The sequence below is a fragment of the Bacillus rossius genome, chromosome 17 (assembly GCF_032445375.1).
Source record: "Bacillus rossius redtenbacheri isolate Brsri chromosome 17, Brsri_v3, whole genome shotgun sequence".
NCBI lineage: Eukaryota > Metazoa > Arthropoda > Insecta > Phasmatodea > Bacillidae > Bacillus > Bacillus rossius.
The window spans coordinates 18,350,322-18,422,410 of NC_086344.1; the positions used below are offsets into that span (position 1 = coordinate 18,350,322).

Genomic DNA, 72,089 nt, shown 5'->3' on the forward strand with positions numbered 1-72,089 from the left:
TTAACTATAACTTTTATACATGTTTGCTATTTAACTTCTTCCAATCTGTATTATTCTGTTAAGGATAGGACGATGATAGGAAAAGTAGAAAACGAATGGGAGTGTTTCAAGTTTAATGCGCCTCGAAAAAGTCAAATTGATGGTTGTTCCAATCGAGTGGAAGAGATAGTTGCGGTGCAAGCGTACAATGAGCGTAACGGGACAATGTGTGTAACGGGACATTTTTTTGCGTGCAGCCGGCGTTCATTGATTTATTAGACGTCACGTCAAAAAAAAACAACTAATTTACCGTTTTTATCGCGTAGGCATCGCAAATTTTATTCTAAAATCAAGTTTATAATTAGGGATGAGACCGAGGGTTCACTCTTAGCTGAGTTTTGAAAAAAAAAAAAAAAACCGTAATATCACCGCGCCGCCTAGCAAGTGATAGGCTGAATTCATCTTGCGCGCCAAGCACTAGTTGCAACACACACACTTCAGTACAGTCGGTGCTAATAAAATAACGGAGAAGTAATATAACAGGAAGCACCGTAGCACTTTGTTCAGCGTAGGTGGTTCATTTGCGAAGAAAAAACTATGCACTTTACGCCTAATAGCCGTCTTCACAAAATCATCACAAGTTTTGATAACAGGATACTCAAGTTTCCTTTTCTTCCCGGGAGTTGTTAATGTCCGAGTGTCCTGTAATTCTTTCCTTGCACGAAGCACACTGCTCTTCAAAACACTCGTAAATTCCGCAGTTAAACTCGCGATATCGTTCACACGAAATCCGGATATTTGTCTGAAAATGTTTTGAAAACATTCAATACATTAGTTTTCTGTGCACTTTTCAAAGACTCCCATTCTGTGCTTTACAAAACTCGGTCCGGCGTCAGCCATAACAAACCATGCGCGCGCGAATCCGAAATACAACTGTTGCGCCGGGTATCAACTGTACACTTTACACACGGCGTCTGCTAACATAATTGTAAGTAAATACTTGCTGACACATTAAACTGTATTGGATATTAATGGTGAAACGCTATAAAGCTATATAACAATTGTTATAAAAAAGGCAGTGTAAAAATACTTACAAATGGTACGTAACCAAGGGACTATTTCTTGCGCACGAATAATGTGCGCGGCGGACGGCAGCCAATGAAAATTTTCGTTTACAAGAGGCTTTGTTTTTTTCAAAACTCTGGTAAGAGTGAACGGAGAATACTATTATGCATAAAAAAATGTTAAGTAATCTATAAAAACAAAACCTATTCAAAGAAAGTACGTTTATTTAAAAAGTAGACTTTGCGAAAGCATGCCAAATAATTTAAATTAATAAGTGATGCAATAAAACCATTTTATTCAACGTAAAAGAAAAGAAAAACGTAACAAGAACGTGATTTGTAACTATACGCATAACGATCGTGCAGGTTAACTCGGTTAGTGACAGAGCGCGCGCGTGCATGCAGTCTGCGAGCTATCGATATCAATTTTTGACTACGTGCGCACGCTCTATACAGGAATACAGGAATCAACAGAACCAAACTGGCGCTGTTTACGTTTTTATAAGCGGTATAAAGCGACTCCCGAGACGTTAAAGATGAATTTTTTAACTTTTAAAAAGTCTTTAAAACACGATTTACACATAAGATTACTTTGTAATAGGATTAATTAAGTTAGTAAGCAGTTTTATCAGAACGAACGGCGTAAATTGCGTAAAGCAATAGGCGCGTTGTAAACAACGGGAATTCATTGCATTACATCAAATGAGGTTAAAACGGGACAGAAATAAAATGGTTCAAATAACGTGAAAACGTAAATAACGGTAACGTAAATAAGTGGTTTCGATGTATAATTTTTTGTAAGTGGAAGATGTAATCGTCCATTTACATTTCTTTAAAAATTGGGGGAGGGGGATGTCAAGTCGAATTATTGTAAAATGAATTCAATTCGAATTTACGAATCGAATATCAAAAAATTCGAACTCGAATTCGGAAATTTCGAATATTCGCAGAACCCTACCCGGAACACTCTCCAACGCACGCAAGAGCGGAGAGGTACCGTTGTAGTTATCTCACCGGTGCCTCCGGCCTCTTCGCTGGCCACGAAGGACGAGCTGGGCCCGCCCGACGAGCTAGCTCCCTCCCCGCCTGTCGAGGGCGACGGCGTGAAGTCCGATGTTGGCTGCACTGGCGACACGTGGGAAGCCCCGCTTCCCGCTTCTTGCAAGAGAAAAAAAAATCTCTAAAAACAAACCACTGCAGCAAAATTTACAAATGATGTCGTCCAACTGTGTGATAATTAACAGGGGCAACACTGTTTATCTCTGCGTGAAAATCAACCCCACAGTGGACTTTGTGATAATCACATATTTACAATCAGGTAATTTTCCATGCCAAACTTGCCCATTAAAATTTCCATTTTTTTTCCCAACCATACGTAGAAATGGTTGCCACTGGATTAACAGCCATTTTACTATCCTATGGTAGATTCATTTCATGAATTAATTTTTCATGTGTATTTTTTTGAACAGATAAAAATATAAAAATTAAAAATGGGTATTTTCAGGTTCAAAAATTTTAAAACGCATTATTCTAAATAAGATAGGTACCTTTATCATTTATATTTGACCATGAAATTACAGGATCACCACATTACTGACGCAAAGACTGCACGTCGTTCGGTGCCTGGCCCATACAGGCAAAGACTGCATACCAGTTCGGTGCTTAGTTCGTAGACGCATAGACTGCATGTCATTTCGGTGCTTAGCACATAGAGGTAAGAGACTGCACGCCAATTAGGTGCCTGGCGCGTAGAGGCAAGGAATGCATGCCAGTTCAGTGCCTGGCACGTAGAGGCAAAGACAGCAAGCCAGTTTGGTGCCTAGTGCACAGAGGTAAAGACTGCACGCTAATTCGGCACTTAGCATGAAGAGGCAAAGACACTGCACGACAGTTCGGTGCCAGGCGCATCGAGGCAAAGAGACATTTTGTGCCAGCCAGTGTCCGCCCTAGTGCCCTCGTGCGCCCGGCCGGGCGGAGCTCTGTGGGGTGTTTGGCAGCCTTGTTAACAGAGGTACCTGGCTTCTCGGGACCAGGCTTCTCGTGGCCCCCCAGGAAACTCTGGAGCTCCATCTCGTCGTCGTCGTCCCAGGGCTTGCCTCCCCCCGCCGCCCCCTGTTCGCCCGGCGGGCCCGGCACCGGGGTCTCCCCGCTCTTCAGGCAGCCGCTGATGTACACGCTCTTCCACTTGGCGTACTTGCGCTTCTGCGTCGCCTCCTCCGACAGCTCCCCGAACTGCTGCATCACGTCGAACAGCACGCCCGCCGTGTAGAAGTAGTGGATTATCGGCCTGCACATTCAAGGAGACGGGACCCACACCCAAAGGAATTACGTACCTACTAACATTCTTACATACCAGTATATCTATTCATTCCTCTATTGGCACATTAAGTAGTAAAATATTTCACTTTAATAAAAATATGACTAAATCTTAAAAAATTTTTACTTCCTTAATGCAAATAATGGCATAAAATTAGGTAATTTACCTAATTGAGTGCTAAAATTTTACAGCTATACGAGTACAATAGATTCTTGCTTAATCCAAACTTATTGGTACAGAAACCTGTTTGGATTATCATATTTTCAGAGTAGCCGAATAATTGCTGTAAAACATTGTGCAGCAAAATACATTTATATTTAAGTGTTTAGTTATAATGCAACACAACGTTTAACATTATTACATTCACAAAAAAGACTAACCATGATGATAATTGGTTCAAGCATGGAATTATAATTTTTAAAAAACAAAAATTAAATTTTTTTTAACATTTATTTTTAACCTAACACATTTGGATAAACTAGATTTTTGGATATGCAATGTTGACCGAAACGTCGGCATATTATTCGCCAAGGACGCGGCTACAACCCAGACGCCAAGCTACTTCAGACAATGGCCGTGAAAGCCTGCGAACATGTATTAATGTTGTTTGCAAGGTCATCCAACATCCCACCCGCTCCTAGATTCACTTACTTGCCGTACTGCTCCGCCAAGTCGAGTTCATATGCCTTCTCGAGCAGCCTGGTGGCTATCTCCTCGAGGTGCGTCTTGGCGGCCGCCGCCTGCCGTATCTCGCTCGACTGGTTGCCCTTCTTCTCCTTCTCCAGCCAGTCCAGCAGCGCCACGGACACCGCCTGCGCCTCCTTCGACTTGCGGTCCATCTTCAAGGCCAGCTGCAACGCGTGGAGCCTGGCTGCAACGTACCACAAAGTGTGCCACCAACTAATATTTCTGGCACAATTCTGAATTTGAATTTTTGGAAAATAATGTCTCCAGTCATTTTTTTGCTGCAAGAACTTAAACTTTTTCCGCCTCCTGTACACTCCCGTTTAATCTTTGTCAGACCTGTCTCCCCAATCGTTCCCAGCAATCAGGACGACTAAGGCGCCCTGACGCCTCGTCAGCAGCTCAACTTCGGCCAGCGAACGTCAAACCTCCAGTCCTCCAGCCTTTTTTATGTCTTCTGTATAAACATGAAATCGCGATGTTGAAAAGATCGGGACAGCAGAAATTTTTCTTTCGGGAATTTAATGAGATTGTGAAACTTAGCCTGTTTATTGTTTCCGATTATATTTTAATTATATTTCAAATAAAACTTAATGGTAATTTTCTAATTAGGACCGGCCCATTCTTTAAATTATGTAATTGTAATATATTTTAATATAATTTAATAATTTTAATATATTTGTCAACCAATTTATCAAAAACTATTATGTAATTAAGAGTTAAATAAACATAGAGGTACTATATCTAGACGAAATCATTATTTTGCCTTTTGAAACTAAAAGATCCACCCGTTACACAAGTCATCAGGAGTGAGTGAAGTGTGACAAAATGATAGCAGAGCTTAGGTTTACTGTTCACTCTGTTATTACTGATGCGTAACAAAGGCAAGGTCTTTAATCTGCCACGTTCGTCACCAAGGCCGTGCCTGACTAACAAACGTGTACACAGACTGAGTCTGAATTCGAATGACAAACTTCGACTGCAGGTTCATCACGACAAAATAAGTTGAAAACATGGTACGACTTTCGGTCTAAAGTGCTTCTTCCCAAGGCTCATATGTATTTTGAAATTGAAGCCGAACAACATCTTTATTGTTTTATTGTAAATAATTGAGAAAGTATTTAAGACAGAACACTAATCATCTGGATTATGTTTAATTGAATGACATTCAACACCCACACAGAATTTTGCCATTGTAGCACAATTATTTCATATAAATAAGTGGGAGTAACACCTTTAATTTCTACATATTTTTGTGATGTGTTAATGCTCCCAGTTATTTGTGGTGGTTGTATAACTTCATTCAAATAAACATGATCAAGTTTCTTTTTCTATTATTTACAATAAAAATATTAGCCCAAACTTCAAAGGCATATACCAGCATTGGGAAGTACTTTAGACCATAAATCGCATAGATGTTTTCAATTTATATTTTTTTGTTATGAACATGTGGTTAAACTATATCAGTCAAATTCACTCAACCTGTACAGTTTCAATAGGAATACCAACAAAACATTTATGTACAATAGGTACAGGCGAGTAGTAATAAAGAGTTGTCACTAGTTTAAAATTTTGAAATTCCCTGACATTTATAGGTTTTCCCTGACCTATACATTTTACAAGATTTTTCCCCTGATAATTTATAATGTTGTGCAATAAGAAAATATATCAGCTTCAGGTTAACCACCCACCAGTTTATGTCTAGTCGACCTCGAAAATGCCACTAGAGAGCTCCAGACAACACAACGTGATATGTTTGAAGGTCAGCAAAATGTAAACTAGAATTCTACAACAGGTACTGAGTATGTGTGCATTAATATGCATACCTAGCATTACAATAATACATATAAGCTTCAGGTGGACTGCGCTACTGTATTCGGGTCTACGATACTGATGCTTGACAAGCGGTTGCGAAGCTCATATTCAAAAAAAAAAACCTTGAAACAAAATGAAATTCCCTGACATATCCCTGGTGCTCACAAAATTCCCCCTGTTTTCCAGACAGTTAGCAACCTTGTAATAAGCTTCTCTATGGAAAGAAAAACAGCATATGAGTGTTGGTCTTCTTTAAGATTCTGGGTGAACTGTATTTTGGACTACAGTGTCCAGGGGTTTGCTTCATGCATTTCCATAGTGTTGAATGGGAATTTTGTGTATAAAATAAATAAAATAATTTAACAAAATCGATTTTGCTTAATTTTTTGACGTGAATTCGATGAACATCTTACGTGATGGTCGGGCTGCCATGCCAGAAAAATTGAGACCGCAACAAACCCGGCCCATCGTTCACAACCACTGGCACAACAGACTCCATATCAACATGTGAAACATCAGAGAGCATATCCACGTCCATTACCAAACTATTTTCTGCATTCCCGTCACTTCTCACGAGGTAGACGGCTGAGGCTCGCTCGAGCACAAATTTTAGGCCTAGTTTGGGGGCTCATTTTGCCCCACAGGTTCATTTCTCTTGGCTACTTCTGCCTCATTCAATACCTACGACACTTCTCTGCATTTTTAATTGCTTCTGCTTGGGCGATTTAGCTTGTTTTCTTTCTTTTCTCCAACCTAACCCGTTTTCACTCAGACATTTTGCGTATTATGACTCCAAAACCAAAGTTAGTAACTTTATAGTTGTTTCACTCAACTAGCACCACTCATTGCTCACTCACAAAAAATTTAAGTCTAAATTACGCAAATCAGTCCATTACTTTCAAAGTGACAGCTCTCACAGACTTCAATTTGATGCTCCCCACTAACACTCATTACATCATCATTTTAAACGTTAACCGGGTGAGTCATATGTAACAACCACGAGCAAGAGTCTGTTCTACTAAGATATATTTACTTCAACTCTGTAGCTTTCATAGTTTACGGAGTTTTAAGCTGTGTAAAATCCTCAGCCTAAGTGATACCCAAACCCAGATTAAAGACATTCATATTCCTGTCGGAAATTCATGTCAAAAAAATCATAATGGAAATGGACCCATGACATGTAACCCGCTAAAAAGGAGAAAACACTCTACCGAAATTAAAACGGACAGAAACGATGAACTCTGAACAAACTTAAAATGTCGGCAGAGCAGTAATGCAACATGGCAGCCAGAGTCGACAGTGGAATCCACCCTGAAAATATCTGAATGCTAGCAGCTCAATTGGTGCTGGACTACTGAATGCGCCCAACCACAGTATACTGGATATATGAACTTCCACTGTTTTTCACTGAATGTACAATGACCCACTCGTGACACTAAGTAAAAAGTCTTTACCTCGTGGAAAATTCTCACTTTGGTTTTCCTCTACACCTAATTAAATAGCAAATATCCTAAAAATATTTCAAAAAATATATCAAATCTACATAACAAATAAAAACGTGTTAATTTAAAAAAATCATCATACATAAATATACGATCAATGTTACCTACATGTTACATGATAAATAAGTCATTCATTGCTCCGGAAACCTAAAGATAAGGATTCACTCAACATTACGAACATTAAAGAAGTAGGAGATTGCACCAAAACACCGAGCAGACGACTTGCCCACACAAGTCTTTCTCAACAGGAACAACTTCGAGGGTATGAACCAACTGACCTGAACGCATCTTGCCCCCCCCCCCTCACACACACAAGTAGAACAACACCCCAACACCCCCCAAATGTGTGAGGGCATCCCAAGAGTTAGAAGAGATGAAAAAGAGTATGTGAATAAAATAAACCTATTATTTTCATGTAGCCACGCTAAGCTAAGCTAACCTAACCTAACCTAACCAAACCAATCATTATCATGACTTAATGCTATTATGAATGTACCGAACCTAACCCAGCCATTCGTTAAAACACAAAACAACTGGTGAACTACTTGAAGTATTCCAATACAGGTAAGTATAGAAAGTAACAACCTTATCAGATTTTTAGGATATATTTTAGCATCAAGCCACACTGGTGTTACCATTTAGAACTGGAATAATAATTTAGTTTGTTAATTGAACTTAAAACCTACATGAGTTAAATATTTTTGGATGAAAAGCTAAAACAGATGTATGAAGACATGATACAAAATGTTATATTTTTAATTTAAAATTTACATCCATCAATAGTAAAAGAAACCCGAAATCGGTAATTACCTATCAGCTTTTTAGAATGGAAAGAAAAAAAGTCAGAAAACTTGGTTTTCACACACTACACACATCCCTAAATTTACTCCCAAGGGATGGTTTAGTAATTCCTAATGGTTTGTGAAAAAATTAAAATTTTATATCTTACAATACAATACCTGTGCTTTTACGCTGCCACCACAATTCATTATTTACCCTGAAATAAATAGGAATATATGTTTTCCTAGAGATGTTCCTGAATTAACCCTGCAAGGAAGGTTTCTTAAATCCTACTGGTTTGTGAAAAAATAACAGTTTACAGCTAACATTACTATACCTATGAATTCACGCAATCGCTGCCATTCATTGTTTGTGTTTACCTGTGAGTTTTTTTTTTAATTTAGTTTTGGAGAAGCTTAGTCAATGTAGGTTTTGTTGCAATAATGAAATTTTTCAATAACGATTGGACTGCAGTTGTAAGAAATTTGTAATGATTGCATTTGATGTTTGTTGTTTTATTAGAATAAGTATGTAAATGTAATGCAAAGTGTTTGTTTTGTTACGTTGCATTTAAAGTAGGTACTATTTTGAGTGGCATAACAAATGAGTCTAATGGGAGCCTAAAATTTTAACTGAATTGTTAACATGGCTCATTTGCTGTGAGGAATACATGCTGTGCACTGAAGTAGCTGACACATTGAATTTTGCATACTTTCCAGGAAATTTTTTGATTACAGCTGTCATACATTGCATTCGTTATGACTGGTCGTTATGACTGGTGTCTCATACATCCAAGTTTATCCCTGGATACTAAAGGCTTGATCCTAATGGCATGATCCTGTTGGCTTGATCCTGTGGTACATGATGCTTGCAGTTTTAGTTCAATATGTCTGATGATCCTACATATAAAATAAAATGCAAAATAATAAAGAATTATGATTGTAGGTTTTAAAAAAAAAATTATATTCGACTTACAATCATAATTCTTCATTATATGACAATATTTTTTTTTATCTACGGGATCTTTTGATAGACTGAACTAAAATAGCAAGCATCGTGTACCACAGGATCAGGCCTACAGGATCATGCCATCAGGAACAATCCTTCAGGATCCAAGGTTAAACTTCAATATATGAAATGGAAGAATTGGCGTATTTTTAACTCTCCAAAGTTTGCTACAATTGTGCTAAACAAAGAGATACACGATCGCGGGTAAACTGTGAATGGCGGCAGCAGTGTGAAAACAGTTACTGTAATGTAAGCTTTAAACTGTTATTTTTCACGAACCAGTAGGAATTAAGAAACCATGTTTTCAGTATACATTTAGTGAAGTCTCTCGTTCTTGAAAAACATATTTTCCGTTTTTATTTACTTTTCGTTCCCTGAAGCAGCAACGTATAATGCTATAAACTATTATTTTTCACAAACTAGTAGGAATTAAGAAACCATCCTTCAGGGTAAATTTATGGACGAGTGTAGTGTATGAAAACCATGTTTTCCGATTTTTATTCTTTCCGTTCTAAAAAGCCACGACGTCCGATAATTATTTCGAAATGTTTGGTTCCACCAGTACGACTTGATCAGCTTCACAAAGGTAACTTTACACAATGAATCAAAAAAAATAATACAATTACAAAAAGTCTCTACTTGGTCAGAATGGATTTTAAAAAAACTAATGTCTGCCAATGTTTATACAAAACAAATACAAAAACTACATCTCTCATCGCCAGTAGCTGTTAGAAGGACTAATTAAGTTCGTAGTGTTATGATAAATTTGTTTAAAGTTACTTACACCAATACGCCACAGCAATATCTCTTTGCTCGAATTGATTTGCCACATTTAGAAATCGTTGGATTTGTTTCAAAGTGTCCGGCAGAGGTGGCAAATTAAGCACCATCTCGAAGGTCTTTATTTGACTTTTAATTAGCTTAACAAGTAAAAATAAAGCCAACTACAATATTTGCCAACCACTGGAAAAGTAATTTAATGCAGTCAAACGTCAAAACAATAATCAACACAATTCCAATGTAAATATTCCATAGACATTTTAGACACAAGGGCACCTTCAAATAATAGGAAAACTAGGCTGTAGAGTGAGGGTAACATTTGTCAACATGTAAAATGGTTACGTAACTAAAGAGCATCAAATAAAAAAAATCTAATATTAGTTCAGAAAGAGAAAACACTGGGACACTGGCTTATTTTAATGTTACTTAGCAATTAAAATAATTATAACAGTTATAATTTCATTAAACATATTATTTCATTGTCAAATTTTTATTTTATAATAAAATAAGATGAACAAACTGTATAATTATCTTATTTCCCTTGCTTGGGTCAAAATTCATTATTACACATTGTAAAAAAAAATTGTTTTTCCAACATATTGACGAGATGAAATTCTTAACTCCTAAAATGCTGTACCGGCATAGGCGTAGCTGTGTTCATAAAGTTGGAGGGGACAAATAATGATTTTGATGTCATGTAAACCCATTCCCCTCTTACTAAGACGGGGGGTCCGGGGGTCCTCCACCGGAAAATTTTGATTTTAAAAGAGCAAAATAGCGCTTTTTAAGCAGTTTTTGTATCTAACCATTGGATACTTCGATGTTAAAATTATTATTGTTTCCTTAAGATAAAATTTGAGAGTGAAAAATTACAAATAAAGTTGGGCAGAATAATATTATAAAATAAAAATATCACGGTCTAGAAAGTTGGGGGGGGACAGTCCCCTCCACCCAAAAGGTTCAGGGGGACACATCCCCCCTGTCCCCACCGGTTCCTACGACCCTGTGTACCGGTACTCTAAAGCATCGATTACATTGAACCAGTTTAGAAGCTGGCGAGTCGGCTAGTGTGATAATGATGATGAGACCCTGAAATACCCACTCATTCGGTAGCCAACTAGCCAGCGAAACCATGTTCTGTGAATATTTTCTTATTGTTTATTTCATTTCCTAAGCATTTCTGAGTGTTCTTGCATTGAAATGAAGTGGAACATATATAATATTGTGGTGACGCCACCCGTCGGTACTCCTCTCGTCGCACAGGCATCATCAAAACCTGCCCAGAAGCGTGTGCGACAAATGCTCCCATTCGCGCAGCGTAGTGCAGGTGTGAGCAGTGCACGAATGCTACAGAGATAGCACCACTACCGGCCATGTTGGCAGTACCACTACACCAGGTGTGGCAAGATGCTTCCGCCGAACTAGGCAAAAGGGTTTATGTATTTCTTTTCAGGGACAAACTAAAACTTGTAAAAGCTGACGTCGTACCGACCATGGCCTTTAAGCCCGTGCTCCGCACCGCCAGTACCGTATCCCGTTTTCGGAGCGCGCCCCTTGCCCAGCCGGATTGAGTCAGGCGAGCGTCCCGGGCGTGACCCCAATAGACAACAAACCTTATTAAAAGTCACCGCGGCCACTGGCCTTAATTAAAATGTCCGTGACTAGGATCGTGTCAGATTAGAAGAAATCCAACTATTACAGCTCACAGTGAGACAATATGTTGATAAATACAGTCGCCAACTTGATGTCACATTTTAAATAATTAAATACATTTAAACTATTGTTAAGCCTTAAGCACCCAATTACCAGGTGCTACATTTTAATTGGGCACCTGGAACATGTTTTAACTGGTAATATAGTAAATTAAATTAATATATGTTTTTTGACGCCGACTCACAAAGAAGAGAAAGTTTCTCTTCCTTGCGAGGCGGCCTTGTCCGGCAGTCTCGAACCACTCCGCGCCGGGAACAGACGTGTGTCCGTGGGCAGCATCCAAGTTTCTTTCATTTTATTAATTTTTATTCTATACTAAATCTTTAAATTTAAACCTCATTAATTCATAGCTGCCCACGTCGACTCGGCGCGTATTTCACGGAACCGGGCCTATCCCGACCGTCTTCATAGTGATACCGTGCGGCAGATCGTATCACTCACGTAAGTGTTTCGCCTAATTTAGGAGCCCGCTCATAGAGCCCCCCCTGCACCCGTTAATGTTCGGTGCTGGCCGTCTCCAGCGAGCATCGACCCGCGTCCCGCGAGACTGCCGCGGTAACCATCAGTGTCGCGTAGTGGTATGTTTTTCTGTGTTAGTGTTGGTGAGAATCTTTGTAGCGAGAATGAACCGCAGAGCGGACTTGTAGAGTGTACCGTGTACCCACATGGACCCCCGGTGAAACTCACAAATTTAACATATTCTCGCCAACTCGTGTACACTAATTTTCCGTAATTCCCCGTCCTCCACACGTCCGAGCGGCCTTCACAGTCAAGCGTAGAACCATTCAGGTTACATTCAAGCCATGTACCTGGCGGGGCACGCGGGGGCAGAGTACCCACGACCCCACACCAACGGCCTAGCAGCCCGCTAGCCTGGCGCCCCTCCGGACAACCAGAGCATCGCGACGCCCGTAGCGCCCGTCAGGTACCCCCCGGACCTTTCACATAGGCCGGGTGACGGCAAAGCTTTCAATTACTTTTCTGAAAAATACCAATTGTTCATCGTGCGACTATGTCGTAAATTTGGCCACTTCTGTTTTCCAGCGCTCTGTGCTTTTTTAGCAGGAGGTAGCTTCTCCCTCCAGCCAGGCGCTGAGGAGAGAGTTAGTCACCATCAGGAGCTCACAGAGGCCAGCAGCCTCCACCCAACGCAGAATCAGCACCTTGGTGCGCAATCGGGCATGTAGTGGAGACGTCTGCCACGTCGGTATAGTACTGCACATCACGTGCACAGTTAGCACGACGACATTTATGCCTTGAGTAAAGTATCAGGGTTTCATGTATGTACTTTAGTATTAGATTCAAAGCCTGTGTTCAATGCAGAAACATCCACCATGACAGTATAGTGCCGCACATCACATGCACAGTCAGCATGCAAGCATCTACATCTTAAGTAAAGTGTCAGGGTTTCATGTATGTGCTTTAGTATTGACATGTTACAGGCCCTGCACAGCATAACACCCTGATTCCTGACTGGGTTAGGGAAGTTCACACAATAACATACACGGGTTTGGTTTTGCACTGTCGTATACACATCGTGCACGGGGTGTGCGGAGTGGACGTTTAATTAAATCGAACAGTTACAATTGTAGTTTACAGTTACATGATTCACATTGAATTTCCCTACAAAAATTACACTAAATTGACACTGGGCGCTCTGATGCGCCGTCACTAATCCTAAATCCTCACGCCAGTTGAGGTTGAGAGGTGGGTTGATTGGAAGCGGCCAATCCCGAAAATTGCACAATGGCGATACCCAGGTCAACCTGTGTGGACCGCGGTTCGCTATTAAATTAATTACAAGTTTTTACATCGTTGCTGCCGGTGCCTGTGCACTCGGTAACTATCCAAAAGTCTTTGGTGGCGGGAGTCGGCCCGTGCTGTATGCTGCACTGCCCCGCGTAATGCTTTGTGCGGGGAGTTTAAGTTTAAGCGGCTGGGTTAGGCCCTACACCGTAAAAAGGACTAGGTGCGCACTGGGAGTTTAAGCACGAAAAGGATTTGAAGAATGACTATAATTACCAGTAGTGAATTTCAGTGGAGACAAAAGATGAGGACTCCCCGTGGGACGCACGTCCATCCCGGTCCGCGAGTCGCTCGGTACTGGCGTCTGGCCTTGGCACGAGGGGAGGCCTCAGCGTTCTCTCGCACCAAAGTTTCTAAAGACCCGTTATTCGTAAATTATTAAATTAACAAGAGATTGAAAGTGGCTCTAAATTCATACATTAAATAATAATGATTAATCTAATCTGCAGATACTCTCTAAGGGCCGTATTCCAAGACACAAAGAAAAGGGTTTAGGTGTTGAATATGCAATACCTGTACCCTAACCATATTCCAAGTGCACGATAGGACACGGCCAGTCCCTTATTTTTAGGGCACTGATTTTTGGTGTCCTATCTGTTGCCGATTTGATCCATAACAGTATATATATATTTTTCCTTTTTAATGAACTTTAACGGAACTTTAACAATAACAATTTTCCTCCCTAATATCTTAAAAAAAACAGCAAAAATGAAATACGGCCAAAAATTCAAAATTTATTCCTGTACAACCAAAATTAAATATTTTATTTCATATTATAATTCCATAGTTTTAAAAAAAATAAGCTAAAATTACGATGGATTCCCCGAAGTACAACCGTTTATAGCCTCGCACAAGTCCTCGTTTATTAAAACGGCTGCCGATCTGATACCTTACAAGGGTTCAGTTAGGACACGTTTTGGAATATGACCCGAGAGTTAGGGTACGGCAGTTGCCCAACAAGGCAGTGCATATTCACTACCTTACTCAAACGTTTTGGAATACCGCCCTAAGAATTGAATTTAACAAGCTTACATTAATTAAGTTTGAATAATATGAGTCACACTGGAGACTGTTCGTCACTTGTTGACGTCTCCAGTGGCGAGTTATACACAAAAAATGGGGAGGTCATAATTACGTTATACAATACTCTAATTAATATAGGCTGAAGGCCGCAAAGGGAGCACTCAAAAATTTATTAATGTCGGATACTGGCGGTTGCAGGTCGGGCTTTGGGGTGGCCTTTGGCCGGACGACATCATGGTTTCAGAAGATTTGTTCTTAAAGGGAAAGCATCATTTCCAATAATAATGGTGTGTTCAGGTATCCCAAGTATTCAGAGTATTACCTCGAAATATTGCACTGTTACTTGCTCGACCATTTCCACCTACGACATCAACCATAGCAAGAAATATGATATTATAGGATTTTTTTGTAATTGGAGTAGATTGAACTGGAACACAGTGGTCTTTTAGTGATGACACATTTCCTGTCAATAGTACCAATACATCTAAGGACATTCCAACACTGAAAGAGTTTATTTTCGATTTCCATTCATAAAATGTTTTAGGTGCCTGTAAAAATAAAAGTATTAAATTAAATTAGTAACATTTTTATATTATTTCTATGATCTGTCACTAAACGGTGAAGAAACACAGCCAAAATCGTTGTGTCCACCAATGAAAACAGCTGCCCAGAAGAACACTTCAAAGAAAAGTTGCCTGCTGAAACGAAACCTCTAGCGACACCAATGAAAAGGGTTTAAAAAAACGAGTAGCGTCCAACGAAACCCCTTCCGAAATAACAGTCGCATTCAACAATAGGACAAAATTGCATATAATGCAGCATGGGAGAAACCGTATGACCAGTTTGGAAACTTTGTTGCAGCTGAGCTTCTTCACCTAACATGTTGACAAGCCATCCTACTACAGCAGGAAATTAAAAATGGTAAAATTCGTTTAAATCATCATCTTCGGAACCTGCTGTTGATTCAAACCCACAAAAAATTAGCCATATTGCATTTTCACCACCTTGTGACAATATATTTGCTTCACTGTTGTTTCTTCAACCAACTGTGATTACATTTTGAGACAGTTTATGATTAAGATATTTGGCCTAAGTATGGTGTAATACTGCATGAATATATATGTATTTATATTTACACTGTAGCTATACTTTCATCAAATACATTAATTTTTTTAAACAAAAACTTCTTAAATTTTTAAATTAATTTTTACTCACCTTGACGTTGCCCGAGGCCGCGTAGGCCGTTATGCTGCCTCGGCGCCTCTCTAGGGTGCGTGTGCGACGAAATGCGGGTGTCATCGGGTGCAGCGTAGTGAACACAGGGGTCGTGCAGGTGCGCGCGGCGCTCCGAACGCAATCAACCGGCCCCGTGATGTCACCGATACATCGCTATATCATTTATCATGTTCTATCTGCAGGGGCTTCAAAGAAACAATTTCTATCACGGAAACACTTGTCGTGTCCTGCAATTGGCCTCGGCCCCTTGTGCGAGTGCTACATGCTCCTCCCTGAAACCAACATGACCGCCTCCCAAAGAAAGCAGTATCCCACAGGCTTCTCTACGCAAGCCTTGTGGTATATGCGATGATTGGTACTACAACCCAAACTTAGATGGCACCAATCATTATTGACATTTATTACAGTGTGTATATATTTTATAATTTAAGTACAATGTAAGATGCTTGTTAGTGCTATGTGGTCGGAATAACTAAATAGTGACCTAGATTGCGGGTTGCTGAGGGACAAATGATGACCTGTTTTTATAATGTGTAGTTCTTGTATCAGTAACTATTGTATGGAGGAGTTGTATATAAGCTAGGTATAAACTTTCAGGTGAGTTGATCTATTTAGTTTATTACATATCCAGATATTATCAATACATACACTAGTTGACACAATTTTATGGTAGATTGATGGTATTGTGTGTTAAGGTGTCATGGCTGGAAAGTGACAGTTGAGAGTTCGAACCTACCCTCAATCAATACAATTTTTTTTTCTACTGCGGAAATAGTTTAACGTCCCATTATAAGGACTAACACAAAGCAATTACACAAAATCAGTAGCCTTAATCGAAGAAATATAAAATATGACGACTACAAAGGTGCCAACTATCACATGCTAAACATTTCTCAGGTTGTATCTGGCTGTAATTTTTTCGTTGTCAAGTTGCAAACAAATGGTATGATCGCAAGGGTTTTGTTTACAAATTTAAGCAAACGATCATTACTATGGGAGTGGCGCCTCTCGCTTTACTTACTCTATGGGGAGTTCCCTGCGCCCTATTGGGTAACCGAAGGCTGGCAGTGTGTGTGGGATTTGTGTGCGTGCTGGGGGCAGCCTAGTAGCGCCAACTGCTACCGACCGCGTCCCGCGGGTGGCGGATACGGGAGCCCAGCTCGAGAGTTGCAATCTCGCTGGGATGGCTGTGAATAACCAATAGCAGTCCGCGGACCAATGGCCGGCCTGTGGAGTCGTTATTACGGCTATCGGGGTGAAAGGTAGCCTGAATGTAGCTCGGCGCGTGGCAGGAAGCAGCTTCGTCGGCGAAGGCACCGCAGGGGAGCTCGATGTGCTGAAAAAATGCGAAGTGTAGACGAACTGCAGGCTGGTACTTGCGGAGCTGTGAACTGCTGCGCGCGCAACGGAATTGAAATGCATCGGAACTCTGAAGGAAGACATCAGGAACCTTTAGCTGGGGCTACTGTAGGTCTGGCAGTAGTAGCCTCGAGCGGCGCGACCTTCAACCGTCTCGGGGATTTTGGGTGGCGAGGTTGGTTCCCTCCCCCCACCCTGGCTTGAAAAGTACTGCTGTTAACCTGAAGAAGGAAGATGAAGATGGCGCAACGTCAGTCTGCCTTTCGCTCCGTGCGCCAGCAGTTCGAGCCGGTTTACTGGCTCGTCTGCCCACTTCTGTTTTAACTGTGGCTGGGCTGACGAGTGAAGTCGCCCGCCCCTGGTTAATAAGAACACAGGAGCTCCCAACTTAAATGCGGGCCGCAAGGCCCAAGCACCCAACTCCAGCATGGATGATTTTTCAGCCCCTCCAACTCTTCTTACCTGGACCCTTCTTCCCTCTTGTCCAGTATTTACCTGCTTGCTTAATGCCTGTTATTTGATCCCCGCATAAACCGGCCCAGGGTTTTCCCTGTGTCTATGCAGGTTTTACCTGGGTCACATTAGCTAGCTTTTAAGCTAGGCGACCAATGGGGCGTCAGTCATGGCGCCAATCGCAGCCATGGCTGGCCAGTAAACCCCAATAAGCACACGATGCACGCGCCCTTGTCCTGCATGGTTAAAAACCCGCATGGTAGAGTGTATAGGCTTCGGTCTGAGACACACTTAGGTCCTCCCCTAACCTGGACCCTCCCCTACACACTTAGAATTAACGTAGGCTAGAAAAAAAAAATATCAGTCTGGTACGGTCGGCAGTCGTCTCTCAGGGTGTGCGCATTTCTCTCGCGGGCTGTTGGGTAACCGAAGGTTGATAGTGAGTGCTGGACCTGTGTGCGTGCTGGGGGTGGCCTAGCAGCGCCATCTGCTACTGACCGCGTCCCGCGGGTGGCGGATACGGGAGCCCAGCTCGAGAGTTGCAATCTCGCTGGGGTGGCTGTGAATAACCAATGGCAGTCCGCGAACCAATGGCCGGTCTGTGGAGTCGCTATCACGGCTGTCGGGGTGAAAGGTAGCCTGAATGTAGCTCGGCGCGTGGCAGGAAGCAGCTTCGTCGGCGAAGGCACCACAGGGGGGCTCGATGTGCCTTAGTAGCGAAGTGTAGACGAACTGCGGGCTGGAACTTGCGGACCTGTGAACTGCTGCGCGCGCAACGGAACTGAACAGCATCGGAATTCTGAAGGAAGAGATGGCGGCGCCTTCTAGCTGGGGCCCTGTTGGAGCCAGTGGTAGCCTGGGCGGCGCGACCTTCAACCGACCCGGGAATTTGGGGGGCAAGAGGGTCCGACTCGCAAGATACTTCATTCGCCTGAACGACTTACCCCCACCCTGGCTTGAAAGGTCGTTGGCTGTTGACTGGAAGAAGGAAGATGAAGATGGTGCAATGTCAGGCTGCCTTTCGCTCCGAGAGCCAGCAGTTCGAGCCGGTTTACTGGCTCGTCTGCCCACTTCTGTTTTAACTGTGGCTGCCTGGGCAGCTGTGGCTGGGCTGACGTGTGAAGTCGCCCGCCCCTGGGGGCGCATCCGCCTTTGGTTAATAATAACCCAGAAGCTCCCAACTTAAATGCGGGCCGCAAGGCCCAAGCACCCAACTCCAGCATGGTTGATTTTTCAACCCCTCCAACTCTTCTTACCTGGACCCTTCTTCCCTCTTGTCCAGTAGTTACCTGCTTGCTTAATGCATGTTATTTGATCCCCGCATGTACCGGCCCAGGGTTTTCTCTGTGTCTATGCAGGTTTTACCTGGGTCACATTTGCTAGCTTTTAAGCTAGGTGACCAATGGGGCGTCAGTCATGGCGCCAAACGCAGCCATGGCTGGCCATTAAACCCCAATAGCACACAATGCACGCGCCCTTCACCCGCATGGTTTAAAACCCGCATGGTAGAGTGTATAGGCTTCGGCCTGAGACACACTTAGGTCCTCCCCTAACCTGGACCCTCCTCTACACACTTAGAACTAACTTAGGCTAGGGAAAAAAAAATCAGCCTGATACGTCAGTGGTCGTCTCTTGGGGTGTGCGTATCTCTCTCTCGGGTTGTTAGCTGGGAGTTCCCTGCGCTCTAATGGGTAACCGAAGGCTGGCAGTACCCGGGGGGGGGGGGGGGTGGCGGCTGACTGGGGGCGGCCTAGCAGTGCCAACTGCTACCGACCGCGTCCCGCGGGTGGCGGATACGGGAGCCCAGCTCGAGAGTTGCAATCTCGCTGGGATGGCTGTGAATAACCAATAGCAGTCCGCGGACCAATGGCCGGCCTGTGGAGTCGTTTTTACGGCTATCGGGGTGAAAGGTAGCCTGAATGTAGCTCGGCGCGCGGCAGGAAGCAGCTTCGTCAGCGAAGGCACCGCAGGGGAGCTCGATGTGCCCTGAATGCAAAGTGTAGACGAACTGCGGGCTGGAACTTGTGGAGCTGTGAACTGCTGCGCACGCAACGGAATTGAAATGCATCGGAACTCTGAAGGAAGACATCAGGAACCTTCAGCTTGGGCTACTGTAGGTCTGGCAGTAGTAGCCTCGAGCGGCGCGACCTTCAAACGTCTCGGGGATTTTGGGTGGCGAGGTTGGTTCCCTCCCCCCACCCTGGCTTGAAAAGTACTGCTGTTAACCTGAAGAAGGAAGATGAAGATGGCGCAACGTCAGTCTGCCTTTCGCTCCGTGCGCCAGCAGTTCGAGCCGGTTTACTGGCTCGTCTGCCCACTTCTGTTTTAACTGTGGCTGGGCTGACGAGTGAAGTCGCCCGCCCCTGGTTAATAAGAACACAGGAGCTCCCAACTTAAATGCGGGCCGCAAGGCCCAAGCACCCAACTCCAGTATGGTTGATTTTTCAGCCCCTCCAACTCTTCTTACCTGGACCCTTCTTCCCTCTTGTCCAGTAGTTACTGCTTGCTTAATGCATGATATTTGATCCCCACATGAACCAGCCCAGTGTTTTCCCTGTGTCTATGCAGGTTTCACCTGGGTCACATTAGCTAGCTTTCAAGCTAGGTGACCAATGGGGCGTCAGTCATGGCGCCAATCGCAGCCATGGCTGGCCAGTAAACTCCAATAGCACACAATGCACGCGCCCTTCACCAGCATGGTTTATAACCCGCATGGTAGAGTGTATAGGCTTCGGCCTGAGAACACCTAGGTCCTCCCCTAACCTGGACCCTTCTTGTAGTTTCACATAAAGTCCTTTAATAACTACTAAGGTAGTTGTCAACAATACACGACTACATAGACGGATAATTAGAAACACTGCTTGGTTACAGATAAAACATTATACACTACTGCCTCGTGTCTGTCGTCCATTATTGCGCTAGTTCACTGTCGCCAACCTAGGAAACCCAACTTATCCACGACATCTCCCTTTTTCTGCTTCTTGGGCCTAGGTTTCGAATGTAATTGTCAGGAGTTTAACCTGACCTGACTTAACTAATTAACAAATTAAGTTTCTCAGTTGGAAGTACTCTTCTCCCACTGCGTGTTTTGGTTGTCACTGGTGTGGTTGGGTGTTTTCCTGTCACTGTTGGAAAATCCTCATTGTCGAATCCCCGAAACTCTGGAGATCCGTCGCTTTGATGGGTGGTCGCCGACGCTGGTGTGGAAAGTATTGACTGTAGGTCCTCTTGGTGCTTAGCTGTTGGCGAGACAGACTCTGGCTGGTGCGGGGTGTGGGGCCGCTCGGGCTGTGTTACCGGAGGCTTCTTGGGCTTGAGGAACCAAGAATTCCTGCGATATTGTCGCCTGGGCGTGTCAATTATATACGATCTCGCGTTGGGTACGTGTGTCAATACTTTTGCGGGTACCCAATGTTTGTGCGCCTCACGGTAAAGGACCTCATCAGTTGCCTTGAGTTGGTGCGGCAACCATTTGTTTTTATTGAATTAATCCGTTTGGGCATTTCTTATCGCCGTCAGATGCTCTTGAACTTTTTCCACTAATTCTGGCTGCAAAAGTTCTTCGGAGGATGGTAAAGTCGTTTTTGTCCTGCGTCCCATAAGTCTTTGCACAGGGGAACCGAGTTTTCCTCTTGGTGTATTTCGATGATGTAACAATGCTAGCCATATGTCTGATGCATCCTCAGCACATTTTGCAAGAAGATTCTTTTCTTCCTGCATATACCTTTCTGCTAGTCCATTAGAGCGTGGAAAGTGAGGGCTTGATAGTCTGTGTTTAAAGTTCCAGTCTTTGCAAAAATTTTGGAACTGATAGGATGTATACTGCGGGCCTCCGTCAGTGCGAAGCACGTCTGGGATTCCATGTTGAGGAAACCAAAATTTTAACTTCGTGATGATTACGTCGCTAGTGGTTGAACTCAACATCACAAAGTCAAAATAGCCAGAGTACGAGTCAACAACAAGGAGATATTCTTTCCCTTTATACTGGAACATGTCTGAGGCGACATATTGCCAGGGTCGGGATGGAACTTGCTCACTGCTAAGAAGCTCCTGTGGTGAATCATTTTGAATTTTTGGGCATGTAGCACATTGTTGAACGTACCTGGTGATGTCTTGCGCCATACCTGGCCAGAACACATGTTCTCGTGCCAATGCCAGTGTGCCTTGAGTTCCTTTGTGGGATAGGTGGAGTTGTGACAAAACTAATGATTTCCAACCTGGGGGTATTACTATTTTGTTGCCCTTGAAGATGATGTCTTCATACACTGCTAATTCTTCACGGAAGGTCCAGTATTTTTGCAGGTTGGCTGGTGCTTAATTTCTTGTGTCTGGCCAACCTTGCAGTATCATCTGACGAAGATCCGACAGTTCTGCGCTTTCCTGGATGCAGTCCTTCAGTTGTAGTGCCCGTGAGGGTGACAACGGTATGGTCACGTGTACTTCAAACATGGGATGTGGGTCTGGCTCTGGCACGTTGTTACAGTCTCGGCTCAATGTATCTGCTATGTGCAGTTCCGTTCCTTTCTTGTAGATGATGGTTGGGTTGTATGGTAGTATTTCAAACTGTATTCTGTGGAGTCTTGCTGGGCTGTCTTGGAGGGGTTTCTTGAAAATTGCCTCTAACGGCTTGTGGTCTGTTTCTATAGTCAAATGCTGGTTTCCCCAGATGTATTCATGAATTTTTTTTACAAGCTGACAATATGGCATAGGCTTCTTTTTCTATTTGGTTATAGTTCTGTTGGGACTTAGAGAGTGCCTTAGACGCATACATAATAGGCTGGCCCTCTTGAATTAGCACTGAAGCTACATAGTGGCTACTGGCATCTACTGAGAGTGTTACCGGCGTAGTGTGGTCATAGTATTTCAGAAGAGGTGGAGATTTTAACGATTCCTTAAGTGCTGCAAATGCAGTTTTTTGTTCTGCGTCCCAGTGCCATGCGACGTTTTTTTCCAGTAGTTTTCTAAGTGGCGCTGACAGTTCTGCAACTCTGGGAATGAATTTGGATAAGTAATTCACCATTCCCAGAAATCGTTGAAGTTCTATGACCGATGATGGTTCCTTCAATGTTTCAACTGCTTCTGTTTTCGCCGGATCTGGAAGGATTCCCGTGTCAGACAGTATGTGTCCTAAGAATTTTATTTGTTTTTGTGAAAACATGCACTTGCTTGGGTTAAGCGTTAGCCCTGCTTCTTTCAGCTTGCTGATCGCCAGGTTGGTGATTTCCTCTAATTCTTCTTTGCTTTCTGCATGTATAAGGATGTCGTCCATCGAACATTCTGCACGTGGTACATCTCGCAGTGTGTGACTCATTACCTGCTGAAAGACTTCGGGTGCAGAAGCTAGTCCAAACGGCATCCTTTTGCATTTGTACCTGCCCCATGGTGTAGCAAACGTCAGGTACTGGGACGTTCTATCGGTCACTTTGAGCTGCCAGAATCCCTTTTTGCAATCAAGGAGTGTGAAATATTTGGATCCCTTTAGTCGAGCTGTTATTTCCTCTACAGTCTGTAAGGGATAGTGTCGTCTCTTTAGATTTTTGTTTACATCAAATGGGTCCATACAGATTCTAACTTTGCCATTTTTTCTCACCACTACCATGGGAGATACTGCCGGCGTAGGTTCGTTCACGCGTTCGATGATTCCATTAGTGACCATGTAATCCAATTCTTCTTTAACTTGATCTCGAATGGCGTAAGGTACTTTCCTTGGTGGGTAGATGGTGAATTTTGGTTCTTCTACCAGGTCGATGTCATATGCAAACCCTTTTAAACATCCTATCCCTTCGAAAAGCTCACCATCTGCAACCGCTGTTTCCACTCGTTTGATAAACCCCAATGATTCACAGGCCTGCCTCCCTAAGATGCATGGTAGACCCTCTTTCACCACATGGAACGTGAGCATGTGTGTGGTTTTCTTGTTTGTAGACACACTGACTGTTGTCTCCCCTAATACTGGAACACTGTGTTGGGTGAACGACAGGAGTCCTCTTGTTCTGGAAGGGGTCACATGTAGCAAGCTTTTACTTGCGACGCTACTATTTAACACGTTACACTGTTCGCCTGTGTCCAGTTTGAAGGTAACCTTCTGGTTGTTGGGTAGCACCAGTTTTTCTGTCCAATCCAGTTCACCCTGGTGTATGTTTATGGTTGACACATAGATCGTGGCAGCATCTTCCTTTTGTAAGTATTGGTCCTGGGGTCTGCTAGTAATTGTGTGCACTTGTTTTGACCTACATACCTCAGCAAAATGATTTAATTTCCTGCACTTTTTGCATTCTTTTCCCAGAGCTGGGCATGGGCGTTGTTGATGGATATAACCGCACCTGTGACAGTTAGTTTTTGTGTGTGTTTGTTGATCACTAGTTGCAAGGGTGGGGTTTTTACGACTTAGAGTATGTACTGCTGGTAAAGGTGCATCAGCTTGCATAGCCTGTACTTGTTGTTTAGTTACTTCCCATGCCCTGCATATTTTCACTGTTTGGTTAAATGTAAGATCTTCTTCTGCTAACAGTTTTTCCTGAACATTGTCAATGGTAATTCCTACCACCAACTTGTCACGAAGTAAGCTATCATATAACTCTCCAAATTCGCACCTTTTTCCTTGGTTGATAATTGAGGTTAGGAACTCGTCAAATGGTTGGCTTTCTTCTTGCTTCATTTTGTTGAAGATGTATCTTTCGTATGTAATGTTCGTTTTTGGTGCGAAGTGTGCATCAAATTTGGTTTTGATGACGCTAATGTCCGTACTTTCCTTTTGAGTGAGTGTGAATGTGTTGTAAATGTTCGCTGCATCAGGTCCAATCGCGGTCATGAATGTCGCGACTTGCATTTCAGGAGCCTTTTTCTCGAGATTGGTTGCTGTTGCGTAACAGTTAAATTGTTGCAGCCACGATTTCCAGAGTGCTGGCATTCCATCTTCTGATACCGATAAATATTTTGGCGGTTTCAAGCTAACCCCCGATTCTGCCATTGTTTGCTATTTATTCACCAATTAGTTCGCACGCACTCCCGGGTTTCGGCACCATGTAGTTTCACATAAAGTCCTTTAATAACTACTAAGGTAGTTGTCAACAATACACGACTACATAGACGGATAATTAGAAACACTGCTTAGTTACAGATAAAACATTATACACTACTGCCTTGTGTCTGTCGTCCATTATTGCGCTAGTTCACTGTCGCCAACCTAGGAAACCCAACTTATCCACGACACTTCCCTACACACTTAGAATTAACTTAGGCTAGGAAAAAAAATCAGCCTGGTATCGCTGTCACACGCTCTCGGCCGAGCATATGAGGAAACAGTGACCTAGCTAGAGAGATCCTCACCAAGTAAAATTGGCTAATAAACTTGGTAAAGTGAGAATATTGCAGAGGTTAAAGTTATTAGCTCTCATTCCTTCTTTCTCTCCTCTCCTCTTCACTCTTCCTTCCTCTCCTCTCCTCTCCACTCTTCCTTCCTCTGGAGTGGCCTTCGGGAGTTCGGTCTAGACTCCCTTCCCCTGGAGTGGCCCTTGGGAGTTCGCTACAGGATTCCTACCTCTCCCCCCACCTCCTTGGAGAGGCCTTCGACTGACACCCCTTCCTCGATCCTTACCTGACCCCTCCCCTCCATAACCCCTCTCAGCATTGGGCACTGCCCACCTGCAGGAGCTGTTCGGCGACAATGTGTGAGCACACAACTCCCAGGGGGACTTTCACCCCACCTCACACCACTCCAGCACTGGACGCTGTTACCGGTACACGTTACACTCTTAAATTTAATAATTATTAAATTGTGTCTTTGCGCGACCAAGCGAAAATTTTTTGCACACTGAACGTTTCAGCGGGAAGGAGGGCCTTGGAGGTGTGCGGACGCCATTTTGGACAGCAGTTCGTCACCAAGCCTCGCGTCGCGCGCCGCGGAGTCCATCAACCTTTGTTCCATTGGCCATTAACTTCAATAGCTTATAAATTCTATAAATCACTTTCTCTAGACTCTGCAACACCCTCCGGTCGATTTGAGCTCGCCACCGCTTAACTTAAAATATGTACCCTCTAAGGGGCTTTTGTTTTCTACGTAATACTAGTAATTTTATTAATTCGGCTCGAGGACTTTCGGGACTCGCCTCTTTGTCCGCTGCTAGTGTAAGGCTTCATGCCCATTTAGTGTCTGTACTACGTAATTGTTAACCCCCGTGTGTTCGCGGTACAATTTCTTTGTGTTAGGGTGTTTGTGTAAACCTGTACGTCCATTGGGGGATGGCTACAGGACTAGGGTAACTTTCTGTCAAGAGTATTTACTACCTATGTCCGGGGCCAGCAGGCCTATAAAGTAGCAAGCCACAATAGATGTGCCATGCAAGCCAAATCTAAATTAACGCAGGTCATGCTTACGCAGCGCCAATCATGAGCGTAGTGTGTTAATAAACGTTGAAAGGAACCCGCGTGTACTGATTGAAAGCCACCCTGATCACTAGTCCTAGGACATGTAATCTCACCCCTGCCACCTGCTGATGCCACAAGGCGATGTCACACCCTGAGACAGACGGTCGTGCTCTATCTGCGAACGGGCCAGCAGGCGCATAAACCCCATCCCGTTGGCACCCTAAGCAACCAAACAGGCATTCACCTAACAGCAGAAGGCAGTAGGATAGCAACCTCAATGAATTGTTGAAGGTTGCAAAAAAAAATCACAGAGAGCACTTCAGGCAAAAACATATATAGGTATTGTTGATTCGGGAACTCGAAACAGGTATCCTAGAGACTTGAAGGAATCACTAATTGTTAGATAATGTAGTTTAACTTCCAGTTTTGTTGGTACTGGGATTGCCATTCTAATTTTTTTTTTTAGAATTCCATTTTTTTCTGCAGTAAATCATCAAAATGGTTAATGTCTATTTAAAAGTATTGTGATAACTCTTTCAGTAAACAGCTCGATGCACCAATTTTCTCATGTCCTTTTATCCATGGTTTCACTCACACTTTTCTCTTCCTCAATTTTCGGCTCTCTCTCCCTTTCTCTCTCCCTCTCTCTCCCTCTCTCTCTCTCTCTCTCTCTCTCTATATATATATATATATATATATATATATATATATATATATATATATATATATATATATATATATATATTGATAGCATGAGCTAAAATAACGACTCCCACACGAATTAGTTTAGTCGACAATTTGTAGACCCTGAAATCAGGAACCACCGAGTTACTCGCAACAAGTTCACTAGCAACTATGATGACACACAGCTAGTTTAATAGCCTACAATCCCACATGTCAGCAAGTAGCGAGTAAAATAGCCTGGCTTTCAACTTTACTCGCAAATAGTTTACAATCTGCTCGTTCACTAGTAAACATGATTAAACTGGGTGAGTTTACTAGCAGCAAGTGAATTCACCAACTAACAGATTGTAAAACCCCTTCAATGTAATTGAGGCTTAAGCGCGATTCCCCAACCTTGGCGATTCACTATTATCGTCTTATACATTTATTTTGTATTTACTCAGATTGTACAAATGTTAAATTAGTTATTTATATCATGAATACTACACTGCCTAATATTCAATTTAAAAATTGGTTTTAGTTTCAGATATGATGCACATTTTCTTTAATGTACTTTTCATTTATCAACTACTGTTTTCGTACTTTGAAGTTTAGAAACGTAAAGAGGAAATAACAAACTTAAAAGAACTGATAAGCGTAAGTGCGAACAATTCATGGCTGTACGTTATTTACTCTGTGGCTGTTTATACATCTGTTATTTTTCTAGTGTTGTTCAAGTGTATCATAACCTCTAATAACCTTTACAGTAAATAATTAAGAACTGTGATTATATCGACGGTTTTTATCAATATTCGTTTCATTATTGCTTACGTTTACTGTAAAACAGTTACTTTAAATATTGTATTTGTTTATCTATTTATGTGTTTTTTAGTATTAAAGGTTACTTCTTTACTAAATTGGAGATTTTTCCGATTGTTATTGCACAAAATAGTCTAAGGAAGTCCCAAAATAGGAATTAAGCTTGTAGTTCAATTTGGAGATAATATGAATGTTAAAGTAAATGATCTTGACGGCTTGATAATAAGCGCTGTGCGTAAACATCCTCTTCTGTATAATAGGAATAACATTTATTATAGAGACAACTCGAAGAAGGAAAAAGCTTGGTTATCTGTTGGAAAAGAAGTTGGCATATCAGGTGTGTCCAGTCGTTGAAATAGTTTTGAATAATTTATTCATAGGCTTTGCAATTAAGCTGGGGTGAGAATAAAATGGTAATACCATAGGTTCTTGCTTTACTTACTAGTAATGATAACTGTTCTGTGAAAGGATGTTGCAGTACTTCAAATAGTTAACGAGTGGTTAGATTAGATACATTTCAATCACTTTTGTGTGGACTGTTTGTGAGGTTAGCGTATCTAAATTTAAGATAGTACAGTGAAATAATTTGAATGGCTAGTTAAGAATTATTAAAGTATTAAGTAGTCTAGATCCTAATACCATAATATTGATGTCACCAACATGGTGCCGCTGACACTTTATTACCACCGCTACATTCTTACGTGACAAGTGTGGGAATATGGCGATTTTGGGTGGGGAGCATTCACATGCATGTTTTGCACAAAATGTTTCTTTTTTTTAAATTAACTTTCTGATATTGTATTCTATTCTACATCCGTACCTCTTCTAGTATATAACATGATACCAAAGATATATTTGCCATGGTGTCATATACTATACTATTATCCCATCTGGTTTTTTATTTTATGGGATACTTCTTCTTATAATTGAATTATTCAATTAATTTTTTTTGTAACATTCTGGGTATTATAATAACTACATCTATTTTAGTATTTAACAAGGTACTGTTCATATAATATCTATGGTATTGTATATTTTTAGTATATGTTAGGATAGCACATCTGTATTTTTAATATGATTTAAACTACTCAGGTATCTTGAACTATACTTCTGCCTCACTTATTCTAGTATAGAATAGAGCACGATACTGAAAATACGTTCTGTAATCAAATTTAATTTCCTCAATAACGATATTTTGTGCAAAACAAGCATGTGAAAATTTCTTGTCCAAAACACCATATTCCCGCACACGGTACTATTAGGACATACAGGTTGTTGTTACTTCAGCACTGCCTTGTTTACAACTTCAATATCCCTACAATATCATGATCTAAAAGTATAAATATTTATTTTAATTAGCTTATCTACCCTCACGAAACCTTTTTGTTGGTTTTTATCACTTCAATGGTTGCAAATCTGACGTAGGTACCTTAGCAAAAGAGCCATTCTTACATTACCTAATATATTTTACGATTCACCTAACCAAATAAAATAAATATGTTACGGAACATTGCTAACGAAACACACAATACATCTCTCACTTAACACAGCAAATATGCCCATAAAACACTTCTACAAGTCACAAAACATTTTGATGTGGTTGGGGGATTCGCTTAATGAAGTTAGTGAGATTAATGGGTGTCATTATATTCAAGGGACTCGGACCTGGCTGAGACACTATTCTCTGGGCATGACGTCATCCAAGAGGAAGCATGACTTCTATTTCCCTGATGTGTCCTCATCTGGCCTGCTCTCAGCATTAGGCTCACTATAAGATGATATTAAGTGAGCTCTTATTGGCGTCCCACACATCAATCGCACCGTAAGTCGTGAACAAATGTAGAAAATAATACAGGATATTCGGTATGGTACAGAGATTTACAATGCACCGCATGCCTCTCATTTACTTAATAAAAAGATTAAACTGTTAAACTGCCTAATGTCACGACTGGTTGGATAAGTCTTAGCGTTAGTGACCGAACTCCAGTTAGTGGATTACTATTTGAATTAACTAAGTTGTTGAGCCCCCCGAGGTAAGGTCCAAGGATAAATAAAGTCTATTTAGATTCAAAACAGTGGCAAAGGTCAGTTGCAATACAGAGATGGAAGTCCTCGGAGTACTGAAGTGTCGTACCTCGGGTGATGCGACTGGGGTGAGCGATGGCCGCTGAGGCGTCTAGACAGCACAGCTGAAGCCAATTTTAAATTACAATTAGATAATTCAAATTTGTGCCGTTAACATATGATTTGCCTTCCTAAAATTATTACATTATTTAAGCATCCAAAATTTAAATATTAAGATTACTGTTTGAAAATTATTTAATACTTACGCGGCCTTCAGCAGGTTCAGGTCCGTTTCTTTGGAAGCGTAACTTAAATAAAACAAACACGTAGAATGTTTGTGGGGTCCTGAAAATAACACATACACTTGAGAATACAAGAAGAAGGTTTACAACATTATTTGATGTTTATTAAGGGTTTGAGGCACTGACTCTACTGCGCCCTCTTGTGGCAGTTTGTGGGATTGTGGTACGCTTTTCAAAACAGTCACACGCAATTCTCTGGCGGAACATTTGAATGTGCCATAAGTATAGGAGCAGTGTGAGGGGTAACAACATATTGGACTCTATGGGGGCGAAGCCCCGAACGATATAAATTTAAAAACCATAAAAATCTTGCCTGACTTTATTATGGCAAACATTTACTGTCAATATTACTAGTATAGCTATATATATATTAATTTTATGCCAAAACATTTAGCCATTTACTTATTAAATTCAGTCAATATCGTGAAAAACCAACTATCAGTTCCCCTGTCACTACTACAGTCACAACTACACATATATTCTCTACACCGTAACATTAAATTTATTCAATGTAAAGAAACACAACCCTTCATTTCTCTCGTGACTGTTAAACTCATTACCAAACATTTCCGATGAATTTCTTTCTATCTACCAAATACTAATTGTATACTGATTTAATCACATACCTATTGTCATTATATTTCATTTCACGTATTACTTTATTCTTTCTTGTACCACAACTGTTTTTCCTTCAAAAACCAAATTATAATTTGGATTTATTTTCCTTCATTCCTCTATTCAATTTCATTATCATTGGCCAAATTATGACATCTTATATTTCGTAATTTATTTTCAACCAATATTAATGCAGGGTGTCTTGTGAACTTGGCCCTTAAAATGTAGCTAAACTAACCTAACAGCCATTCACACTGTTTCACAGTATTTTTAATGTTGCTTACTGAAACTAATCAACTATTCTCACACTGTTAAGCAATATTGATTAACAAATGTTAAAATGGTAAACTAATATTGAACTTTTTAAGTATCGCAACACCCTTTCACAGAATAGTTACCGGTAAGTATGTGTATGTAAAGTTAAAGGTACCATTTACAGATTTTTGAATTTTTTTAGGATGAAAAAAAAATTTAAGAAAAAAATAGAACATTTTAGAAAGACCAGGTAGTGAAAGGCATTAACAAAAAAATTGTGAGCGAGTCTTTCAGTTGTTACCAGTGATGTGTAAACAACTAACCTCGGTAATAAGCAAATTCCAATGTTCGTGTTGTTTATGCTGCAAAAAAAATTATAATACGAAACTCGGACAATAAATTGAATGTAAAATTCTTTTAAATAATGCAGAGCGTGATAAATATTCTGATAAATAAAATATTCACTTTCAAATACCAAAATTTCTGGATGCAAATCACTCGGACATTTTCTGTGCCTGCTGCTATAATTTGCTGCCTGAACTGTAAACGTTGCTGCCACCATCAAGTGCAGCTAGCTGCACAAAACAGATGAAAATTTTAAACTATTAGAAATGGCTCCGATAAAAGCGAAAAAGACCTGATAAAATCCTAAACCCCGGCTTTGGATCCAATTTTTGACAAGAAATATTATTAAAATACTGCCCATCTTGTTAAAATTCACTAATCAGTTAATAGTTTATACTTTCCGCACCGTTCAAAGTTATAATTCTATGGCATTATCCTAAAACATTTTAATACACAAATTACAACACTTAGTACTATATGTTTGTGTATTTGTTTTTACTTAAACAACTGAAATAAGTGTTTAAATAATTCCTGCAAACAATTCTTAACCTTATTGAGCTGATGTAATATTATTATTATTATTATTATTATTATTATGTAATATATTATTATTATTATTATTATTATGTTATTTTAAAAAAGTACCTATAAACAAAAAAAATTCCTGTGAGGTTTGAACCATATCAAAAATTCACCCTTGAACTTTACAAGTGCTGGCTCTACCTCTGTGCTATTGAACCTATTGAGATTTTGCAAGGAGAATATGTATTATAATTATTGTAGGTAATACCAGTTTTTGTTTGTATTTTAAAACTTGTAATTAATTTTTACTATGACTATGACTATTTTAATCTACCTACCAAGTATGTTACAAGGTAGTTTCACTATCATAAAGTTTCATTGGGCTCACCAACATGTTTAAGAAAGTGACTATATAGTGCATCTTTATGTTGCTACATGTGGGTTCGCTTTCTTATGACTTCGGCACAGTGGTTACAAATTTACGTTCATTCTATTTCCGTACCATTCACAAAATCATTCCTACCAAATGCCGTATACCAAGAGCTAAGATGTTTACACATTGAAAAATGTAATAAACTATATTGTTTGTGAAGCTTCTTTTGTTTTAGAAACAATTTGCCTTGTGCTTACTATTAAGCATGAGCTCGAAAGCAGTGTGTCAATGTTGTCTAGTCTTCATGGTAGAAATCAAGAGTACCTACTAATTCTAATCTAAATGAACCTAGTCTTTATAGCTGAACTTAGTGACAGTTGCTGAATCAGCTGCTAAATCATAAATACCATTGATAACCTACCCTCTATTGGTTTACAACTTTCTGCTATTTATTATCTTAAGTGTATGTCTCTTTAAGAAGTCAGGCTGTCATCTATCATTTACTGAAAGATAACAACAACCAAGTACCTAATTCCGCACAAACAATGTGCAAACTCATACTATAAAAAAATATTGCTTTGAACATTCACATGTAGCAAAAAAAAAAAAAACATACAATTACAATATTTTTTTTAAGGAAGCTAAAATTACCTACTGGAGTAATTACTGAATATCTTAATTGGAATAGCACCCAAATGACTGTAAATAATTAAACTTTTAAGTATAATGTAACTACAAAAAGACACAGTGATACTTTTCAAATTATTTAACTACAAAACAAACTGAAGCCTTATCATCACTTCAGAAACAGAATTATTCCATTAATGCTGATACTAAAATGCACCTGTACTAAAAATACAAATATATAACGTATAACAATGTTAATACAAATATATCTATCAAAGAAAATAGTACAGAAAATACTTACAAATATAAAAATGTTTGATTTAAAATTGTGAGATTTCAGGGCATTAGATTCCAATAAATACATACATATGCCAACTTGATGACTAACAGTTCAAATTGGGTAGTTTGTGAACACCAAAATTTAACGCAAATCGAACAAATCCAGTAATTGTATTTCAGTATTAAACCTAGCTCAGTTTTAATTATTGTGGCTCTACTGGTAATGTTAATGCAATTAATGTTTAAAACTTTAAATTTTGCAATTTTTTTCATTTCTATGTAATTTGTAAACATAAAACTTATTTGTTCCACATAGGCTTATGGTTTCTATCATAAAGGATGTACGGAATATAATAAATACAAAACAAAAAAAAATTAGAAGTTCTCTTTAGGTTTATAAAACAATTTCCTGCAAAAATTTGGGCTTGAAGTAAGAGGGATTTTGAACTGTAACAATCTATGTAGTGGGGGAACTGGGTTCGTAAGGGATCGCCCAATTAGATTTTATTACAGTTTTATTAATTACTAATATTTATATTAATAATAAATAATTCTACTTAAAAAATGTCCGATCGCAAGTCACTGGCACCTAAAAAATGTTCATTCTCAAGTCACTCAATATCTGTCAAGATCCGCAGTTCGCACTCCTCACTGGAGCTAGGCTCGACAGTGGTTCGTCCCTCACCTCGCGCCTGTCCACACACACAGTCACACTCCCACGATCCAGTCGAACTCCGTGTTGTGCCACTCTCAAGGGGGTGGGGAGGGGTCTCTCACCCTCTTGGCCGATGTCGCACTTCCCTTCGCTCTCAGAACTCTCGGAACTGTGGCAGGACTCGCTCGGAACTCTGCACTCGCGCGGAACTCTTCGTAGGACTCGTCGCGGAACTCTCGCCGTACTCGTCGCAGAACTCCCACGGAGGCCGGCGTCACTGCTCAAGTACCGGTGGGTCGTCTTGGCGGAACAGGCGAGACCAGCCGTGACGAATCGCGTCATCCCGGGCCGACCCGACGCCTGAAACATTCAGAATAGTCTTGCTTGTTCGTGCTCCTACGCGCGGCGGCGGCCCGCGGAACTCCCAAGACAGCTCAGCGATAGATAACAGTGCCAAGGAATGACGACGCGCGGGAAGCGGAATGGGGCAGATACATACTGTATTTAACATTCTGGGTTTACCATACTTACCATACAGGTACACTGTGTTGTGTCTACAATAAACTATGCTGGGCGTGTTGGCGAGAGTGCTGGAGCGTAGGTGGGCGTGTGCTCCGTGCGCAGAGCTGCAGGCGCGGCAGCGCTGGCTGACCATCCGGGACAACTTCATGCGGTACTACAGGCGCAAGAGGCTGGAGGAGCGCGAGGGCCGGGCTGTGTCTCCATCCCAGTACATGTCCCACTACCACAGCATGATGTGGTACCTGGACTTCCGGACCATCAAGAAGAGGTGACTCTCCTTGATCTCCTGGAGTTGGCTCGGGAATTATGCTCCAATCTGCCTTCTCCCATAACTATGAAGGAATTTTTTGAAGTGAAACTTCTTTGGCCACTGTGAGAGTAAAATTACAAGATCAAATTTTAATGCAATGTTATCCGAAACATTGTTCTGAAATGTTTCAGATGCTAAAACGACAGAGAATAGGTACTTGACCAAAGGGATATAAAGAGAGCACTATGCTATAACCGTTGCTGGGCTCGTTTCCGTTCTCCTCTTTGTGTGATGATTCGTCCCCCCCCCACCCAGACAAAAAAAGAACAGAGAGAGATGGATGGACGAATGAATAAAACAGAAGGTGTGCACATGCACTTGTTTAAGAAAATAAATGTAGATATCTTCTACAGTTATCTGTGAGTGCCTTGCATTTTATATTTGCTACCAGTGCACTCGTGTTCCTCCTTGTTCAACCAGCAGCATAGAGTGTGCTGTTGAAACAGTCCCTGCATTTCCCACACAGATAGCGCTCATTCAGACGATCCCAACGATGAAATGAAACAGATAATGTGAACCACATATTGGCAACATTATAGATTAACAACAGTAGGCCTTCTGTGACAATTGTCGCGAGGTGAGGGTTGCTTCTTGCTGGAGCAAGTCCCCTCCCTACGCTCAATATTTTGCTGTGCTGCCTGAATTCCTAGTGTAGTCCCCTCGGTGGGGTCGGCGGGAACGGCTTGATGAGCGCTGGTGGTTTGCTCCACCCTGGAACGCCCTGCAGGTGGTCGTCGCCCCTTTTCTGGTTGACGGGAGTGGGGGCAGATGGTAGCCTGATGGGCGCCTGGAAGAATACTGATAGAGGGGGGGTCCCTATCGTCTGCCTCCTCTCGGCCGCTGCATGATCTAGAGCCTTTTCATAGACCCAAGGGGCGGCGTCTCTCGAATCCCCCTCCACAGGGATGGGTCGAGGGTTGCAGGGGGGAAGACAGCACCCACCAGACTGGGAGAGGGTTTCTTCCCTGTGCCTCTATGGGAGTAAGGCATCGGCGGCAATACTCACGGGGCTCCTGGTGGTTGTCAGCGCGTCTTGCCTGGCTGTCTGGCTGGCTGGCTGGCTGGCTGGCTGGCTGGCTGGCTGGCTGGCTGGCTGGCTGGCTGGCTGGCTGGCTGGCTGGCTGGCTGGCTGGCTGGCTGGCTGGCTGGCTGGCTGCTGCTGGGTGACCGAATGGGTTCCCGAGGAGCCCCCTCACCCCGAAATGATACACTCAGATATGAGGTACGAGTTTATTACGCACACTCGCGGTTAGTACCGACAGCCCTGGCCCAAGGGCCGGCCTTATATACCCCTCCTAAGGGCCAGGGCGTGACGTAGGAAGGGCTGGGAGTTCCAAGAATCACGGGCGCTTCCAGGAATTCCAGCCGGCCTACGTGACTTGGACGGACCTCGGCTTGGAGGGAGAGGGGAAGGCGGGGGCAGGCAGAGGTGGGTGAGGAGGGGGAGGCTGCGCGCACACCCGCTCGGCCTGGCGAGAGAGGGGTAGGCGAGGGGTGGCGGCCAGTAGGAGTGTGCGCGCGCACGTGCCTGGTTACCATGGCAACCCAGACGCGGCGCGGTCGCCTTGGCAACGGGCGACGCGGTGGTAGCCAGACGGTGACAGCTGTCGCGGCCGTCAGTGGCGGTGGCGCGCACACGTGTTTAGGAAGGAAGGGGCTGACGGCTTCGTGATTATAGACGTGCGCGGCACGTCGCATGTCGAACCCCCTCTCCTTGAAAAGGCGGCAGCCACTTTCCACGTGTGCGGCCTGATCTTCGGGGTGGTTCCTCCATCCTTCCTTCCGTCTTGGGGATGATGCCTTCCACGGTGCTCCGTCTTCTGGGAGGTGGGGATATGGGTAAGGCAGGGATGACCCTCAGGTTGGGCGGTAATGACGGTGAAATGATGCATGTCCCTCCTACCTGACTGGTGATAGGGGGGAAGAAACAAACTCTGCTCTCCGATGTGACTAGGGGGCTCAAATCTAAAACTTGCAGCCTAGTTCGAACTCTTTGCAATATCTCTGACAACTGGATGAGGCTCTATCTTACATGCTAAGGAACCAGAGCCCAGGCTACACCATCATTATGGTTAGTGTCCTTGGAAACATGGTGTGCCCTGCCAAGTTTACAAATTTCTTAATCTCGGGTTGGTTCCTATCTATTTACATATACAGTAGAACCCCGATTATCCGCGACTCGATCATCCGATTCGTGGATTAACCGCGATTTATGTCCATCAAGTCCAATTTTTTAGTTACATATAACCAATGATTCAAAATGTATGTAAATGTTAAAATACTTTGCAAAATGTATGTTGGTCAAAGTACTTTGACTCAGTTATGTTTATATACACAGAAAGTTTAAAAAAAAATACTAGTACATACATACGTATGTACATAATATTTTTGTGTTCCATGTTACGTGAATAGATTATACACTGGTGCGCGATTCCACGTCCGCATGACCGGACTGTACACTCCCGCGCGCAGCACGGCGCCGTGCCACAGAGATTACCCGGCGCATGGAGACAGTCCATTCCATTAGTCTACATTGTTGAAGCGTGAAGGTGGTGATAATTTTATGTATTGTAACAGTGATCTGCATTCCGACGGATTATACCGTTGTGTTGTGCGGAAGTGTTGAGCGCAACATTTCATCATGTCATCAAATGAACAGAAAAGAAAGCGAGTGGTACTGTCCATCGACAGCAAAACAAAAATTATAGAAAGATTTCAGAGTGGAGAAACGATTGCAAACTTGCGACTGAGTTTGATGTCGGTAGCACAACAGTGCGCGACATCATAAAACATCGCGAAAAAATCCTTCAGTTTGCTTCACAGGCTGACACTTCAAGTGGATTAAATAAACGCAAGACGACGAAAGAATCCACATTTAGCAGCTTGGACACTTGTTTGTTTGAATGGTTTCAACAAAATAGGTCGGAGGGTGTACCATTAAGTGGCGTAATTTTATCACAGAAGACGCAAATTTTTTAAAAAAAACTAGGCTTGACAGAAGAACATATTCCTGTTATATTACTTCTCCGTTATTTTATGAGCACCGACTGTATGGAAGTGTGTGTGTTGCAACTATAGTGCTTGGCACGCAAGATAAATTCAGCCTATCACTTGCTGACGCGGCGCAGTGATACGACGGTGTTTGTTTATTTCAAAACTCAGCTAAGAGTGAACGGAGAATAGATATAACGACCCCTCACGATTCCCGAGATTAGGGTCGTTATAGAGAGGTGGTTGTTATAAGATTTCCGACCCATATGCAACACTAAGTCATAACAGGCCATTTTTGCACTAAGTCCACGTTCAGCAAGCTAAAAATAAAAAATCTAACATTTAAAATTCATATAAATAAAGGGGGATAAAAACACCGTGAATTATACGAGACAGAGACACCGTTTCAAAACCATGAAATAAAGTCTCAATGCACTGGTATGAAAAATCTTATCTCGAAAAGAATTTTGAAGGCAGTCATTCTGTAAAACAAAAACCAGCCCGATGGTGTTACTGACAACAGAGCAATGAACTAAGTGTGGCAGCGTCGCTTACAGGCGATGAAAAGAATGCGTGACCTTGGCAGCTATGAGCTGTCTTGGGCCCTCGGACTGGCGGGCGGCTAGCCACACACCTCGGTGCAACAACGACTCGCGTGCCCACGTCTCCGCACATGAAAGACTTAAAAACCACTGCTGCCCAACACTAAGAAGTCCGCCTCTATGTCAACAACGCACACGCACACAAAGCATGTGTATATATGTAATCTCCGAATGTCCACAGATGGCTGTCTGTGGGCTAATGACCTTTGAGGCAAGCATGACTCGGCTAACCGCGATTTTCGATTATCCGACTCACTCGTCCCCTTCATTAACACGGATAATCGGGGTTCTACTGTATACATTATGATTACTGGGCTATAACATATGGTTCTTAAGATTGATGTACACTCTCTTTCCCTGGGGATGGCTGTCGGCTTTACACATTTACAATTTCCACATAGGCACATTTCTTAGAATGGAGCTCTTGTTTCTCTCTTACTGCGATACATTGCAAGGTTATGAAAATGTCTATAGTAATTGTCTTTATTGGTCTTGAGGTTAATTTTTTTTTTCCGTTGATCCTGCACCCGCACGCAGGAGTGGGCAGGTGGCTTATCGAAGCCCCTGAGGTGATGAGGTTAACGACCTCACCCCTTTCTTACAAATGGCCATCTGCGCACAATCACACACTCACTGATTGATGCTGGGTTTGCCCACCCGGTACCTCCCGGGTCTGCTCTTGACGGCTGCTCTGCATGATCGCCACGGCTGCTCTCGTCTTGGGGACAGCGGCTGGGTTCTGACGGGCTGGCGCCAAACTGGAATGTCGGTGGCAGCTTCTGCTGGCACTGGGTCAGTCCTCTGGGTAGACTGCTGGTTCGGGGTTTCTAGTCGGGGTAGCTGGACCAGGGTTTGGACTGGCATACCCGGGAGAGGTGTGTTGTCGTCCTGGTGGTCCGCAGTCCTGGCTGGTGGAGTCATCTGCTCCACAGCCTTCTCCTTGGCTGCTGGACCGGACAGGTTCGGGAGGTCCTTAGCTGACTGGTCAGCCTGGGAGGGGATCTCCTCGGGTTCCGGTGACCTTGCCTGCCCTTTCCGGGTTCCTGGTGATGGGCAGGTCGAGGTCACCGGGACGAACGGCATTAGGGTGGCAGTCGACTGACTGCCGCCTGCGACTTCTGGGCATTGGTCTTGGACCGGCTCCTCCAGGAGCTCGACCTGGAGTTCAGCATAGTTGTCAAAGTGCTGTGGCCAGATTGGGTTTTTTGTCTCTGTGGGGTCTTCAGCCCTGAAGCCTCGGAAGCCTTCCTCCCCTTCATCTTCAACGTGGTTAATCTGCCCTTGGTATCCTCCCGTACCCAAGGCTTTACTCAGCTGGCCTAGGGGCACCTTTCTCAGCTTCCCCCTCTCGTCGTTCACCCATCCGGTATTATGCCAGAGGCACTGGAGGGTGGTAGGTCCCTCCCATCTGGGAGCGAAGGAGGCACAAAACTTTCTGTTCTTTCTGCTAAGTGGATGGCTTCGTACCCATACTCGATCGCCTTCCTTGAGGTTCGTGTTATTCTCCGTTGGCTGACGGTATTTCCTGTGGATATAGGTCTCCTGGTTTCCTCGAGCTTTTGCCCACCTCTCTTGGGGTTGGAGATCCTGGGAGCTGCTTTCTGAGGGGATTTCTGTCCACCTCCAGTCCCCTGGGCGTCGGAGGTTCCTCCCGAACAACAGTTTGCTAGGAGACATTGCTGTGGCTTTGTTCTGGCGCCTCCTCAGGGTGAACAGGATGGTAGGGATATGCCTGTCCCATGAGGCGTGGTCCTGATTGATGCGGATGCGAATCCCCTTCTTGATCTCTTGATTTCTGCGTTCAGTCGGATTTGCCTGGGGGTGGTACGTTGGGGTTGTCCATTTCTCCAGGTCCCATTTTTTGCATGCTCGCTCCCATGCCCTCCCGGTGAACTGGGATTCGTTACCTGAGAGAATTCTCCTGGGATATCCCCATCGGGGAAACATCTCATCTTCCATCACCGCGATTATATGTTTGGCCTCTGCTTTAGAAAGAGGAAATCCCTCAACCCACCGGGAGAATAGGTCTGTTATGACTAGGAGGTATTGTTTTCCCCTCTTTGTTCTGGGGTATGGCCCCATGAGATCCAGGGCTATCGTGTCCCACATCTCCTTTGGCCGTCTTGGGTATGATGGTGCCTTCGTGGGGGGGGCTCACCTTTGCTTGGGTACATGTCACGCATTGGCCGACGTGCTCCCTTACTTGCTTTGTGACTCCATGCCACCAGTATCTCTCCGTCACTGCCTCCAAGGTGCCTTGGGTGCCAGGGTGACCTGCTTGTTCGTGATCGTGCATATAGTACAGCAGCGACTCTCTATATGACATATCTTCCAGCTCTGTCTCTGTGTAGAGGTCCTGGTCCAGATTATCCCATCTCTTTCTTGGTAATGGTCTGGGTACTGGGCCAAGAGGTTTTGGATGTTAGGGTCATTCTGTTGGCTCCTCAGAAATCTGGCCTTGTCACCCTCGTCTTTCATAGCCCTGAGGTGATTGTCAGGTCTTGTTTCCTTTTGCGGTTCCCTGTCTGGGGGGAACATCCTTTCTGATTCTCCCTGAGTTTGGTCTTCCCGAGGGGAAACGGTTGGGTTTCTAGACAGGGCGTCCGGTAACTCATTGTCCCTTCCAGGGCAGTGCTCCATCGCAAAGTCGAACTCCCCGAGCATGATGGCCCACCTGGCTAGCTTTGCCTTACTGTCTTTCAGGCGATGTAGCCAGGTGAGTGCTCTGTTGTCTGTTTGTAAAGTGAAAGGGGCATCTTCCAGGTAGTATCGGTACTTTTTAATGGCCCAAATGATGGCCAGGCATTCCAGCTCATTGCTGTCATACTTGGTTTCGACCTCTTGAAGTGTGGTTGAGGCGTAACCAATGACCAGTCTTTGTCCCGCATCTCCCAATTGGTAAAGGACGGCCCCTAGTCCCTTTAGGCTTGCGTCTGTTTGGAGGATCATTCTCTTGCCCGCTGTGGGTCGGTGCAGAATAGGTGGGTTGGTGAATAATGCCTTTGTGGCCTGGAAGGCCTGCTCCCTCTCTGGTGTCCATTCCCATTTCTGCCCCTTTCTAAGAAGCTGGAGCAGGGGACCAGTGGCCCCTGCCATATCTGGTACGTAATCCCTTAGCCATCCACAAGTTCCCAAGAAGCTTTTCAGCTGTTTGGTGGTTTTCGGGGGCTTTGCTTCTTGGATCGCCTGGATTTTCTCCGGTTGGGGTCGATTTCCCGCTGAGTTAATGACATGCCCTAGGTAGTCTACCTGGGGCATGCCGAACTCGCATTTCTCCATCCGGCATGTTAGGTTATGCATTTCCAATCTCTCCAGTGTTCGGTTCAGGTGCCCCAAGTGTTCTTCCCATGTCTTGGAAAACACGATGATATCGTCCATGTATGCTACGCAGAAGGTGGCCATATCCCCTGCCAACACCTCGGTTGCCATCAGGCGTTGGAATGTGCAGGGTGCATTCTTTAGCCCGAAGGGCATTACTCTGAACTGCAGGCTCTCTCCAGTTGGGCTGGTGAATGCAGTGTATCTCCGATGTTCTGGAGCTACGGGGATTTGCCAATATCCAGCCCTCAGGTCGAGCCGGGAGAAAATACAGGCTTCCCCCAATTCTCTGAGGGTGTGGCCTATGTCGACTACTGGCGGGGCAGCGCTATAGGTTATTTGGTTCAGGGGCCGGTAGTCCACGCAAAATCGCAGCTCCCCATTTTGCTTAGGGGCTAGTATGATCCGAGCGTTGTATGGAGAATTAGCGGGTTCCACGAGTCTCTGTTGCTTCATCTCGGCTATGTTTTGGTCTATGATTTTCCGGTTTAGTGGCGAGGGTTTTCCTGTCCGTTCATAAATGGGTTGATCTGAGCTCAGGTGAATCTCGTGGGCCGTAGTCCTGGTCTGGCGTAGGGGACCCTTGTCTGAGAACACCTCCTTGTGTAGGTTGAGTATGTGCCGTAGCTGCTCGTCGTGGGGAGGACTCAACTGATGTTTCAGTCCTTTGACCTGGATTTCTGAGGTGCCTGGGTTTGGAGTTGTGCCAAGCCAGTGTTCGGTAGTTCTTTTTGCTTTACCGAAGTGTGCCCTCCCTGTAGTGAAATCCAATATTAATTCCTGTTCTTGTAACCAGGGGTATCCAAGGATTACCCCCTCTTCGATGTGGCTGGTTACTAGGAAAGGTGTGAGGTGGCTTCCTGCCCTAGTCTCTAGGGTTAGCTGTATGCTCCCGTCTATGCTAATCTCTTTGGTTGAATCTGCCAACTTCACCATAGTTGCTAGAGGTCGGATTTTTCCTTGTTGGTTGGTTGGTACTTGTTCGAGGTGTATAAAATTTGCAGTGGCGGCTGAGTCTAGGAGGGCGACTACCTCTTGTTCCCCAACCTTGACTATGATTCTTGGCATACACGTGTTGTGGCCATTTTTGCTACGATGTTGGAGAGTGGAGACCATTACTGTCTGGTCGGGTCGGCTGGTCCCCTGATCCGTCCCGCCTGTTCGTTTCCCGGTTTGGGTGGTGGGTTTCCTAGTGGGTTCTGCCCCGCGGGGTTGCGTCTCGTGGGGCATTCCTGGTTTAAATGAAACCCTGGACAAAACCAACATCTTGGGGGCTGGCTCCGGGTGGGTGCATCGGCACCTTTCGTCGGGCCTACGCCTCTATTGGTCTGACCTGTGCTTGCGGGGGTAGACTTAGATGTTGTCTGTCCAGGTATGGTCCGGTGGGGCCTATCTCTTTCTAGTGCTCTTGCTCTGTCTACTAGTTCTTCGACATCTCGGGCAGGGGGTGCCCGTAGGAAGGAGCGGGTGCTTGGCGGCAACAACTCTATGATGCAAGGGATTTCTTCCTCTTGGGGTCGTCCCGGGTGTATCCGCCGGTAAATTTGAATCTTTTTTCGTATAAATAGCTCAGCTTCCTCCTGCGGGGACTTCTCTCTACTGTAGAACTGACGGCTTAGGTCAGCCATCAGTTCCACCCCTGAATACCGGGCGGTCAGTCGTGTCGTCATTTCCTCCCAATTCGTTATGAAATCCCCATACGTCTTCCACCAGTCGGCTGCATTTCCTTTAAGCTGTCGCCGGCCATATTGGAGCCAGTGGCGATTAGGGATCCCCGCCTCTCCTAGTTGTGCTTCGCACTGCTCTATAAAGTTGACGGGGTCTTCGTGGGCTAGTCCCGTAAATTCTGGCAACATTACACTGCCTATTCCTGGGTTTGGTGGTTGAAAGTTTACTCTTGCCAATGAGGTGAGCTGTGTCCTACAAGTATGGCACGTGTACTCCAACCCCTCAATTCCTACCGCTTCTTCTCCCCATCCTAAGCACACCATGTGATAAGTTTGGGAGCAGCTCCCGCAAGTCACTCGGGTGTTCCCAGTGCCGTTGCATGTGGGTAGAGAGCACTTTCGGGCTTGCAGCCGGCAATTGCTACACTTGTATTCCATGCCTTCCCAGCTGCGGACTTCGTCTGTCCACCCGAGGCATCTCCCATGGAACTGCCTGGCGCAAGTATTGCACTCTAAATAGTACAGCCCTTCGCCTCTACACCCAGGGATGGGGCAGGCTTGTGAAGCCTCCAGGACCTGGGGTGAGCGGGGGTGGTTTTCCCGGGTGTTTTCGGAAGCCATGATTTGTTTTCCTTGGTGAGGGTGCCACTGAGTGTTGTTAGGCAGTCTCAGAACTGCTAGTATTATCTGCTACTTCTCTATTTATCTGAGGGGGCAGCTGTGGTTGGCCGTCAACGGACGTGTCCTAAAAGTTTGCCCCACGTTGGGCGCCACTAATTGTCGCGAGGTGAGGGTTGCTTCTTGCTGGAGCAAGTCCCCTCCCTACGCTCAATATTTTGCTGTGCTGCCTGAATTCCTAGTGTAGTCCCCTCGGTGGGGTCGGCGGGAACGGCTTGATGAGCGCTGGTGGTTTGCTCCACCGTGGAACGCCCTGCAGGTGGTCGTCGCCCCTTTTCTGGTTGACGGGAGTGGGGGCAGATGGTAGCCTGATGGGCGCCTGGAAGAATACTGATGGAGGGGGAGTCCCTATCGTCTGCCTCCTCTTGGCCGCTGCACGATCTCGAGCCTTTTCATAGACCCAAGGGGCGGCGTCTCTCGAATCCCCCTCCACAGGGATGGGTCGAGGGTTGCAGGGGGGAAGACAGCACCCACCAGACTGGGAGAGGGTTTCTTCCCTGTGCCTCTATGGGAGTAAGGCATCGGCGGCAATACTCACGGGGCTCCTGGTGGTTGTCAGCGCGTCTTGCCTGGCTGTCTGGCTGGCTGGCTGGCTGCTGCTGGGTGACCGAATGGGTTCCCGAGGAGCCCCCTCACCCCGAAAGGATACACTCAGATATGAGGTACGAGTTTATTACGCACACTCGCGGTTATTACCGACAGCCCTGGCCCAAGGCCCGGCCTTATATACCCCTCCTAAGGGCCAGGGCGTGACGTAGGAAGGGCTGGGAGTTCCAAGAATCACGGGCGCTTCCAGGAATTCCAGCCGGCCTACGTGACTTGGACGGACCTCGGCTTGGAGGGAGAGGGGAAGGCGGGGGCAGGCGGAGGTGGGTGAGGAGGGGGAGGCCGCGCGCGCACCCGCTCGGCCTGGCGAGAGAGGGGTAGGCGAGGGGTGGCGGCCAGTAGGAGTGTGCGCGCGCACTTGCCTGGTTACCATGGCAACCCAGACGCGGCGCGGTCGCCTTGGCAACGGGCGACGCGGTGGTGGCCGGACGGTGACAGCTGTCGCGGCCGTCAGTGGCGGCGGCACGCACACGTGTTAAGGAAGGAAGGGGCTGACGGCTTCGTGATTATAGACGTGCGCGGCACGTCGCACGTCACAATACAGTTGTGACTAGAGATGTTAGTTTTCAGGAAAAGTATTTTTGGGGGAATTTTCCAGTAATTTATCGAAACATTTTTCTGAAAACTGGACAATTTTCCAACTAGCAATACTTTTATAGAAACACACAAATAAATTTTATTAACCATTGTTTAAACATAACTAAATAAAAAAAAATAAGTTAGCTAATAGTTGGTAAAAAAACAAAACAAATTCTACATACTGGCAAAATCCTCACTTCTATGGCTACTTTTTAACACCAGTGTTTTTGGTAAGGTAAAGTTTTGTAAGTGTTATAATAAAACTAAAATTTCGAAAAACTAACCTCCTGACTACAGTGAACTAAAAAGGTTAGTAAAAAGTTAGTTGCTGATTACCGTCATATTCAAAATTAATTAGACAGGTCTTTTGATATATTAAATTTTCATGTTTATTTAGTTCTATTGAAGTCTTCTTGCATTTTCATATTAATGACGTTACAATTTAATTCAAATGCAATGGTTGTGTGTAAGTCTGGCTTCAATTTAACATATAAATACATACAAATTATGTTTATTGGGACTAGAAACAAAAGAAAACCATAATTAAAAAAAGTAATGTGCAATAAAATCTGAGTTAATACAACAGATTATATTATTAGAATTGCAGAAACTTAAACTGATGTTATTTTGACTTGGAACACTTCATTAAAATTTAACCGAATCATCTAAGGGATCAAAGATTACTTTCTTTTCACCCAAAGTTTCCTCTGCGTGAAACATGTACGAATATGTCATTGAACAATATTGTGGTGCACCGTGGTGTGAACCAGCTTATTCAAACCAAGTTACAAATGGCGCTCGTAGAGTCCCTGTACACTCCTAACTATTGTACAAGTGTACAGAACTGTAGTCTCTTCTGCTAGGGACAACTAGAAAGAACAAGTTGTGTTTGTTAAGTATTGTGGTAAATATTACAGTATAGTATGAATGATTGCTATACGTAAACATATGAAAATAAATAAAACATATAAGTCGGATATCATATTCGGATCTGCATCCATTTAATAATTTCTTTTTATCTTTTTGTTTGATAACAAGTTTGGCAAAATTTCAAACATACATAGTGACGTTGGCCAGTCAGGCTCCGAACAAGTATGTATTAGATCATTGCAAGTTACGTAAGACAAGAGTGTGGGGAGCTCAGGTCCCACAAAGATTATAAGCAAGTACAATAACTCAGCGCGATATGCTGCACTATAAAAGTACTTACAATTCATGTTTGACAATGTTGACTAGTATGAAGTACAAAAAGGAAGAAAGGTCCCAAACTAACATTACACATTACGAATGCCTGGGGTAACATATGGCGCATACTACATGCAAACTAGAGACAATAAATAAGTGCCGTGAGGTGCTACGATAAACACGTTAACTCTAAAATAAATAAGAAAAAAACATATCAGGGGACAGACCGATGCTTATAGCCACAGTGGCCAAAAGCAGTTCATAGTGAACAATTTAATATGTCCCTATCCAGACGTCGGCCCGTGGGAGCGCTTACCTTACACATGGCAGTGCGCAAAGCCAAAAGGGTGGAAAACAGCAAAAACGTCACACTGGCAGGAAACCCATTACAAGAGCACTTAAGGTGCCTAAAGCAAGAATTAAAGCACATACCACAAACGAAAACGAGAAACTGTCAGACAAGCCCAAGCAACGAGCGTGAAAAGCGGCGATGCAAACCGCGTAAGAAAACATGCTACAGAAAAAACCTAATTAGGGCGAAAAAGTCGGGGTCCCAGACTAACTTAGCAAAACCCTGCATGATGGCGAAAGACGAACTTTACGTTACTCACTGGGATCCCACGACTGTGTAACTTACTTTACACACGGCCATCTCGTGCCCACACAAAGAGAAATTCAATAAAGCCCTTGATGAAGCGTAGTCTCCCACGGCACCGTCCTAGCCTAACAAGCTAACTGATTACATGCTTAAAGTATGCTAAGCTAAAAAGAAGAGAGCCCGGGGCACAGCCAACGGCTGCTTAAATAGCCTTGCATAGAGCACGCTGCGGTCGGAGAGCTTTGGTGGGGAATCTGAAAAGAGCAGGAGGGGGAAACAAACTCACTGGGGAGGGTGGAGAGAGGAGAGAGGGGTGGGAAGGCTGTGACGTACAAGGCGGTGGGCCACTTCAGTGGACGGAGCGGAGAATCAGGAGTCACGAGACGTTGAAACAAAATATGAAACGAATTGACGAGAAGATTCAAAAATTGCATGAATCAGGGGGGTGGCGTAAGTCTAGGTATTACTGTTTTTTAAAATTGAACCGAACATGAATACTAAATTTTTGTGTTTTGGTATCTGAGGCTGCTCGCTAGTTGAACGTTGTGCTGGTGTGTCGGCTCCAGCAGGACGTACAGGAAGATAGCCCCCAAGCCGGAGCCGCCCTCGTACCACCTCACGCTGGAGGACGCGACCATGTCCCTGGGAGGCGTCGAGGAGGTGGTCCCGGAGCAGCCCAGCTGCACCAGCTCGGGCCAGTTCTCCCTCCCGGTCGACACGCAGATGGACGACGAGGACGGCGAGGACGACGACGCGGGGGGCGGGCGGAGGAGGGACGACCTCTTGTACGAGTGCATGCGGACCATCACGCAGGCGGTGCGCGACGAGGCTCGGCCCCCCGGCGACGTGAACCCCCAGTCGGGCAGCTTCATGCAGTACCTGGAGCAGCTGGTGAGGACGGTGCGGCCCGAGCTGCAGGACGAGCTGGAGAAGGGCGTACTGGACTTTGTGTTCTCCTTCAAGAAGAAGCACGCCTCGGGCAGCTAGTGCGGCGAGCGTCCCCACCCGCCATGTCATTACCTCATTACTATAGTCTGTAATGATAGTTTCCTAACATTAATTTTTTGAATCACCATCCTTTTTATTGAGCTGTGACATCACATGCAAACAATCATGGTTGTGAATACTGTTGTGACCTTATGCCACTTTTTTTTATAAAACTTATTAAATGACGGGTGACAAAACTTTTTGAAGAAACATGAAATGCAAGAGAGATATCGTGACAAATTCACAGAACTAACCAACAAAGCGCGTGCCACTGAGACTTGACATTGTGAATTTTAACCATAAAATATAAAATTAATTAATTCTTAAATGAACGTAGACAGTTAGTTAGTTTAGTGCTAATAAAAAAAAAGTTATACCATCTTGGCGTTTTCCTTGGAATCAGAAAGCCCGTCTTAGGGGGCCTGCTTGCGCTTGCAAAATCGTAACTGTGAAATGGGAACAATAAATGTTATCCACCGCATCCTGGAAATCCTACCGATTTTTGCCCATAGTTTGAATACCAGCTTATTATACAGTGTAAACTCTATACTATAACAACACTTAACGGACTGAGCATTTTTCGGCGTTATAGAGAGTGGTTGTTAAATGGAGAGAAATAAAAGATATTACTTTACTATTCTATAATAATATGTATTTACTAATATAGTACACATTTTACACACGAACATTAATATTCATATAAATAACACTTATTGCGTATAGTCTGTTATTTTTTTCTTTGTTTTTCCATATTGTAGACACAGTAAAGCAGCTAAATCCAAAGCGTCTTCCAACATCACTGATCTTTTCTCCCGCCTCTATTGAGCGTATTAATAAAACTTTTTCGTCAATACACAAAGACTTTCGTCTACTCGGCATGTTTACAGTTCGAAAATCAGTAAGCAACTGTGATAATGATAATGTGTAACAACTTGACAAAAGTCTAGTGACCAAGGTAAACATGTGGAAGTTCATCCTACAAAAAAACAAAAGACAAAATTTCTTAGAATCTCCGGTACGTCAGTCGAAGTAAACATGTGCTAGATAATACAACAACAAAACAGCAAACAAAAGAACATACACAGCTGCAGTTCTTATCAACTTCGGCAACTTAGAAAGTACTGCTTAATGATTTATAATGCCGTATTGTTGTCGTTAAATAGAGTGAGCGTGACGCTATATAGATATATTATTGTATAGAAAACAAGGTAAACCAACCAAAGTCAAGCAATTTCGATGTTTTAAGGAGTTCGTCGTTAAATCGAGTGACGTTATAAGGTGTTTACACTGTATTTGAGTTTTGAAAAAATCACTGGATATTCCTCAGTTATTTTTCAAGTAACATGGAAAATTCATAGAATATATAAATTGTGTGTCACTATGTAGAAACTGTGTGATAATAAGCAGTTTCACACTCATTAATTTAATGGGAATTTTGCTAGACAGTAGCATACCTGATGTTCAGATATCACTATGCTTCGTCCTTGCACCGTTATGTTAGTCATGACATAGAACTGAGTTGAAAAATTGCTTGTTAACATGCACCACTTTCAAATAACAGACACTTGTGGTTCCACCTATCTTTAATGGGCATTCAAAAAAATCTAGGGGTGCTGCATCATTGCTAATGTGGACGTGTTATCTTTCCTTACTCTATCAACTGCATTGACGCTAGCTAGGCTCTACATCTTCGATTTTCAAGTTTTAGTGTGAGGCCGGTCGGTTGTGACTGGGGACAAGTTTAGTTTAGAGCAAACTTTGTTTTGAATATATCAAATCTTGTGTTTTTATATTTATTGTAATAATTTAGATTTCCCTCTTTTATCTCATAATCGTCGCATGCTCATAATCGTCTCACCTATATTTTAGGGCTTCAAAAATTGGATTAAAAAACCTCTTGCGTAAACGTCACATGATGTTTTTGGTCCCATTATTACCTAGTTTCCGAGCACTTTGTGTGGGTATTTTTTCCGTATAAAATGATGTATTTTAAAGTAAAGAAAATCTTATATTTATTCTGACATTACCACTTACTTATTTAATTAACAGATATACGAAGTTGTCTGATGAATAAATTTTCTTTTAAAGAAGTTTTTAAACGTTATAACCTTTATCGGTTCGTTTGCATCACTGTGGTGTACCACTTCCAAAAATGTAGTCAGCGCTAGTTGGCATCATTCATGTTTGGGTATGTTGCTTCCTGTATAGACCCCGCACACGTAGTCAAATATCGATACCTATATCTCGCCGAGTGCATGCAACATGTGCTCTCTGTCGAGTGCCGAGTTAACTACATTTGATGGCCCGCACTCTTTTGTGGTGTGTACTACGATAGTTACGTGTTCGTTCAGGCTCGCATTCGGATCACAGATTTTGTTTTTCTATTTAAAGTTGAAGAAAGGTTTTTGTTGCATGAGTCATTAATTTAAATTGTTTGGCGTGCTCTTTTATACTTCACTTTTTAAATAAACATACTTTCCATGAATGGGTTTTGTGTTTATGAATAACTGTACCTAACAAAAAATTTTTTTTTTTTTTAACGTTGCACCCCTACTTTTCAAACTTGATTTTAGTATCAAATGTGCGACGATTATGCGATCAAACACGGTTTGCATAAAGATAGTGTAGTATTCAACAAATGTGACAGTTAATTCTTAATATTTATCTCACCAAAAAAGTGTTATTTTTGACTGCAAAACTTGATGCAGTTTTGCAATAAAAATCACTTGTGATATGCAATATGAGACATAATTATGCAGAACATTAAAATAAAATGAGTAAGCGTGTGTGTGTTGAAAAATGTACCGACATCAGTAATGTAAAAAATGAGTTGGTAAGAAATTATAAAATCAAACAAAGTACCTTAAGTTAATTTTTTACATATCCATTTGGTTCATGCATTTTATTACATACTAAATTTATGCTACATAGATGTAAAAGTTTAAATGCTGATAAATTTCTTGACTTTGTAGGATTTAGTACTAATACTATTTGTTGCACTAACTTGCATTTTAATGTTATATTGTACATTTTCGGTGTTATTTTGATTCTATTGCAGTTCGCCATAAATCTTGTCCCCAGTTATGACTTAGTGGCAGAGGCAATAAGGTAGGCATATAATGGATAGTTAGGTAAGAATAGGTGCAAATTTGGGAAATCACAAAAATGTTTAAACTGAGGAATAATGTGGTATCCTAGTGCTTTTTTCCATGTGTTTACCAGTGATTGCCAACTTAAATATTCTCTTATTAAAAATAGGTGTGTTTAAAACACCTAGGTTCCCTGGTTATTTCTTTTCCTCTTAGTATATTGGGATGTATTTTGTTTGCAACGGTAAAAAATAATATCTATTCTTTTTCATTTAAACTTAAGTTTACAAAACTGAATTGTGCTCAACATGTTGAATTCCAATTTTCTTAATAGTTACCTTACTCTTTCTCCCTGTGATAATGTTTTTTGGGAAAATCAAACACACAACTTTTGGTTTTGTTACTATCAAGTTGAACTATGCAACATACACTGTTTATAGGGGTTGCGAGTATTCAAAAAATTATCATCATTTAATTTGGTATTTTAAATCTTATATTCATTTAATTATTTGTTACGAATAGATATACTTACACCATGTAGTACTCAATCACAAAAAAAAAAAAATTTTAAAAGAAATGTAACATGCATCAGGCTAAGATGATTTATTGATAAATATAGTATTGTTTTCTGTAACATTCATACATTGTTTTTATATTTAACAAATCATTGATTGTGATTTAAAATTACAAATAATACTGTTGCCATAATTTTTTTGACTTTCCTACATTTTACACCTCTTGTTATGGTTCCATGTGTATTTCTCTTTTTTTTTTATTTGACTGCATTTTGGATCAATTTTTCTTGACTCCTGTGTGAAGTGTGAAAAAAAAATTCAATATGTGTTAAAATTGAATTTGAAAATTTAAAATTTTGAATGAAAGCACATGTAGCCAGCCAGTCATGGTTAAGTGTGTGAAAGATGTCATGTGACTAGGGGCAAGAGTATATGAATATGATGAATTGCAGTCATTGTACGTAATCAATATGTTACAAAAATTTTTATTTCTTATCTGTTCTTTTTCACTTTTACAGCATTTTAATGTTACTCTACAAATTTTATATGAGAGTTGACTGAGTCAATGGTGTTACATAGACTTTTAGCAACGTGACTGCTGAATGTAACTGTCTGAATCAAAATGTTGCACTTTTAAATTTTTTATTTGCATGTTCCTGTGAATAGTAGATTTATTTTGTATTACATTTATTCACATTTAATTTTCCATTTCATGCATATATTAGTAAATTCCCTGTAAAATAAAAATAAAAAAGTTTTAAAACCATTTTATCAAATGGCACCTGAAAAAATCTGATACTGGTTCACAGATGTTTGTAGACACAGTGAAGTGTAAAAGTAAATATTTGAATGCGTTTTAATGTCAAGTAGTGTGCTGTTTGGACTTTATGCATTGAAGTATGGAAGGAATGTAGTTGGCTGTGCTCCTTATGGTTGTTTCTGGATGCAAAAGAATTAGGAATACATGTCCTCGATCGCTCCTTCCATTGGTGCCAAATTGGACAATTATTGTGTGGGCCCAGTTGAAGGAAAACGAACGTAACTGTGTTACGCATTAATAATGTGGTACAAATTAGAATTAAAAACTTTATCAGATTAATATTTAATTTCAGTTAAAGTTGTTATTATAGTTATCAAAATTTGTAAATATTAGAAAATACAAATTTATTTTTGAATGCTGCAATATTTTGGAGTTTTCGTGTTTATCAGTAAATGTAAATTACATGTACATTTTTTTTAATTTTAATTTATATGTTTACATCTTATTGACTTAATTTAACTCTGATCTAGAAATAAATTTTTTTGGTCAAAGAATACACGCAGAAAAAATTTGTCACTCTCCATGGTGAAACAGCGCTTGATGAAGGAAAGTTGAGACTAATTGCCTCGGTCCTGAAAGTATGAAAGTATATTCTTCACTTGCAAAGGTTCAAATTGGTTGCGTGGTCAATCACTCGTCTCCCACCCTGGAGATCCGGGTTCGATTCCTGGAAAATTCAAACCCCAGTTTTTCGCTTGTGGGAATTTGGCAGATGCTGCAGTGTGACAGAAGGTCCAAGTTGTCTCGTTTCCTGCATCCATCATTCCAGCAATGCTACATTAGCATTCCATCACTGGAGCCATGATTGTTTTACAGATTCATTGCGTAACAGAGTAGACTTAAAGCATGTTTATAAGTGCTGTTGATGACCTTGATTCTGTTAGGTAGAAACAAGGAGAAATCACTAGACAAGATTTCATGGTTTTATTTTTAGTCCAATTCCATTTATAAAACAGTGGATTTTGGTGTTATTGGTTTTATTTTTATGAAAGCTGTTTTGTAATAAATTGGCCTTAAATAGATAAATTCATAACAATAAAAATAAATTATAGCTAGCATTTGTGGTTTAAAATCGATTCACTAAGAGATAAACAATAAAACACATTAAAAAAATTTTCTTATTCATTCACTTAAGTACAATTTTTGTCTGGAAATGATGACATTCCTTGCATTTTAAACATAAAAATATTACTTTTTCTATGATTTGAATTAAGTTTTGGTTAAATGCTGCGTGATTCCATGATATAACTTGCATTTTGGTGCTATATAGTGTATTAACTGGCAATTTTGGTGTTAAGGGGTGTTTTGACATGCTTTTCAGTGTTGTTTCAGTTTTATTGCAACTCACCATATAACCTTGTCCCTACCAATAGCATGTAACCTTGCAAAGAATGTGACGTAATTGACCAACGGGCATTTTAAAAATGTTCAATTTTACATGGGCAAGTTGAGTCTAGCATGGAGTGAAATGAATCTGTGAAATTACCGTGTCGACTCTTTACCTTTCAACGTCTGTAATGACCCTGGTATTGACGTGTTAAGCTTGAACAATTTTCATTTCCTTCATTTGCAGAATTTCTGTAGAGGAAGCCGAAACAGACACAAGACTCCCGCATAGTTAACCAGAGGCATCAGAAAGGGTGCTTGCTTCATCCCAAATTTTATTGGCGGGTGCTATAAAGTTGGTTCCACTTGTTTATATAATATTTTTCTTCAAGGGTTATTCCCTGACTGCTTGGAGAGGTGTCCAAAGCTACCATCAGGTATAGTTTAAGAGGAAAGAAATGGAAATCATCTTTTTATGAATGTGTGTATTATGAAGTGTATGGCGACAAAGGCTGCCACGGACACATTTATGAGCTTCAGATCTTTCTTGAACCATAATCAATCGCATATGCTGCACGCCTACCCGAATTCATTCTCGGTAAACTGGCGTCTAAAATGATTATTAGCAGCAGCCAGAGCGTATGATAGTGACCCGGATGCTTGTACGGAATGAGCTCACTTGTCTGTAGACTTGTATCGGAATATGTAAGAGTATGAGGATCCATGCTGCCCCGAGTATCAGTTTGAGGTGTTTCATTTTTGTCTTTGTCCATCTGTATCGGGTCTTCATAGTTAGAGTTGATTTCAGCCAACAGTCCCCAACGCTTCAAGTCTACAGCACTCACGAAGGCGCCTCACTTGGTCTGTTGTTAAGTTCTAACGCTCTTTTGATTCAGCACGAACCGTCCTGAGCACTCGAGGCCTTTCCCCCTGCGTCTGGCACAATATACTTCTTGTTATTGCGCGGCATTACCTGAAACAAGCAAATTTAGACTGTTTTGTAAAGTTTCACCCGGCAAAATTTTTCACTCGACAAATTTTATTTCCTGCTTAGTTAACCTTTCAGCACCTCAATGCCCACATGACGACGCACAAATAACTCGTGTAACCCTTTCTGTTGCGGAGTTATGATTAATTCTTTGGTCGCACAGAGTGAATTTTTAGGCTTTTTTTCAATCCTCTTCCCACTCAATGACATAGGCACATAATGGTGTAAGTGCACTAACAGATACCGTACAGAGGTCTATTTTCAGAACATATACAACACCTGGCGATTAACCGTTGAGTCACGAGATATATTAAAATATTTGTCGACGATAAAAGAATTTCGTTGCTAACTCTGGCGGTATCAGTATTGAAGCCTTTTTAAAAAGGTTTCACGTCATAACTTCCTTTTTGAATGGACTTATGTAATGCTTAAAGTCCAAGACTTACATAAGTATGTGTTTGTGTCAGTGGCGTCTCGTCAGGGCAAGCAAGGCAAGCAGTGCTTGCCCAGGCAGTTTCCAGACATTGTATTTTTTAAATAAATATTTTATTCAGAATAGTATTTTACTTTGGCTCGTGCAATTAGGTGTATGTATTTTTTACACTATCTTCTTAGGACCCAATACTGTGCGCTGTGCGCTATAAAAAAAGAACTCGTTGACACAAAAACATGCTGTTTTAGAAGCGTTGCTAGGTTTAGAAGCGCTGGCAGGACCGCTTTCAGCAGGAAGGCTGCCGCAGTAGTTTCCTTTCGGGAGGGGGGGGGGTGGCATGGTACAAAGGTTCAGGGAGGGGATTGGCTGGAAAAATACGCGGTAGTAGAAGCTACGAAGGTAACGCTTTCTTGCCGAACTGGAGCGAACATGGCCGAAGCAGATTGTGGAATTTTTCCGCCGACTGCTTCGGCTATGTCCGCCACAGTTCGGCAGGGCAGGTGGCGATGTCGCGTTTCAGTCGGCGGTCGTCTCTCGGGGCGCGCGCATCTCTCCCGCGGGCTGTTGGCTGGCAGTGCGTGGGGGATTTGTGGGCGTACGATGATACTCCACTCCCACTTAGTATATAAGTAATGTAGAGTAGGTATTTTACTATCAGAATAATGTAAGTCAATCATTATTTTTCAAAAATAATGTATTTAAAAAAAATGTCAATTTTTCTACCTGTGGAATAGTCAATGTTCAGTTAAGAAAACTACTTAAATAGCACCATTTTGTACCTTGAAATCCATATTTTCCCGGCGGAGGGCCCCCAGACCCCCCCCCCCAACCTCATCATGTTTTGGTGTGAACGGAGTTATTGCTTCCCCTCATGTAAACCTCACGCCTCGCCACTGGTTTGTGTAGGTGTTTGTAGTATGCTGCTACCTACTAGGAACTTGGAAAACTGTGAGAAATACAGAAAAAGTACCTAATTGCATCTTCAATCATACCATAGCATTTTTTTTTTAAGGGAATGTTGAGGAAGCTTATTTCTCGTGCAAGAGAAAATATTTTTTAAATAAGGGGAAAGGTCTTATTCATAGATGATTTGGATAGAGGCAAGGGTGCTTCTAGTTAAGCCCTGTATTTTTAAAGTGGTTGTCTGGGAGTGAAAACTAGAGTTAACAGCATTAATACCCTAATAATTTATTAATTGAACCACTGCGCCTAAATGCAGGCTTCTATGTGGTATTTAGCTCTCTAGAGTTTCAGCTTTTTGCAATCTTTGTATAAGTAATGCACTAACAGCATAACACTTAAAATTTTGTTTGGTTTTTCCAAACCTACATGGTCTGTGTTAGTATGAATGTTATAAGAGCATACACAGTGGTAGAAATTATTAAATCATAAAGGTTTGTTATTTGTCACATATTTAAGTCTCTTTTTTTCAACAAATAATGAATTTTTATTCTTTCAATTACCATACGTGGCTAGTTAAACTGAATTATTTAAATGTAACTAAACAGGTTAAATATTAAAAATTATCTAAATTTACTTACATTTGACTTGGAAAAGTGTGTTAGTGAGTAAGCTAATTTAGAAAAAAATATCCTTACAATGGATAGTAAAAATGTTGTCCCCACAGTACGCAAATTGATTCCCGTATTAAAGGAAAAGATAGGTTGGCAGTGGAGCCCTTCGTCGCTCAAGAGATTATTGCGAAGTATGGGCTTCGTCTGGAAACGGTGCGAAGACAGGCGGCGTTTGTTAATCGAACGAGCTGACATAGTGACGTGGCGCTCCAAGTATAGACAGTATAGGTCTGAAGGTAAGGAAGTGTTTTACCTTGATGCGTCGTGGGTGGATACTAATCTCACATTCCAGAAATGTTGGCAACGCAAAAATGACAACGGGAGTAACTAAAGGAAATGCAACCAAGAGGCTAATATTGGTTCGTATTGGTTCAAAAATTGGGATTTCTCCCAGGGGCATTATTGATATCAGTAGCGTAGCCAGGATTTGTGTATGGGGGGGGGGGAGAAGAAGCATGGTCCTCCCCCGGAAAAATTAGGATTTTAAGATGTAAAATAGTGCTATTTGAGCAGTTTTCGGTACTTAACTTTAAATATTGTAATAGTAAAAATATTATTAATTTTTTAATAAAAAATTGTTTGAGTGATGAAGTAAGAAATTAATTAAATATATTTTAATCAAACTCTTCCCCTCCAGTGCAGTGGCCGGTGATAGCAGTAAGACACCCAGGCTTTTAGCTAACCTGCTTTCAGATAAGAAAAAAAAAATTGGGCTAAGGGGGGGGGGGGGGGGGGTTAGAACCCATAAACCTCCCCCCCCCCCCTGGCTACGCTCCTGATTGATATACAAGTCAGGTACTACAGTCTGAGATTATCACGGGGAAATGAATGCTGCTAATTTTGAAAAATGGCTGTCCGAACGTGTTCTACCAAACTTGCCGCCATATTATTCTGTAGTAATGGACAATGCATCATATTACTCCAAACAAGAGGATAAGCCTCCTTCGAAATACAGTACAAAAAACGAAATGATTACATGGCTAAAACGCAGAAGTGTAGTGTGTGATGAAAAAATGCTGAAATGTATGTTGATGGAACTAGTATAAATACACAAACCTAAGGAGAAAATATTTCGGGTTGATCAACTTTTAAAAAATGCAGGACATCATGTCATTCGACTCCCACAATACATGTGTGAGTTCAACACTATTGAATTAGCGTGGGCAAAGATAAATAGGTGCATTCCAGCATTCGGGAATGTAATACCGTGGGAGAGTTCTCTGCGCAAGCACTTCAGACGCACACACTGGATGCTGTTAACTCTGTAACATAGGATGACTGGGTAGGCTACTGCAATCATGTTCAAAAATTAGAAGACGAATACTGGAAGAGGGACTGCATCATAGACATGGCAATGGACCAGTTCTTAATAAATTTACATGACGACAGTGACGATGACGAATTCCTTTCATCAACAAGTAACAGTGTAATGGACAACAGTGATTAAAATAGTGATACTGACAGTGCTACATCGTGTTTGGCTCAGCCATTGTAAGAACTGGTATTTATTCTTTGACTTATAGAGCTCTGGTAATATTTTAATGTTTCCATATCACCTCGTTTCGCACACCTAAGAGGTGCAATTTTGCCACTTTTGGCTTACATGAGCTGCGGATCTAACCAACACTGCCTTCACTGTGGTGAGTTTCGAAACTTTAGTCAAATTTTTTTTTACAGTCACGTCATGTTAGAATTATGAGTGTCTATTTATATGTGTTCAGTGTAACAAAATGCCATTACGTTTTCACAGATACACAATTAAATGTTGCACTTTCATTACTGCGCTGCATGTTTTTATAACGCCTAATATATAGCCGGGCCGTGCCCAGTTCCGTGCGCGCCGCCCCGCCGCCGCTTCGTTCTGCCGATCCGTGCCGAGCAATGTTTGTTGTCGGAACTATGGGATGCAGCTCACTACTTTTGTGGTCCCTAAAGTATGTAGATTTAACATTTAAGACACTGTGAATTCAAATCCTCGAATCACAGTTTTTTTTTTTGCTGTACAGTAAATAAATCTTTTAAACTTATTTTTGAGAAATTTGAAAATGGTTTTCTGTAATCATGACCTGCAATGTACAAATTATTCCTAGGAGTGATGATAATAAATAATAAACAAAACTATAAGTGTATAAAACTGCCGTGTTTTATAATTAAAAATAAGTTTATAACTATGTACACAGGCTCATAATAGTCTGAGGCTTTTTTGTACCACTTTTACTTTTTTTTTTGATATTACTGTAACTTAAAAGCCCATATTTCCGAACACAGCTAATTCTTTCCTACCATATTTAAATTTTGTTTCTTTTTTTCTCCGAAAAGTGAGTTTTTCATTATAAAATCAGTGACTATAATTTAAAAATTGTTGGAAGCATTACGTATACTGTTGTTAAATTGCTATTGTGCTGCCCACAATTAAGGTGAAAGTATAAAGAAGTATAATGATAGAGTAGACTATGAAATTAAATTATTCTTGCATGTCATTTAAATATTATAATCAAAATTTAAGATATCAATCTCGATGAAACTACTTGATTACAAATGTTTCAATAAGATTTCAACCAAAATTAGGCACTCTATATCTTACCCATGATTTTACCCTGGAACGTTTTGCACAGATGTTGCCGCTTCTTTTAATTGCACCACAAATGTTGACTGCAGATCATGTAATATATGGCTTAAAAAAATTCTAAATATTTGTCTACTAAGGTTTTGCAATCATAAATTTTATTGAAATTAGTAGATACAAAATTTCATTAACATAAGCCAACTTTGTTTTGACTCCATCATCTATCAAAATAGGGTAGTATTCAAATCTGTGTCAAATATTTTGAAAAATTCGTACTAAAAGATAAAATTAAATATTTTTATATAATATTTTGATACTGTAAATAATATTTCTTACTTTATTGCTGATAACGTAATTTATGTCCGAATTTAAATGTTGCTAACCAATTATCATCAAAATATGGTTTTATTGAGAATGGATCTAAAAATATTTTAGAGTCTGTTAGCTAAAAGTGTTATAACACCATTTTAAAAAGGGGTTTAAACATTCTCAATGTTGTCATTTTGTAACAGAGTGGAATCACATATTTTATTCCTAAATTTTTTTGAAGCACTGAATATTTAGCAAGTTATTGCAACATTTGTAATTTAAGGCGTAGTTGAAATGATGGTGTTTGCTAACTTAATTATGACCAAACATACAATTGTCTAGTAAAGAAAATTTAAAATTCCTCCAAATTAAATTTAATGGTTATTGGTAAGATAGCAGTAAAGTTAGTATAGTGACTCATATATAAGTACATATATGAACATATATTCTTTAACAAAATATGCTAAAATAAAGAGCTTTTTTTCGAGTGTGCAGTTCCAAAAGCCATTTCTATTGTGCATGTGAAAGTGTGCATGAAAGCTGAAAACATACTAGACAATTTTAATCAAACATCTAATTGATATTTTATCTTTAATGCACATTAGGAGACATATATCGTTTGATAACGAAAATTTGTTTTAAGTTACATGCAAAATTGTAAAACAGCATGGAAATAGAATGTTTTTTTCTGGCATATCAAAAAAATAAAAATAAAAAGGTATTACAAATTTAATCATTGGAGGCTAAGTACCTTAAGGAACAGAACTCCTGGTGTTTAAATTCCGGAAAATCAAAGAAGTTGAAATTGGTCAATGGAAAGTCAGGTAATTAACTTAAAACCTGGAAAATGGAAATTCCTCAGTGATAGTTTGAACTCGTACAGTTACGAGGATGATGTAACCTGGATGGTCTTCATTTCTTCCAGAAAATTGCAAAGTAAGTAAATTATTTTTAAGAATTCTTCATGTAAATTGTTAATTTTGAGCATGGAAAAGCCAGGGAATTTTTTTTCAGATTAGTGTGGACTTTCTGAAACTAAAAATACCTTATGCCTTGGTTGGTTAGTTTCTTCACATTGACAAGTTTATTAAGCCGTTGTCTATGGCTGCACTGTTCGGGAGTCGATGACACATTTTACGCGAAACAAAAAAATAGCGTACGCGAAACAGAACAATAGCGTTCGTCTATACCTAGTCTTTATGGTGCCTTTCGCCTCCTGATGATATAGTCACACGGCGCGGCGTGCTGGGTCCGCCTCTCCAAGAAATGTCGACATCCGCACGCCTCCACTGCGTAGCATATTGCATACCTTGAATATTCCAGGCGCAGTCTATTCTACAAGAGGGTATCTGATTTTTAATGGGTTTATGAACTTCGCAAGATTACACAGAGCGCAGTTACGTAACAAATGGAAGAAAACCACGGTTTTATTTTATAAAAGTTCGCAAGTGAGCAATACATTGCCAACACTAAAAATGTGTAACGTTAAAAAAAATAACAATACTTCATTTCACGACAGCAAATTAAATGCTACCAATGTGAATTATAAAGGCGTCTTTCACATTCACTGTGCGAGGCCTTAACAAGCGAAAACTTGGTACATCTGATAAAAATAAAATCGTAACCATCTGCAATTTAAAAAGTTTTTTTTTTGGAACATCTTCGAATATCGAAATTTGGAAACGTCAGCCGGAACGCAACAAGTTGTAGTTTTCGCGTCCTGCGTAATTTATAAATGTAGTTAGTTAACTTTATGCGTTTAATGCGTAGTTTATTTAAAACCCGGGTTAGGGTTAACAGGCAGGACCTCCATAAACATAGTAGACTGAGACTTCAATCGACTACATAGCTGCCGAATCGGTGATCATCAAATGGGTCGATCTGGAAGGTGAAATTCACCACCGTAGGCGGATTGGTTAAGGTGTTTACTGAGTATGATAACTTTCAGGGGGCTTCATACCGATTGCAAGAAGAGGCGCTCAGAGCATCAAACATGTCTGCTATCGATAACTACACTAGCATTTGCGAAACCCCTACACATGTTAGTTTCTCTCCGGCCAGCTGAAAAATTAATTTATTGTACGCGTTAAATAAGCTAGGACAGGGGTGCAACAGAGAGAGGTTTAATGACTCTCAAACTGATTTTTGGAATTTTGGATATAAAAAAAGTTTTAAAACTGGTCATGCTGCGATTTGATTTTTCTTTTCGAATGGAACGTAAATAATGTTCAAATGTTCGAGCATTACATAGGTACATTTATGTTTATATACGCGTATGTTTATTGTGTGCTGCTACCTAATAATATTTGAGATACTATAACATAACACGGTTGGTATTCACGTATATAATAAGTAAAATTAAAATTAAAAAACTAAAAATAACACACCTTAATTGTGTAAACTAAAAAGGAAAATATAATCATTAAATTTAAGTAATTAGTTCAACAGCGATAGAAAGAATTACAACTCTGTTTAACGTAGTTTTTAATAAGCATTAAAAAAATCAAGTAATAAACTAAACAATGAAAGTAGTATAGTTTGGGGGCTCCGAGGACAGGGTCCAGGGTGTGGATTGAAGATTGTTTACATTCTAAACGTCACGGCAGCCATCTTGGATGGTTGTGACCTTGACCTTTGACCTTGACATTTGACCTTCAAACTGTGCCAAAATTGGGCAAAAAATGCCCAAAATCCCTCAAAAATCGCCAAAATTTCCATTTCCGTGGGAAAAAATTCCGCCAAAAAATATCAAAAATTTTGATAAATTGAAATTTCCCGTTTTCGAGGGAAAAATTTCCCGTTTCGAGGGAAAATTTCCCGTTTTATTCCTTAAAAATAACAGCAGCTAGAAATGTCCATATGTAGGCTTAAGCATCCATGTCTACAGCCTACGATAAGCCTCTGACGTCATCATGGATTATGACGTCACCATTGCAATTTCCGTTACGACCACCATCTTTAAAATCTTTATTTATTATCCGATTTTAATGAAAAAAATTTTAAAATTTATAAAAAAATTCATGTAATGATATTTTAATAAAAAAATTAAAATAAATTACTTTTATGACACGGAGCTCGGAGTCCTCGGTTCGAACCTGACGAGTGCAAAAAAAAAATAAAAATGGCAACCGATCCTTCTCCCGTGGTAGGTGCAGGCAGACTGGTCCCCACCACTTTGTTAATAGCATATATAACATCCTGCAGTATGACGTCACGTCCGCCATCTTGTCTACGTTGCTGGAAGCCATCATCATTGTATCGTCGGCTAGAGTGCGCTGACACCATGTTAGTTTAATTCTTATCCGCCAGAGTGCAGTAATCATTTATTATTACTGTGACACCCGACATCTTGTCATTTGCCCACCATCTTGAAAATCCGTAATTTCAATGCTAGAAATTCGGGGAAAATTCCAAAAGTCACCGAAAAAATCACTTATTAAAGTAATGATTGATTCGAGACTTGGTTCGATCCCTGAGCGATACAAATAATCTTAATTTTTATGTAAAAATACCTAAAAAATGACAGGTTCGAAAATAAAAACACTGCAAGTTCTTTTACAAACATAATATTTATTACATAATTTCTATTTTACTACAGGATCACCTGCGAAGGTTAGCAATCTTACAAACATTTAGGTCCGCATAGGCGTGAAATGACTAATTCTTAGCTCCAATCGGTTTATACAAGACAGAGTCCAACCAGATCCTTTACAGACATAGTCCTCCTCTTCTTGACAGAGTTTCTGGATACTTTGTTTAACAGTTTGCTTGACATCGTTAGAACTGTAAATTACTGCAGCCGATGTCTTGAATGCACACTTCTTCACTTTGTCATCGAACGGATAAGGCTTTCCATATATACAGTCCAACCACAAGTTATATTTCAAAGGTCCTTTTGTTGCTACGTCATCAGAAAGCTGATTGATTATGTCCTGTCTGATATCATCAAGAAAATTACAAATGTCCTTCGACTCACTTAACGTACTTGGATAATAGTAGTCTTTCAATGTTCCACAAAATGCAGACAGCGCCAAGTAGAAGTCATTATCGTTCACTTGTAATGCTCCGATCACAGTCTTAGGTTTATTTTCATGTTCAGATGCCACAGCAATCGGTTGCTGCACATCGGTTTTTTTACTTGTACGCTCACGAGTCACCAATATAAACTCAGGAGTCGTAATTGCTGCAGGTAGTTCAGCAGTAGGCGCACGGACTTCACCTTTACAGTTTATCGCATGTCGGCGCAAATTATCAATTCGAGTAAACCATTTATGACACTCGTCACAGCGAAAGTTCATGCGAGAAGGATTCTTCGTACATTTACTCCTCTCATGTCTCCGTACATCATGTGCAAATGCAAACGTCATGTCGCAGTAGCCACAAGGATGCCTAGTTGAAGACAAACCCGAACCAGATGTCGCTGTTACTGCAACTGTACCATTTCCAGGCATACTCTTATGCACATCAATGCATCGTTGTTGTATAGAAACCTTTACTTTCTGCCGCACTGCAGGACCTTTACATGTCTCCAAATGATGCTTCAAATTAGCATTTATTGTAAATTGCTTGCGACACTTAATACAACCAAACATTTTACGATAAGGGTTCTAGGCACATTCTCTCTTCTCGTGTCGACGAGCATTGCTGATGTTTGAGAAAATCTTGTCACAGTAACGACATCGATGTTCGTTAATTGTTGACGATTCGCCATCCATTGAAGTCTCCATCGAGGGCGAAACAGCGTTCGTCGAGGGTTCCTGTACAGCCAGCACTACCGGCATTAAAGTCTCTTCTTTTGGTGGTATCACGTCTGTTGAATTCTCCTCCAATGTTGACGTCGTCGTTGCCAACGGGATCTGCTCCTTCTCCGTCGTAGCTGTCGTCAAGGTTCCCGTAGTCGATGGTACAACTTCCATCGAGTTTGACGTTAATGTCGGTAAAGATGCCATCGAGTTCGCAAGAATAGGTAATTACGCATTTTATGCACCAGAAGAAACAAACTAGGATTCCATACACCGTCGACGTCAGTAACAAACTGAGCGTCCTGCTGTCTAGGACTCGCTTATATACATGTACCGTATGGAATAATACGCTAGTCAAATCAAGAACCATTTACTATAATACTAGAGTCAAAACAACATTAAAAATAGAAGGACCATCAACGTAAAGGCAGCACATTTGGAATAACCGCCAACGAAAAGGCAGCACATTTGAAGCACCGACAACGAAAAGACAGCACATTTGGAAGCACCGACAACGAAAAGGCAGCACATTTTGGATGCACCATCATAAAGGAAGCACTTTTGGAAGCACCATCGAATAAGGAAGCACATTTGGAAGCTCAATCAACAAAAAAGGTAAAAAAGAAGCACACGTTACGAGATCTAAGTCTTAGTTAGAAATCAGAATACAAGAAATAAAAACATTAAATTTTTATAATTTAAATTATTTATTTTATTTCTTTACATTATACAAATGCAAGTAAAACAAGCCATTATTGTATGTAGCCAGCTTTCCTCAGTTCCTTGAGTATGAAGGATATTTCTTTGATGCACGAATAGTTTCCTGCACAAAGCGAACCACGTAGAAGTCTTAGTCGGTCAACCAATATGTTTGGATCTTTCCATGATGTGTAATCATTCTCTTCTACCACCATCTTCCTTGAACGTTTATAATAAATATTATGATCTCTGGTGACTTCCGTTTTACCACCAACCACAGGGTACCAACTTTCATTTTTGAGGCGGTGATCATCACAAGCTTGATCAGATTTATTTAATATATCACGTCGTTTCCATCGCTTCGGTCTCAGGACACCACCACATTCTTCGATCTTGTCAGCTTTAGGTGCTTCATCATAGTCTATGTCGTTGTCATCAGCCTCAGAGTCACTGTAGAAATCACCGTAGAAGGAATCGTCTTCACCCAATTTACCGTAATAATTCGATGTTGATGATGTTGAAGTGTTTTCATCGTCTTCATGCTTCCTTTTTAGGAGTCCATCATTTTTACAAAGTAGGAAAGATCTACTTGAATTCGGCTGGAATATATTCTCACTTTTCACGTTAAGGATTCTTCCATAAAAAAAATCACAAAAAATTCAAAATTGATTCTGGCTTGGACTAGAACTCTATCTTTGCTCAACAATGAGAAGTTCACAAGCTAGCAGAATCAGTTTTTGAATTTTTTGTGATTTTTTATTTAAATTTATTTTTCTGTAATTTTATGGTAGGTAACAAAGAAAACTTGTCGTGGTTTTCTCCGTGTGCTCCTGATTATTCTTGACAATATTTTGATGGTTTTCTCCGAGTGCTCCTGATTATTCCTGACTAGACATCTTATGGTTTTCTCCGAGTGCTTCTGGTTACAGATGAGAAATTGATCTCTGCATGAAGGATTTTTTTTTTACTTAATGAGGCATGACATTTTATTCAAGGTTACATGTAATTAGTGAATTTCTGCTACTTAATCAACACTTGTAATATTTTTATCAGGCGGAAATTTAAAAAAAATATATCATTACTCAGTCAAATAATAATAATCTCTGAGAAATCTAAGAAGCACTAACAGGAAGGACGAACTTCCTTCTCCTTGGAGTCTAGCGAAGCCATCCTTTTGCGATCGTTAGTGAGCATCCCGCATCCCTCATAAAAGAACTAAATATTATTTACCTGCAAGCAACATGTGGCGACATCCGTTGTTGAAAAGCAGAACTACATGCATCAAGTACCTTTGCATGAGATATATAAATTCTCGCTGATGAAATATGAAAAAAATTCTATTTAAGTAATGGATCTAATTTAAAACACTCAATTGGTATCTGGCATTAGTCTCGGTAACTAATATGAATTCCGATTTAGGATCTGACGCTGTATCGAAAGAATATAGGTGTGAGTTTTGCAGCAAAGAGTTTATCTTGAGAAAGAATAGAACACAACACGAGAAGAATGACTGCGTTAAAAATCCACTACGCAATATGATAAGTTGTGTTCGATGTAGCAAGTCGTTTACGCGGAGAGAGAGCTTAAAAAGACATGGCAGAACTTGTAACGCCAAGCCTGCGTACAAGCTAGAGGACAACGATGAATCTACTAGACTAAGGAAGAGTGATCTACATTACGACAATAATTTTCCTGGCTCTTCCGATCTCGACAAAGAACTTAAATTGAAGGAGGTTGATGATTTATAGAAGAATGAAGACAATGGAAGAATCCTTAACGTGAAAAGTGAGAATATATTCCAGCCGAATTCAAGTAGATCTTTCCTACTTTGTAAAAATGATGGACTCCTAAAAAGGAAGCATGAAGACGATGAAGACACTTCAACATCATCAATATCGAATTCTTACGGTAAATTGGGTGAAGACGATTCCTTCTACGGTGATTTCTACAGTGACTCTGAGGCTGTTGACAACGACATAGACTATGATGAAGCACCTAAAGCTGACAAGATCGAAGAATGTGGTGGTGTCCTGAGACCGAAACGATGGAAACGACGTGATATATTAAATAAATCTGATCAAGCTTGTGATGATCACCGCCTCAAAAATGAAAGTTGGTACCCTGTGGTTGGTGGTAAAACGGAAGTCACCAGAGATCATAATATTTATTATAAACGTTCAAGGAATATGGTGGTAGAAGAGAATGATTACACATCATGGAAAGATCCAAACATATTGGTTGACCGACTAAGACTTCTACATGGTTCGCTTTGTGCAGGAAACTATTCGTGCATCAAAGAAATATCCTTCATACTCAAGGAACTGAGGAAAGCTGGCTACATACAATAATGGCTTGTTTTACTTGCATTTGTATAATGTAAAGAAATAAAATAAATAATTTAAATTATAAAAATTTAATGTTTTTATTTCTTGTATTCTGATTTCTAACTAAGACTTAGATCTCGTAACGTGTGCTTACTTTTTACCTTTTTTGTTGATGGAGCTTCCAAATGTGCTTCCTTATTCGATGGTGCTTCCAAAAGTGCTACCTTTATGATGGTGCATCCAAAATGTGCTGCCTTTTCGTTGTCGGTGCTTCCAAATGTGCTGTCTTTTCGTTGTCGGTGCTTCAAATGTGCTGCCTTTTCGTTGTCGGTTCTTCCAAATGTGCTGCCGTTTCGTTGGCGGTTATTCCAAATGTGCTGCCTTTTCGTTGATGGTACTTCTATTTTTAATGTTGTTTTGACTCTAGTATTATAGTCAATGGTTCTTGATTTGACTAGCGTATTATTCCATACGGTGCATGTATATAAGCGAGTCCTAGACAGCAGGACGCTCAGTTTGTTACTGACGTCGACGGTGTATGGAATCCTAGTTTGTTTCTTCGGGTGCATAAGTTGCGTAATTACCTGTTCTTGCGAACTCGATGGCATCTTTACTGACTTTAACGTCGAACACGATAGAGGTTGTACCATCGTCTACGGGAACCTTGACGACAGCTACGACGGAGAAGGTGCAGATCCCGTAGGCAACGACGACGTCAACATTGGAGGAGAATTCAACAGACGTGATACCACCAAAAGAAGAGACTTTAATGCCGGTAGTGCTGGCTGTACAGGAACCCTCGACGAACGTTGTTTCGCCCTCGATGGAGACTTCAATGGATGGCGCATCGTCAACAATTAACGAACATCGATGTCGTTACTGTGACAAGATTTTCTCAAACATCAGCAATGCTCGTCGACACGAGAAGAGAGAATGTGCCAAGAACCCTTATCGTAAAATGTTTGGTTGTATTAAGTGTCGCAAGCAATTTACAATAAATGCTAATTTGAAGCATCATTTGGAGACATGTAAAGGTCCTGCAGTGCGGCAGAAAGTAAAGGTTTCTATACAACAACGATGCATTGATGTGCATAAGAGTATGCCTGGAAATGGTACAGTTGCAGTAACAGCGACATCTGGTTCGGGTTTGTCTTCAACTAGGCATCCTTGTGGCTACTGCGACATGACGTTTGCATTTGCACATGATGTACGGAGACATGAGAGGAGTAAATGTACGAAGAATCCTTCTCGCATGAAGTTTCGCTGTGACGAGTGTCATAAATGGTTTACTCGAATTGATAATTTGCGCCGACATGCGATAAACTGTAAAGGTGAAGTCCGTGCGCCTACTGCTGAACTACCTGCAGCAATTACTACTCCTCAGTTTAGATTGGTGACTCGTGAGCGTACAAGTAAAAAAACCGATGTGCAGCAACCGATTGCTGTGGCATCTGAACATGAAAATAAACCTAAGACTGTGATCGGAGCATTACAAGTGAACGATAATGGCTTCTACTTGGCGCAGTCTGCATTTCGTGGAACATTGAAAGACTACTATTATCCAAGTACGTTAAGTGAGTCGAAGGACATTTGTAATTTTCTTGATGATATCAGACAGGACATAATCAATCAGCTTACTGATGACGTAGCAACAAACGGACCTTTGAAATATAACTTGTGGTTGGACTGTATATATGGAAAGCCTTATCCGTTCGATGACAAAGTGAAGAAGTGTGCATTCAAGACATCGGCTGCAGTAATTTACAGTTCTAACTATGTCAATCAAACTGTTAAACAAGGTATCCAGAAACTCTGTCAAGAAGAGGAGGACTATGTCTGTAAAGGATCTGGTTGGACTCTGTCTTGTATAAACCGATTGGAGCTAAGAATTAGACATTTCACGCCTATGCGGACCTAAATGTTTGTAAGATTGCTATCCTTCGCAGGTGATCCTGTAGTAAAATAGAAATTATGTAATAAATATTATGTTTGTAAAAGAACTTGCAGTGTTTTTATTTTCGAACCTACATAAAAATTAAGATTATTTTTATCGCCCAGGGATCGAACCAAGTCTATAATCAATCATTACTTTAATAAGTGATTTTTTCGGTGACTTTTGGAATTTTCCCCGAATTTCTAGCATTGAAATTACGGATTTTCAAGATGGCGGGCAAATGACAAGATGTCGGGTGTCACAGTAATAATAAATGATTACTGCACTCTGGCGGATAAGAATTAAACTAACATGGTGTCAGCGCACTCTAGCCGACGATACAATGATGATGGCTTCCAGCAACGTAGACAAGATGGCGGACGTGACGTCATACTGCAGGATGTTATATATGCTATTAAAAAAGTGGTGGGGACCAGTCTGCCTGCACCCACCACGGGGGAAGGATCGGTTGCCATTTTTTTTTTGCACTCGTCGGGTTCGAACCGAGGACTCTGAGCTCCGTGTCATAAAAGTAATTTATTTTAATTTTTTTTATTAAAATTTCATTACATGAATTTTTTTATAAATTTTAAAATTTTTTTTCTTTAAAATCGGATAATAAATAAAGATTTTAAAGATGGTGGTCGTAACGGAAATTGCAATGGTGACGGCATAATCCATGATGACGTCAGAGGCTTATCGTAGGCTGTAGACATGGATGCTTAAGCCTACATATGGACATTTCTAGCTGCTGGTATTTTTAAGGAATAAAACGGGAAATTTTCCCTCGAAACGGGAAATTTTTCCCTCGAAAAGGAGAAATTTCAATTTATCAAAATTTTTGATATTTTTTGGCGGAATTTTTTTCCCACAGAAATGGAAATTTTGGCGATTTTTGAGGAATTTTGGTCATTTTTTGCCCAATTTTGGCACATTTTGAAGGTCAAATGTCAAGGTTTAGGTCAAAGGTCAAGGTCACAACCATCCAAGATGGCTGCCGCGACGTCAGAATGTAAATAATCTTCAATCCACACCCTGGACCCTGTCCTCGGAGCCCTCAAACTATACTACTAATGAATTTTATTAAAAAAAAGTTTGGTGTTCTATTCTTTCATTTTCGTAATGAATCTGTCCTAAAGAATAGCCATTAGAGACGCTTTTTTTTGACGTGATAACGTCTTATAAATCGATGAACGCCGGCTGCACGCACGAAAAAGCATATCTCATTGTCACGTTCCGCCTGAGCCGAGCGTGCAAGAACCGGCAAACCACCGTGCGAGAAATCTTCTATAATACCAAACAGGTTAAGGCGGGCTTTTAAACCTATTGTTCGTGAATATATTTAAACAAATTATTTAATTTGAATTTGCAAAAACTGTAAATAATATTAGAAAATTAAAAAGAATGTAATTTTTCATTAACGTTTTCTTATGACGTTATCACGTAAAATTATCGTCCGTAAACAGACTTTGCAGACAACCCCCTTTTTAGCTTGTATCTCAAACATTTATTCAAATCAATTAATATTTGTAACCGTTTTTGTTTCTACTTACAACGGGCTGTTACTGCTGCGGAGTGAAGCCCGCGCGCTGCGCTGCGAGCGCGGAAAACACTCGGCCCGCTTGTTTGACGACCTGTCAGATCTTGTCGTGGGTCGGAGAGAGCTGCCATCTGTCGGCGATAAGAGGTACTGCGGTGCGCGCGCGGGGCAGGTTGTGATTCAGTGTCCCGGAGAAGCAGTGAAGCAGTCATGACGCGAGGTCAGCGGAGGTCCGGGGCCCGTTCCACAACGACACGGGAGCCCATGAGTCTTCTGTTTACGTCACTCCGTGCGACTGGAACAGGCCGAGTCTTCTGTACGCGGTGTATTCTTTGCCGAGGGGGCTGCAATTCTCGAGCGTTAGCGTGAGGGGGGTTGTTAGGTACGTGGCGGGGGAACCGGGAGAGGAGAAGGCAGAGCATACTTACACACTTGCATGCTTGCACACTCGCTTACTAGTATACTTCCATATTTGTTTACTTTCATACTTGCACACTTGCACACTTTTATACTTTCATACTTGTACCCTTCCTTTCATACTTGCATACTTACACATTTCACACTAGCATACTTGCATATTCGCATACTGGCACACTTGCATACTTTCATACTAGCATTCTTGCGCTGGCATACTTGCATATATAAATTTTTTTATCTGCGACCTCAACCAAAGGGAATCATATTTCCTATAGGTTAGGTATGATAAGCAAGAATGTAACTTTTGTCACGCGTGGACCATATGCACAAACTTTTTTTTTATTTCTCATGTCAGCCCTGATTGTGCTATGCTCTCATATCTCAAATATTTTTCAATGCAATTACACTTCGTCGTGACCGTGTTATTCAATACCATTGGTTGCCATCTGTTATGTTTCCGCGCACTGTAAAAGCGGCTGACGTAAATGCTTTGCGGTGATAAATTTCCGTTTTTTTTATAATGTTTCCACGTCATTGTGGAACGGGCTCTAAGGTGAGGTTTGTAATCACGCAATAAATAAAAGACGCGAACCACAGCCCCCCCCCCCCCCCTGTAGTTGAATACTCTGTTAAAAATTTTAACCTCAAATTTACGAAGAACGCTGGCTACAAATGATCCAGGAATCGTCATAAACTGATCGTTACTTCATAAATGTACGGCTACAATTTTCACTTACTTTGAATATGAACCCATAAGAATAATCTTGGTAGATATAAGAAAAAAATACATCCCAAAACTGGTAAAGACTCATGCAAAAACAAGCTTATATCTTCCTTGTGCGCGTTTACCCTGTTCATAGCGTAAAAAAGAATTCGGAAGTTTAAGTACGGCGTAGTCTATACGAAGATCCAGTTATTTGAAATAATGAAGAATTCTTCGTTTATTTGAGGTGAATTCTTCTTTGAAAAGTACGTAAGTGAACGTTATTTTTAACTGTGTAATACCTGTACCAATGGCGGATTCAGGATGACTTTTCGGGAGAGGCTATCCCACAAACAAAGGTCGTAGTTGCAAAAAAATGAACGTGGTCAGATATTGGCGTTGGAATATTATTTACAAATTACAGGTTTCAAATACAGAACCTTAGTAGCTCCATGCAACTTTTAATGAGATAAAGTTTAACATATGAAATTAAATATTTAAGTAAACATAAATATACACTAATCAATAAAATTGGTCTCGGGAGGGGCTATCGCCCCCACCGCCCCCCTTCTGGAACCGCGCTTGACCTGTACATAAACGACGCAAAATCGCCAACTTTCAACCTCGTGCGTTCCAGGCTTGCGTTTACGTCTCCTAAGTACA

At 41.4% G+C, this 72,089-nt stretch overlaps 2 protein-coding genes across 5 annotated transcripts in view; one reads left to right on the forward strand and one right to left on the reverse strand.

Moving 5' to 3' along the window:
- LOC134540560 (vacuolar protein sorting-associated protein VTA1 homolog) overlaps positions 1 to 10,231 on the reverse strand; it is a 17,520-nt gene extending 7,289 nt beyond the window's left edge. The window contains exons 1-4 of one of the 2 annotated variants that reach the window (XM_063383378.1): positions 9,934 to 10,231; positions 4,012 to 4,231; positions 3,059 to 3,330; positions 2,058 to 2,198 (exon numbers count right to left, since the gene is read on the reverse strand). In XM_063383378.1, the coding sequence (XP_063239448.1) occupies positions 2,058 to 2,198; positions 3,059 to 3,330; positions 4,012 to 4,231; positions 9,934 to 10,039 (739 nt within the window). In that variant the 5' untranslated portion in view covers positions 10,040 to 10,231. Of the gene's footprint in view, positions 1 to 2,057; positions 2,202 to 3,058; positions 3,331 to 4,011; positions 4,232 to 9,933 lie in introns of both variants that reach the window. The other variant, XM_063383377.1, reaches the window with a different exon arrangement.
- Positions 10,232 to 27,255: 17,024 nt separating this feature from the next.
- LOC134540630 (uncharacterized) lies at positions 27,256 to 52,368 on the forward strand. Of its 3 annotated transcripts, XM_063383480.1 has the most exons (4): positions 27,626 to 27,705; positions 29,024 to 29,190; positions 34,030 to 34,195; positions 47,028 to 52,368. In XM_063383480.1, exons 3-4 carry the CDS (start codon positions 34,074 to 34,076, stop codon positions 47,446 to 47,448), a joined length of 543 nt encoding a protein of 180 aa, XP_063239550.1. In that variant the 5' UTR covers positions 27,626 to 27,705; positions 29,024 to 29,190; positions 34,030 to 34,073; the 3' UTR covers positions 47,449 to 52,368. The 3 variants fall into 3 exon arrangements, with proteins under 3 accessions (XP_063239548.1, XP_063239549.1, XP_063239550.1); XM_063383478.1 differs by lacking the exon at positions 29,024 to 29,190 and having other exon boundaries at positions 27,256 to 27,705; XM_063383479.1 differs by lacking the exon at positions 29,024 to 29,190 and having other exon boundaries at positions 27,256 to 27,705; positions 47,031 to 52,368.
- The last annotated feature ends 19,721 nt before the right edge of the window (positions 52,369 to 72,089 follow it).

Coding starts and splice junctions, on each gene's coding strand:
- LOC134540630 (XM_063383478.1), top strand. CDS start 27,555: ATGAATGTTAAAGTAAATGATCTTGACGGCTTGATAATAAGCGCTGTG. Junction 27,706..34,029: donor AAAAGAAGTTGGCATATCAG/GTGTGTCCAGTC, acceptor CTCCGTGCGCAG/AGCTGCAGGCGCGGCAGCGC. Junction 34,196..47,027: donor TTCCGGACCATCAAGAAGAG/GTGACTCTCCTT, acceptor TGTCGGCTCCAG/CAGGACGTACAGGAAGATAG.